Source organism: Schistocerca americana, chromosome 1 (genome assembly GCF_021461395.2).
Source record: "Schistocerca americana isolate TAMUIC-IGC-003095 chromosome 1, iqSchAmer2.1, whole genome shotgun sequence".
In the NCBI taxonomy this organism is placed as follows: Eukaryota; Metazoa; Arthropoda; class Insecta; order Orthoptera; family Acrididae; genus Schistocerca; species Schistocerca americana.
The window spans coordinates 102,570,353-102,642,441 of record NC_060119.1 but is presented as its reverse complement, the minus strand read 5'-3'; the positions used below and the strand labels follow the sequence as shown (position 1 = coordinate 102,642,441).

The window sequence follows — 72,089 nt, the reverse complement described above, 5'->3', positions numbered from 1 at the left end:
TATTGGCATATGAGACAGTACCTACTCGATTCTGTTTTCGGTACTGTGCTGATCGATGTGTGATTAGTGCTTTAGGACTGCACAGCCTTGATCTCATCTCAAAAATTAGATCCCTTATGCCTGCAAAAAAACAACTACTTTGGCTGTCAGTTCTTTGTATGTAGATAGCCTCTGTCCACCATGGAAAGTATTGAGACTGAAGTCTGATGGAGCCAAATAGGGCAATAATTCGTATCTTAGTTCATATGATTTTTTCATGTCAGCAACATTGGTATGAATGTGTACGCACTGGCTTAATGAATGATGACTTTCATTTTAGCCAAACCTGACCTGTATTCACATATTTTTAGCTGTAATTTGACCTGGAAGTTACCATGGTATTATCCTGTACTTTTATGTCCATGGTAAAGGTAATCTATCAGCAGAATTCCTCCTCCATCTCAAAAAGCTAATGCCATTACTTTCCTGTTGACTGAATTGCATTTGATTTCTTCAGGAGTGATGAATCATTATGTCTCCAGTGCTTTGACTGTTGTTTTGTCCTTGGGTTGTAGTAATATACCCACTATTCATCTGTGATCACAAACTTGGCACAAAATTCCTGTTGGTTGCTCTGAAAAGAGGTCGAACATTGATCAGACATTTCCATAACAATGAATTTACGATCTTCCATTAAAGAGTCATGGCACTTGTCTAGCAGACAATTTCCTCATGTCCAATTCTACTGTTAAAGTGTGATATGCCCATTCACATGACATCCCTATATCTTTGGCAATTTCTTGCACTTTCAGTTGGCATTCCTTCCTGATTATTTTACGCTCTTTTGCAGTTACTTCTGGGTTACTGGTGTATCTTGGTGGATTGTTTCATGCTGTTAGCAGAGGCACTTGCCTTAGATGTCTGTGCCATAGCCCATTAACGCCAAATTTTGCCACACTGTCCTAATGGAAACATCTGTTGTATATCCCACATTGATTTGTGCAGCTATTTCAAGCAATGTTCCTTGTCTGTTAACAGCAGAAACTCTACATAAATGCCACTGCTCTCTTAGTCATTAAATGAAGGCCACTAGCAACAGCCTTGTATGTGATGAGAGGTAATGTCTGACATTTGGTATTCTTGGCACACTATTCATACTGTGGATTGTGAAATACTGAATTCCCTAATGATCTCCGAAATGGAATGTTCCATGTGTGTAGCTCCAACTACCATTCTGGATTCAGAGTCTGTTAATTCACACTGTGCCATCTTAAACACATCAGAAACCTTTCCACATGAATTGCCTGAGGTCAAATTACAGTTCCACCACTGACGTTTCCTTTTATACTTTGTGTACACAATACTCCTACCATGTTCATATGTGAACATTGCTATCCCATTGCTTTTGTAACCTCAGTGCCTGTTGAAATATCTGAAGTTCTATAACACATATGTAACCCATCACTTACATTATAGAGTTTTGGAGTTTATGCCTATGAGTCAGTTCAGATGTCGGCAGACCGGAGGCATACACTTCAAGGTTTGAAAATTATTCCAGATAATGAAAATGGATACAATGAAATCAATATACTGACAGATTTACCCCTGGAATAGGATCTTCTGTATAATAGGCTGTTGACAACTCCAGCTGTTGAGCATTTTCCAATACTAGCTCACTTAACAACTGTGAATAAGTACTCAGTAAACTGAAAGTACCTCTACTACATAAACACAACACAAGCTTAGTGAAGTTATTTTGCCTATATAAGAGAACAGGACAGGAAAGCCCGGAAGAGTCAAGTCCTTCTGTAACCTGACAATTGAGCAGTGCTCACTGTCGAGAAAATAGCCTTTCCCAGAAGAACACTTTAGCTGCCTTACAGAATGGCTATGAATCAGTTTCCTCTCTGGCAGTGTAGAACAGTATGCATATATTTATGTATATTATGTCCATGTGCATTTCTTGTGTTAGTGTTACTAGTACTCATATTTGCATTACATGTAGTGTTAATGCATTTAGTATACAATAAACAAGCCCCGTATATGTCTGTGGGTTGTGTCAGCAGTAGCTGATAAGGCCCACTGTGGAGTATCAGCATAATTTAATGGAACATGCTGCAGTTTCTTCTTATGACATAGTGGGATAGATACAATGGGGAATAACCTGCTCGACATTCAGTTTGCCAATTTTTAAAGGAAGGAAGTCCCCAAACACAATCTGACAACCTACCTTCCCTCGTTCTTCTACTCTAGATATTCCACTTTCACCCTGTTATACCCACGGAGCATAATTCATCCATTAATAGGACTCTATGGCACTTAGATGTGGTACACACGTTTAATATATGTTTTCAACCCACACCACTAAAAATAAACATTAATTGTAGGCTGTTAAATCAATAATTTTGACAGCATGCAATTTTTCCATACTTTGCAATGCAGGAACTACTGGGCCTAGAGAAAAAAAAATGAATAGGAACTTTTCTGTAGGAAATTTAATGTAGTTTGATTTTTCATTGGGAAACGTTTTTCCTAGGACCCACATTTTTTTACTTATTTGGGAAAAACATGAGAAAGCAAACTTTCAACAACTCCTCCTCCCCCCCCCCCCCCCTCCCCCATCCCCGTTAAACCACACTGCTCAGGAGTTTTAATATGTTGTTTGTGACTCTCTTGTAGCACTGTACAAAAATTTGTGATTGCATCATTTCTTTCCTGTAGGTGATGCCCCCCCCCCCTTTTTTTTGTTTTGTTTTTTATTAACGGGCTAAGAAAAACATCTGCACCATGGACCTCTACCCAGAGCACTGACACATCATGTGATTACCCATAAAGGGTGACCTATTATTATGTGGGAACATCATTGCGCTAGCACTGATATGTGATGATGACTCTGAAGTTTTCAAACTAGCATCATAAATGAGCAAGAGTACTGCACCTACCACATCCCTTTGAGGGGCTTCAATGTTCAGTTATATTATACCTGAAAGATGTTTCACCATGTAGTGACTGCAACTGACAGTGACACAGTTCAGCCTCCTATAGTGCTGCTATCTAATGGGCAAATTGTGAACTTACAGCACTGGCCTGAACATGGCACTGGTTAGTCAAGCAACAAGCTTAAAGCATTGCCCAGTGTCCAACAGTGCTAGTATGATGATGCGCCAGTCCACATGCAAATATAACACTTGATGCCAAATGGTAGAGCCTGAGAGTTTTGAGTCCAATTTATACCAACAATATTTTCATCCAAATGTACACCCAATTTAAGTGTATGATTCAGAGGTATCAGATCTGATCCCATTGCTGTAACTTCACTTTACCTGCATATAATGCTTAATCACAGAGATACAAGGCAGAATGCACTGGTTTTTGATGTGTCTTGTGATGGTGTCCTAATTTCAGTGGCCACTTGTGTGATGGGGCCTGTTGTGGCTTCAGTGGTAGCATAAATACTGGCCACTTGAGCAATGGGATTTGTTATTAGGGTGCCACTTATTTTCCAAATTCAGTATTTTTCAGTACTCACCCTCCATTGTTGTTTGAATGACTCTAAAACGCGCCTGTACAAAATTCTGTTGCAGTCAAACATTAGAAAAGTTCCAGATGAGCTGCCCAATGTGCTTTTGTCAATCTGGCTGCCTCGGCAGGCACGTGCCTGCCTTGCAACTGAGCAGACACTTGCACTGTAAGAATTAGCATCCTGCACTGACACTGTAGCTGCGGCCCTAAGTGCAGCCACATGTTTTCATGCAGCTCATGTTGCCACTACCAACACAAGCAGTGCCACCTCTGACATGATAACTACACCACCTTTCTGCACAGTGGGCTACAGTACTTCAGTACCCACCTGGTCAGCCAGTAATTCCAGCTGCTTATGGCCCAGATTGAAGCCCTCACAGCTCAAGTGTCTGTAGGTTATGCATAGCCAGCTGCTGTTCCCACACCACCCCATCCTCACCAGCACACTCATGAATGTTGTCCTTCCAAAGACCAACCCACCACGTGCTGGAATCACTCCACCTTTGGCAAGCAAACTTCCCAATCTCACCCACTGTGCAACCACCCAAATGCCAGCAGCATCTGCAAATGAGGACAAACAGTTGTCACGCTGCCTCAAAGTGCTTTTTCATCTCAGACAGAAAATCTGACCCTTGTTTTCTTATAGACATATGGTCTGACTTGCATGACTACCCACACACACCGTGCTCATTGGGTGTTGACCAACACTATTTTAGCAGTCAGCTCCCAACAACTCGTCTGTCACCATTTGTGGTGCCTATTCTTTCCAGTTGGATCTAGGATTGCAATGTACCTTCAGCTGTAAATTCACCATCACAATTGTTACAGAAACAGTCATTGGTGCTGATTCCCTAATACATTTTCAGCTGCTCCTTAGCTTTCCTGTCTCCCATCTCATTGACAATGACTCCAGTGGCATAACGGTGGTTCTGTCGCATTATGCAAAACTTTGTGCTCAGGCTCATCCAGTAGCTGCAGTAGCAGGATCTTCTTGACCTTTATCCAGCCATTGTACTCCCACCTGGAGCACCAAGAGAAATATGACACAGCACAGTGCATCACATTCACATCACAACTGGCCCTACAGTTTTCAGCGGACTATGACACCTCACACTGGAGCAACTTGTTGCTGCTTAAGGCGAATTCAAGTTTATGCACTGGAATGGCCTCATTTGCCATCTGAATGGAACCTATAGTAGAGACAGCATAAGAAGATCCCTGACAGCTCTGTTGCCAGCTTTCACCTGTGAAGCAATAACAGCTGCAGGTGATAACAGCAGTCATCTACTGAGGTGTTGCCACAGAGATGTTTACAAAATGGCATTATGATGCAACTCAACTGTATTCCTCTCTTCTCCACCTCACACTAACAAATTTGTGGCAAATATTGCACTCCTAATGCAAGCACCATCCCAGACATGTATGCTATTCTACAACCTTTGGCCTAAGATGCACTTCAGTATTCTTCACTGAATTAAGTCATTCATCCAGGTACCAGTCACCATAGGAAACAGTCCAAAGACAGCCTTCAGCACACCCTTTGACCTCTTTGAGTCACACTGAACATCATTTTATCTCCAAAATTCTGCATAAATGTAGCACAGATTCATTGATGGTGTGCTTCATGACTTTTTACTTCCCCTGCCTTAACTTCATACTGACACTTTCTTCTCCACTGTAGCAACACTGAACTGATGACTTCTGAGAAGGTTGTGTTAGGCCTTTGTCAGCAGTAGACACACATACACACATGCACACACACACTCACGCAAGTGCATCTTGCACACACATCTGCAGTCTCAGAGAGCTGAAACTACACTGCGATCAGCAGCTCCAGTGCATGATGGGAGTGGCGACTGGGTGGGGGTAAGGAGGAGGCTGGGGCTGGGAGGGAATGGGATAGTATGGTGGGAGTGGCGGACAGTGAAGTGTTGCAGTTTAGATGGATGGTAGGAGAGAAGGTGCGGAGGGGGGAGGGGGTAAGTAGCAGAAAGGAGGGAAATAACCCCAACCATTCCCTCGACCGACTCTCCACAGTTCCTCTCTCTTTACGACATGGTGTCCTGCTCGTCGATATTGATGCCACCTCCCTGTACACTAATATTCCTAATGCCCATGGCCTTACTGCTATCAAACACTACCTTTCCAGATGCCCTATGGATTACAAACCAACATCCTCCTCCATAGTCTCCATGACCAACTATATCCTTACCCACAACTACTTCTCCTTTGAAGGCAGTACCTACAAACAAATCCGCGGTACGGCTATGGCACCCACGTGGCACCATCCTATGCTAACCTATTCGTGGGCCATCTAGAGAAATCATTCCTAAAAACCAAGAATCCTAAACCCCTCACCTGGTTCAGATTCATTGATGACATCTTTGCCATCTGGATTGAAGGTGAGGACACCTTATTCACATTCGTCCAGAACCTCAACAACTTCTCCCCCATTTGCTTCACCTGGTCCTTCTCAACCCAACTAGCCATCTTCCTAGATGTAGACCTCCGCCTCAGAGATGGCTACATCAGTACCTCCGTCCATATCAAACCTACTAACCACCAGCAACACCTCCACTTCGACAGCTGCCACCCATTTCATACCAAGAAGTCCCATCCGTACAGCCTAGCCATCTGTGGTTGTCACATCTGCAGTGATGTGCAGGCCCTCTCTAAATATACCGAGGGTCTCACTGAAGCCTTCACTGGTTGTAATTATCCTTCCATCCTTGTACAAAAATAAATCTCCCTTGCCTTATCTTTCCAGTCTACCACCACCTCCCAAAATCCCACAGTCTGGTCACAGAGGAGCATTCCCCTCATAACTCAGTACCAGCCGGGACTGGAGCAACTGAATTACATTCTCCACTAGGGTTTCGGCTACCTCTCATCGTGCCCTGAAATGAGAAATGCCCTACCCACTATCCTTCCCACCCCTCCTACCGTAGTATTCCACTGTCCACTGAACCTACACAATTTACTTGTCCATCCATACACAACCCCTACTCCCAGTCCCTTACCTCATGGCTCATACCCCTGTAATAGACCTAGATGCAAGACCTGTCCCATACATCTTCCTAACTCCACCTACCTCAGTCCGGTCACTAACGTTATCTATCACATCAAAAGCATGGCTACCTGTGAAACCAGTCATGTTATCTACAAACTAAGCTGCAACCACTGTGCTGCATTCTATGTGGGCATGACAACCAACAAGCTGTCTGTCCGCATGAACGGCCAACGACAAACTGTGGCCAAAAAACAAGTGGACCATCCTGTAGCTGAACATGCTGCCAAACATGATATCCCTCAAGTCAATGACTGTTTCACAACCTGTGCCATATTGAACATTCCCACCAACACCAGCTTCTCTGAATTGCGCAGGTGGGAACTTTCCCTGCAATACATCCTTAATTCCCGTAACCCTCCTGGCCTCAACCTTTGTTAATCACTGTCCTCACCCATCCCAGCCCCTCTCTGTTCCAATTCCAGTACCACACAGCTGTCATTTCACTGCCACACCCAGTCTTTTAATTTCTTTTATTTTTATTTTTATTTTTATTTCTCTCCTTTCCGCTATTTACGCCCTCCCCCCTCTGCACCTTCTCTCCTACCCTCTGTCTAAAGTGCAACACTTCACTGTCTGCCACTCCCCCCATACTATCCCTTCCCTTTCCTGCCCCTGCCTCCTCCTTACCCCCACCAGTTGCCACTCCCATCATGCACTGGTGCTGCTGCTCGCAGTGTAGTTTCAGCTCTCTGAGACTGCAGATGTGTGTGGAAGTTGCGCTTGCATGAGTGTGTGTGTTCATGTGTGTATGTGTGTCTACTGCTGACAAAGGCCTTACTGGCCGAAAGCTATGATTGTGTGAATCTTTTTATTGTGCCTATCACAACTCAGCATCTCTGCTATATGGCAAGTAGCCACTTTCCTTCTCTCAAATAGTGTCTTACCTTCACAGCAAAATCCTCACCAAATGATAGTTTAGGATTCAGAAGAGTTGTTTTACTGAGAATGCCATTTACATGTTCACTAGCCAAATTTTATAAGCATTAAATAATAAAATAGTTCTGAAATTACAATTAAATCAATACCATTAGCTGCTGATGGGCGTTGATATATATCAACAGGGACAGGTGAAAGTGTGTACCAAAACCAGGACTCAAACCCGGAATCTCCTGTTTACATGGCAGACACTCTATCCCTCTGAGCCACTGAGGGTACAGAGGATAGCACGACTGTAGGGATTTATTTCCAGCATGCTCCCCATGAGACCCACATTCTCAACTTACAGTCCACACAATACATTCATAGTGCCCCTGCCATTATACCCACTACTCGCGGCAGAACAGATGCCATCTTCATGTAAGAGTTCTGGTTGATATCTGTTTTCTGTGACCTATCTATGGAATTTACTGTGTGGATCACAGTATTTTCTGATATAAACTGACATTTTATGGTATCGATGATACATAGCCAATGTAGTCCAGGGACATAATTCTGACAGGGGAAAATAAAATATTTCTTGTAAGTGGAAACAATATGCCAGCAAATACACAACAGTAGTATTGCAGGTTGTATACACCCTAGGGCAAATGGGTAAAACCCAGGAATTTTTTAGACTTCTGGGAGTTTTTCATTTTATTAGTTTTCAGTTAAATTTTTTAAATTTCGATTGGCAGTAATAGATATCTCTAATAAAGAGTTTTACTGTAGGCCACTGCTGCAGCATAATATTTCAGCAATAAAACATAAATGAGAGAATAATTCCAAAATAAAACATTAATTACAAAGAAAAAGCGCCATTTACAAAGAAAAGAAGTACACAGTGCACACACAAGTTTCTGCCAGCAGCAAAATACATCAAAGACTAAGCAGTAATTCATAACAACAACTTGCTTTCAACATGTCTTTCTCATGGCTCTTGTTTCAATCAGTGTAATGTTACAACTGCTTAAATTTGTTACAGGTTGTGGGAAAACATAATGAATGGTGGCTGGAGAAGTATTACTTTCATAATATATATCTTTTTATACAAGATGAATTATGTTAGGTGTGACAATGTGCAATGCATTTCTTAAATCACAGAGCATTAGACATTCATTCACAAATTAACAGTGAAGACCTGACATTTATGCTGTTATTTAGTATTTTACTGCCATATTTGTGGTTTGTTATACCTTAAAGGGTAAAGCAAGTTGAAAAACACCAAGTTTCAAGGTTAGTTCTTCATATTTATTTTAGTTATTTCATAGATTATAAATTATGCAATAAGACTGGCAAAAAGTTTAATTGTCCTAAAAAGGAAAATGGGAGAAGTGAGTTCTTGAGCAGTTACATACATAACTGGCTTTTCTATGCTAAAGTATAAATGCTCAACAGAACATGTATTCAGGCAAGTAACCCATGAAACATTTGACACACAGCAATGAAATTTATAGTAAGGCTTGTCAGAAATATTCAGTTACACAATCTAAGCTGTGTTCTTAGGATCCTGCATAATCATGAGAACACAAAAGAAAAACAGCAAAAAAATTTTGGGGACTAATATTATATGTCAAAGCTTAGCTTTTCTTGCAGCTAGGCTGTATGTACATTAATTTAAATAATCAACTTTTCCTATTTGTGTGTCTGCACTACTTAACAGTGATGTCACTATTGGGGGAGTACAGCACATGTCCTGTGCTCTGAATATCTGCTGTCAAAAGCTTGCAGGATCATGTGACATGAACTATGACCATCTGACAAAAGCACATCCCAAACTTGATTTCAGTGTTTCAGTAGTTACTATGCTGTATTTGCAGGAGTTCTATTATACTTCCATAATGCAAACGTATAACTGTAAATGTTGCTGTGCATTAAAGATTTTTCAAAAATGCATTGTTTTTCTGCTGGGTTTTGTTTTCCAAAGTGTCAGGAAATTTTTGCCACTGCATAACACATTCACCATTCAAAGGAATGACAAGATTTACAGCTCTGAGCCAATGTATATAGTCACACAGAAAAAATGTACTTTTACCAGAATTATAGTGTATTTTCACCCTGGAAATAGTGTATTTTTAACTGGGAGGTATGGAAAAAAATGGATTTTCTTTTCTTGTCCATGTACTCCCTGTATTGTAATCAATCCCATCATACATACAGAAACTGAAAAAATGGTTAGCAAATTTCTTAAAAGTATGATTGACTGGTTTTTTTGAAAATTGTCTCACGCTTCATTTTAAAAAGATGTGACATATTCAGTTCTGCACAGCTAGGTGCATTACACCAGTGATGAGTGTAATACACAGCAAGGAAATAATAAATAGGTATCCACATTGATGAGAATTTAAACTGGAAAAAGCACATTTTGTAATTCCTAATACTACTTAGTTCAGCCACTTTTACACTTAGAATCATAGTAGATCTTGTGGCGAGACTGATCAGTACGGTGACACATTTTGTGTATTTTTGTTCAATAATATCATATAACATTCCGGGGTAACTCATGTTTATGGAAGAAAGTCTTCTTTGCTCAGAAACATGCTGTAAGAATAATAAGTAGTGCTCACCCACAAACATCTTGTAAACTGTTTAAAGAGTTGGGAATTCTGACTACTGTTTCACAGTATATGAGTTTCTTCTCTCATGAAGTTTGTTGTAAGTAATTCACTACAGTTCAAAAGGAACATTGCTACACATAATGAGAATACTAGAATAAAAAATGTATTTATTACTTTACGTTGTCTTTAGCACAAAAAGAGATGCATAGTACTGCAACAACAATTTTTAATTACTTGCCCAGTAACATAAAATGTCTGACAGCAAAATTAAATTTGAAAACAAACTTAAAAAGTTTCTCCTTCATGTCTGCTTCTATTCAGCAGGAAAACTTCTTTATCTTAATGTGTGAAAGGTAGTGGATAGAAATTAAAATGACTAACTAAACCTATATTTTAAAAAAAGCCTTATAAATGTTCAGCATGTAATGTAAAATTTCTCATTCCACATCATTACAAATTCTCGTGCAAAATGATCCCAGCAACACAAAAGTAACTAACTAACTAAGTAACTAAATCAAGCAATGGAAAATTCAGGATGGAATAATGACAATATTATGAAAGGATAGTTTGCTACTCACTATATAGTGTAGATATTGAGTCACAGACAGGCACATCAAAAAGGCTACTGAACACGTAAGCTTTCAGTCAGAAGCCCTTCTTCCGAAATAGACATTATACAAACTCACACAAATGCATTTCACACACACATGACCACTGTCTGGCTGTCGAGGCAAGAGACAGTGGTCGTGTTTGTGTTGTGTTTGCCTGAATGTGTGAGTGTGCACGTGTGTGTGTGTGTGTGTTTGTGTGTGTGTGTGTGTGTGTGTGTGTGTGTGTGTGTGTGTGTGTGTTTTGTCTTTTTCAAAGGAAGACCTTCTGACCAAATGCTTAGGTGTTTTCTAGTCTTTTTGTTGTGCTGTCTGCGACATAATGTCTCTGCTGTATAGTGAGGGGCAGTCTATCTTTTTCATAATATTGTAACTAACTAACTGAATATCTCTCAGCAGTGCTTTTCATTTATTGGATGGACCAAATTAATACTGCCTTCACTGCTGTCAAGAAGAGCCTTGCCCATTCTGCACTTGTGGCTCATGCAGCATGTGATGTCCAGTTGGCACTGGTGGTTGATGCCAGAGACTATGCCTTAGGTGCAGCTTTGCAACAACACCTCAGTGGCTCATGACAGCCACTTGTCTTCTTTTCAAAGAAGCTTCTGCCTTAAAACACCATTAGAGTGCCTATGATGGGAAGGTGCTTGTCATCAATGAGCCAATCTGCTACTTCTGCCCATTGCTGGAGGCCGGGAACTTAATTACATTTCCAGACCACATGCCCATCATGTATACTTTGCAGCAGACAACAATCACTGCTCACCATGTCAGTTCCACCACCTGGACTATATCTCTCAGTCCAGCATAGACATTTGGTGTATCTCCAGAATGGACAATATTAATGCAGCTGTCTGTCATGTGTCACTGGGGTCACTGTTTGCATTAATTTCACAACAGACACTGCAGCATAAGAGGTCAGTACGGAGCTGGCCTCTTATTGCAAAAACCAAAACAGTGGCCTCAGACTGGTGCAGACACAAACTGTACTGTAAAACCTCCACTGCCCAATTACAAACTTTCCTACCAGCCACTTTTTCCCAGAAGGCCTTTGACACCATCCACAATCTGTGACACCTTGATATTAAAGCTACTTTTAGGATTCATCGCTATGTGTTGCCTTTCTTCTGCTCAGACTGTTGCAGCTGGGACCTATTCTGTGTGTGTGTCTGCCTAGTAAGGTTGACCTACACATCCATGCCCCTGTTGGTGATTTCCCTCAGGCTAAAGGGAGGCTTACTCATATCCATGTTAATATTGTCACTTCCTCATCTCTGATGGTCTGTGGTATCTTTTAACTCACATTGCGTATAACCCACTTTGGCCAGAGGTGACACCAATTCCCTACATCTCAGATGAAACTGTGGCAAGAGCATTTGTCAGTAAGTAGAGCACTCATTATGTTTCCCCTCTCTGCATCACCACAGGATGTAAACGGCAATTTGAATCCTAGGTGTTCAACAAGCTTGCCAAATTCTTTGGCACTCATCATCGCCATCCAGCCCACAATGATATGGTTGAGTGATGGCACCAAACTTTGATGGCAGCTCTAATTTGCCATTACACACCATGGACTACTGCACTCCAAGACCCACCTCAAGGCTTCAGTGGGTGAGCTGGTGTATGGTCTGTGGTAAGCACCTTCAGGTAGCAGAGAATTTGTCAGAGACAGAAATGGTAGCAGAGAATTCAACAAATTCTCTGCTACCATTTCTGTCTCTGACATTCCAGCATTCCTGGATGGCCTGCACTCCCATATTGCACACACCAGTCCTCAACTTTACTCTCAGCATGGCATCCCAGCTTCCTTCATTCATTCAGATTTACTCACTGCCATGCGTGTAATGGTCAGGGTTGAGAAGATCATGCCTTGTCACGAATGTCTATACTCCAGTCCTGATTAAACTTTTAGATAAGGTCATCACATTGTGAAAATTTCCATAAATGGGAACACTCAGGCAGAGTCACTGGGCAATATCAAGCTGATATGCACTTTCCCATCTGGGTCATATGGAATTATCTGATTCCACCCATCTGCTTTGACCCATGACATCTTCAGTATGGTGGAAATGGCTATTCTAAGTGTCTCCAATGTGGCGCCATGATCTCACCACATACACAAGGCAACAATCACGAAAATACATATAAATAAGACAATAACATCTCCCTACAGTCAAAATAATGGGACAGCTGCAGGAAATTGATGGCCCTGGAGTAAGGAACAGCTAAATATAATTGCAAAAAAAAAAGTCACCCCATGATCCCAAAACACACATAGTTAAAAAAAAAATTCAAAATCTGCAGTAATTGGACACTTCCCTTGACTTATATAGGTCAATTGCAGCTCACGATACCAAAACACCAACGGCTACAGCAAAGACTGCGAAAATTGGAATGAGACATTTCCCTTGACGACAGCTGATGATACCAAAACACCAATACCTACACATAAAACTATGAAAATTGGAATCAGTCATTTCTGTTGACCTATATAGGTCAACCATAACTACTGATACGAAAAAAACCAACACCTACAACTACAAAAATCAAAAGAAAAACTGAAACATCTCAAAAATTCAAAAGTCAAACATACCTATGTAAATTAAAACACATTCAATAGACAATAAAGTACACAAAACATTACAACTTGAGAAAGATAGAGCCCCCCCGAAAAAAACAATTGCTTACCACCAACATATTTCTGTGTTGCAAAGTAGGTCAACCATCCCAAACACACACACACACACACACACACACACACACACACACACACACACACACACACAGATGGCGCCATCAAGCACTACATGACGACTCTACAAACACGACCAACTCATAAACTCCGCGCTGTAATGATGTCACATACCACAACACAACACCCTTACATCATGGGTCAGAGCAGATGGGTTGAATCAGACGCTTCTGTTGACCCCCATTCTGAGCCCATCTCTTTGCACTCCCCTCAGATGTCATTGCCACCACCTCCCCAGTTAGCACAACCACTGGTCCTATAAAACTCTGGGCATCAAGTGTGTTAACCAGGTCAATTTGCCGAAACATTCTGCTACTCCCCTGTTTGGGGTAGCGACTGCAACCATCAACTTCACAGTTTGACCAGGAACAGAACTACGATCTAGCAAAGTCTTGCACTTATAGCTAAGGCCAAAAGGTAGCTCTGGAGGTACAGTTAGTCAGGCTGTGAGCTTACAGCATTGACGACATTGTAGCAGTGTCAGTAAGCGAGTGTGCCAGCATACATAGAAATATAATACAGGACCCAAACAACAGAGGCTGCAAGATTGGTATCTAGGTTATATCAAAAGAATTTTTATCCCACTGTGTGCCCAGTTTGAGGGGGTCCAGCACAATTATGGAGCAGAGGTTTCAGATGGATCCCTACTGCTGCAACTTCACTCGACTGACATGCATACAACGTATACTCACACATGCACAAGACAGAATGTGACCATTCATTGTGTATCCTCCAGCGGTTTAGTGATTTCAGTGGTCACATGTGTGATGGAATGCATTGTGATTTCAATGGTCACATAATTGATGGATTGTGTAGTGTAAAAGGTGGTTACTTATATGATGTGATATGCTGTTGTGTTAGTTGTCACACAAGTGACAGATCTTGTACTGAAACTAGTGCTTGCTTGTGTGACAGGACGTGTCAGTGAGTGCAGTTCTTACCTGAGTGATTGACTATTTTAAGCGGTTTTCACAGGATGTGTCAGTGAGTGCAGTTCTCACCTGAGCGATGGACTATTTTAAGTGTTTTTCAGTGATTGCTCTTGCAACGAGCCCTTTACTGTGACTTATTGGTCTCCCTGCAATGGGCGTTTTGTGACATTGTGATCTTTTCTGTCAATAGTTTCTTGAATCAACACTGCTGTCAATAACTGTTAACTTAGTGAGCAATTATGTCTTTTATGTGTAAGAATGTGCCTATTGTACTTCTTATGTAAATTATCTCAGTACCATATATTTTCAGCCATCTGAAATTTCAGAGATCTGTACTGCTGCACCATGTTTGCTAGGTAAGATCCAAACCAAACCATCATTTCCACAGAATTTGATCTTTATTTAAACAATCCATAAGTCAGTTTTTCATAATATTTACTATTATTTTTGAAAATGAAAACAATTGGGTGGTACTTCTCTACATTTTCCTTATCACATCTTTTTGTGGACGGGAAGAACTTTTGCTTTCTTTAGGTAATTAGGGAGGCAACCTGATGGGAATGACTTATTTACGATACATTTTAGAGATGCTTTTATGCTGCTAATACAGTCTCTTAGTAGACACACAGGAACATCATGTAGAAATGTGGACAATTTGTTCTTAAATTAATGCACGGTCTGAGTGATTTCCTCTCCCATTTCAGCAGCAGCGTTATGTGAGGCTCATAGTTATTTGTTGCTGTATATTGTGTTTGGTAACTTTTCTTGCAGTTTGGTTGCTACATTACTAAAGTAAATGTCTATAAAGGTATTCAGATCCTTAGGCTTATTTATTTAATCACCTTTATTTCTGATTTTTGTATTTGTCTGTTTTGGCTTTGTGCTACCAGTTTCTTGTTTTACTATATTTTTTATTGCTTTGCTCTTATTGTTTAACATCTGTATGGCCTTACTAATTTGAATTCTGTTTGCATGTTGCAGCAGTTTCTTATATGTCCTTTTGTATTTGAGGAAAAACTGTAAGAAGACCCTCTCATTATCTTTGCTAGAACTGAGGTATTTGAATGTTCTAAGCATTCTGTTACTCTTGTTACCCAGTTTTCTCTGGCAGATACTCCACAGTATGTGCTATTTTAGGAAATCACTCCTGAAATTTTAGTTAGAATATAATCATAAATTTGCTGAATTTTTCATTTAAATGTGTTGCTGAATATACTTCTGACCATTTCTGGCTGGTGCAGTATATCTTTTTATATTTTGTCTAACATGCACACTTTTTGCTCCAGGTATGTCTACTGCCTTGGAGCAGACAAGATGCCCATCATTTTATACCTCGGCTCTGGGGACAAAGAAAAGAATTTACTCTCTGTCATTAAACATCTTGTCAGGTACACAAAAAGTAATTACTTTCTTTTTTGTTGTTGATGAATATACTTCTGACCATTTCTGGCTGGTGCAGTATATCTTTTTATATTTTGTCTAACATGCACACTTTTTGCTCCAGGTATGTCTACTGCCTTGGAGCAGACAAGATGCCCATCATTTTATACCTCGGCTCTGGGGACAAAGAAAAGAATTTACTCTCTGTCATTAAACATCTTGTCAGGTACACAAAAAATAATTACTTTCTTTTTAATGTGATGCAAAATTCTATTATTCAAAATTGTCTGATTTGTGCGCAATAGTAATATTTCTCACATTAGCAATAGGCAAGGGTATAACATTATTGTATTTTCTCAAGAATAAAACTCAAGATGAGCTCGTTATTTCAACTACTTCTGATTACTGTTATCTTCACCCATGTTCACATGTAGATGAATTTGCAGGTCAGAGGGATCATTGCAAAGTGGACCAGCAACAAGAACCTACACTTTTTATCAAGCCCTGTTGGAGAAAATTTTCATTTAACTCCCTAAAACACAATATTGTAGCTGCGGCCATTAGTCAATAACAGAGCTATGTGTTGCATTACATGTAAAACTCTGGTTTATGTAAGATTGGAATTTTTTCATATAAGGTAAGTAATTAGCAGCCAACATTCTATCTACCACATAATGTAGGGTCATAATGTTTCTAATATTAGTAAATAATCAGATGAATCTGAAAATCAAAATTATCAGTATGAATTAATAGAGGGAAACATTCCACATGGAAAAAATATATCTAAAAACAAAGATGATGTGACTTACCAAACGAAAGTGCTGGTACGTCGATAGACACACAAACATACACACAAAATTCAAGCTTTCGCAACAAATCTCCGCTAATTTCAAGTTGCTGCCACTCACACCTCACCTGTCATTCAACATCATCTTTGCCTCTGCACTTCCGCCTCGACTGACATCTCTGCCCACACTCTTTGTCTTTAAATATGTCTGCTTGTGTCTGTATATGTGTGGATGGACATGTGTGTGTGTGCGAGTGTAAGGTAAGTCTTTCCGCTCCCGGGATTGGAATGACTCCTTACCCTCTCCCTTAAAACCCACTTCCTTTCGTCTTTCCCTCTTTTTCCCTCTTTCCTGATGAGGCAACAGTTTGTTGTGAAAGCTTGAATTTTGTGTGTATGTTTGTGTCTGTTTGTGTGTCTATCAACGTGCCAGCGCTTTCGTTTGGCAAGTCACGTCATCTTTGTTTTTAGATAAATCAAAATTATCAACATCATAGATAATAATAACAATGATTAAATCTTCATCTTGTAAAATGCATTATAAAGGGGTTGTTTGTGTTGTTGCCTAGGATGATTATTACATGAATATTTTGTCAGGATTAGTAAGTGGTGGGTCCTTGAGGTATGGCAGTACGTGAACACCAAGAGGTAATTTTAAACAGTTTTACTAACATATTTGGATTATAAAACATGCACACTATGCGTACCCATCATCACTGTGTCTGACATCCCAACAGCAGCTAATTACGGTCGTATCAAAAGGCTCCATGTTGAGCTAAGAAAAGAGGCATATTCGCTCCCGAGGCCATGCTAGTTAATACAGGGTGCTGCAGATGGCGGGCAGTGGCATACTCCCTGATAAGGCTTCCACTATATTTGGTAAGGGGTAAATGTTGGGTTTGGTAATGGCATTCAAAGATCGGTAATCAGCGCAAAAACAGAACTATGATTTTCCAGAAATTTATTTATTCTTTACAATTATGACAGGTGAACACCACGGTGGGTCTAAAGGATCTCTTTGTTTTTATACTTCCGGCTTCTAACTGTTCTTTAACCATGTCTTCTACCAACTCTCTTTGACTAAATGGTATTCGGTAAGGTTTCTGTGTGATTGGGACCACATTCCCTGTATGAGTATGGTGCTGAACTAAATGAGTGACAGGTAAATTTGTACATTCTCAGAATAAATCTGTATACTCCAACAAAACAGGTGCTAAAACCTTCTGTTCATCAGCTGTCAAATGTTCTATCTTCTTCCAAATCTTGCACTTCAGTTCACTCTTCATTGTAATTTTGTAGTACTGTTACAAAAATCTGTATTTATATCTGCACTATTTGTTACCTCATCTGCAATCTGTACCGTCACTGTTACTTACACTCGACACTTCAGCAACTTTTGTTCCTTGTGGCAAAACAACATCCTCATTGCGCTTATTCGGTATTGTAACCAGGACTTTTGTGACATTCTGTCTCACCATAGTAGCACCACCTACACTTCTAGCAACATAACAATTAATTGTATCTAGTAACTCACTTTTCTTGTATCGCTCAATTAATAACAAAGTTCCTTCCTTGCATCGGGGTGACTTAACTTCAACATATATTGTCTTTCTTGCTCCCTAGGGAATTTGCTGAGGCTGATCACTTTGAACATCAACTCGGATGGTTTGAACTGATGCATTGTTTGGGCAGTCCATTCCTATGATGTCAGTATTGCTGCTCCTTTGAGTTCGATCTGAAGAATGATTTCCTAGGTTGTAGTTGCTACGGCCTAGTCTGATCTTTCTTTGTGTGACAAATATCTCTGCCTCATTAGTGGACAAGAAATCAAATCCAAGTACACCATCGTAATGCATTCCATTATTTGAAACTACTTGCACCCTTGCTGTTTATTTATCTTTATCTTTATTTTCACCTTCATCTTGGTGTTAGCCAAGAATTAATTCTACATCAACTTCTCCATAGTTATGTGGCTTTCCCATTTATCTATGCAAGACCACATTAATGAGGTCTGTGCTCCAGTGTCAATAAGTAGTATGACATTTCTCCCATGGTATACAGCACCTATCACGAAGTCAATTTTGGTCTCATTTTTGCTGGAACTAACAGGAATCACTGTCTCTGGCAAGGGGCAGACTAAGTGGTAGCCTGTACGTCCATGTACTCATTTAACCCTTTTAGTGCCAAATACGATCTGATCGTGATCCAGATTTTCGGCGAAAAATGCCAGTAACGATCTGATCGTGATGCCGTTCTCATTCATTTTTTCCGTGCTTGAAGGCAAAGTTGTTAGTATTTCCTAGCGAATGAGAAAGGCATCACGATCAGATCATTACTGGCATTTTTCGCCGAAAATCTGGATCACGATCAGATCGTATTTGGCACTAAAAGGGTTAAGGATCTGGCAGATTGTCTGTTGTTTGCATTACCTTTATTCTTGTTGCAACATTCTCTCGAAACATGACCCTGCATCCTGCAATGATAGCAGATTCAATTCCCTTTACAATCCTTATGCTTGTGACCCAGATTATTGCATCTGTAACAATGTACTGTTGTGTTGAAAACTATGTGTTCTTGTTTCTGCATCTCGTTTGGGAATCTTAGTGCTTCAACGAAACCAACAGCTGATTCTACTACTTCCTGAAACGTTTTACATTGTGCCAATGTAACAGCTTTGCTTACTTCCTCTCCGTGCAACCCATGGGTGAATGTGTCCAAGGCTCCCTGGTTGGCTTCGAACAACTGAATGGGATCTTAATTTCCATCTTCTACTAACTCGTACATTTGAGAGTTGATATTTTGAATTCTGTCAGCAAACTGCTTGATAGATTCATCTCGTCGCATTCACATACTGTAAATCTGCTCTCTGTAAAATCTGATTGCGTTTTTACGTTTAAATCTCTGAACAACAATCGTTCTAAAGTCATTCTTATCTTCTGTTTTCATGCAAGTAGGCTCCATGATAATGAAATCTAGTGCTGCTCCCTGAATTCATAATTTGGCAACCACTAACTTATCGGAATCTGTCCATGATCCTAACAGGGTGTTACGAAAAAGCAGTTTCACATCATCTTCAGGTTTCCCGCTGAACTCTGGTACTGATGGCAATACTGAAAAATTCTTTATTGTAGTTGTACCTGTACTGCATGAACTATCATTTACCAAGTCTTTTGGAATGTTACTCTCACTTCTTTCTGCTTTTAACTGTTGAATCTCTTTTTGCAGTTCATTAATAACAGTTTGTAGACTGAGAATGTTACTGTGACTGGATTGCGACCTTTTGTCTAATTTAACACCAATGAGTCACTCAAATGTAAAATAAAAATCCATCACTGCCTTTTGTATTCTAGCCAAACTGGAGTAGACCAACCTGAATTCCAGTATTGGATGTCAATGAGTAGTTGAAAGATTTTCAGGCTGCTGGTGCTCGAAGTTCATGTTGTGCTGCACCTCTCCAGAACTGTAGATTTTCCATAATTATCCCATGTTGACACCACATCTATAAGGGTGTTGTGTATTGTTGCCCCGGATGATGATTACATGAATATTTTGTCAGGATTTGTAAGCTGTGGGTCTTTGAGGTATGGCGGCAATACGCAAACACCGAGAAGTAAGTTTAAACAGTCATATTAACAAGGGCAGATTATAAAACATGCACACCCTGCTTAACCATCATCACAGTGTGTGACTTCCTAACAGCGGTTAATTATGGCCATATTCAAAGGGTCCATGTTGAGCTAAGAAAAGAGACGTATTCGCACCCGAGGACATGCTAGTTAATACTGCGGACTGCAACCAGAGGCATACTCACTGCCTTGCACTCCAGCTGGATGCTGTGTGTACTGGCCAAGCAAATTGTCAGCATTCCAGATAGGCTGGCTGGCGAGCGCGTGTTACATACCATACGGCTGCATACAGCCTGTAGACCCTTACAGCATCAATTAAAATCTAATGGGCCCCTTTAGAAAGGTCTTGAGGAGACATCACTTTGTATTGTATTATTGTATTCTGTTGTTAACCATTTATTGTATTTTTTGTTGTAAGTATTGAAAATTCTCTGGTTGGAGGTCAGGTGCAACCTGTGCTAAGTCCGTGTCCTTTACAGATGAACTTCACAGTGCAGCAGCAAGTAAAATCAGAGCATATAACTCCTGCTTTCTTGACTAGATTGTTCCCGTACCAAGCTGTAGGGTTTTAGGTAATCTTCTGGGATTTTTCTCCAGTTTCAGAGTAGTATTCTTCACAATATGTGTCATAGAAAGCTGTATTTCTGATCTATTTTTAACAACAATTATCAATATAGCAACCTTATCTATGTGATGATATTTTGTGTGTATGTGTGTTAGGGATAAACTGTGTTGTAATCTAATAGTAGGCTCAAGGTTCTCATCCAAATTTGTTTATGTGTTACGGTAAAAACCTATGCTCAACACAATATGGAGTCGGTGGACTTAGTCAATATTCATTCAGCTGAAGAGGTAGTGGAAAGCAGAGGCATGTAGACCACAAACCCAAGATCCCTTAAATGAAATTCTGCTGCAGTTGTGAATTCTAGCTGCAGAACAAACAGAGATGGCCACTCAGGTTGCAGCATAAGTCACAAAGCAAAAAGGTATGACTACTTGTGGGGAAGCAAGACGCATTAGGCGAGATATGGCTTTCGTGAGCACTCAAATTATGATTTAGCGGAGAAACAGGAAGGTAGAGTGAAGGAATTAGAATTCCTGGATCTATGGAGAAGCTACCAACAAAAGTGAATGAGAACCATGGCAGGCAGGAATCCCTAGGTGACACGGTAGGTTGACTTTTAGACTGAGTGATGAATTAGTCATTAGAGCAAGATAAAAATTATACAAGAACGGCTGACCATGCAAGGGAGCAAGTCTCAATAAAGATAGATGCTTAGGCAAAGTCTAAGGAAGATCAAGTCCCACAATGCTTGAATGAGGAAATCAAGACTGCTGTTAGTAATCTGATGATAAATTTCCTGTTAACAGTGAATTACTCAAGATCAGGGAACAAACAGAATCCATTTTTTCTCAGTGGTAAAATAGTTGAAACAGTCAGAATTGTGAAGAAAAAGGCAATAAATGTGTGTGTGTGGGGGGGGGGGGGGGGGGGGGGGCGGTGCAGTAATGTCAATGTGAATAGAATGAAAACAAAATGACACTGACCTTGAGCCCCAGATCAGACCATAACAATCTGAATGCAAATCAACCAGTTCGAAATATTTCACTTTCTACACATGACATGCTGCTGGCAACGATATGAGGATTTTCAAAAGGCATTTCTTGCCCAATCAGAGTTCAGTGGTGTACGGGTAATACTATGGAAGAAAGTTTTTATTCAGAGCCTAATCTTTTCAAATTGGAAGCTTGTGCCAATATTTTGAAAAATAACTTAATATGGCATGCTACTATGATTGAGGATCTTCTAGTAACTATTGTTCTAGGCACAGGAGCATTTGTCAATGTCATTTCAAGAAGTTCTTTCAGTAAATTGTCCACAAAAACCAAGTTTCATGGCATTCCTGTTCAGAACTGCAAGATTATTGAAGGCACTTGCATGTGATCCAAAAATGTTAGAATGATGGAGATGTCAGTAAAACTAGAAAATGTAGCAATACCATGCACCCTTCTAGTAGCTGAAGACTTGATTGTTGACTGTATTCTGAGCCTTTATTTTATCTGTGAGGACACAATATTGACTTCTCTACTGGTAAGATTTTCTTTCTCACTGGTAGTGAAAGAGCTAAATTGGAGTTACTCTGAAAGGATGGTAGCCACAGATGGTAGTGCCCAAGTTTTCAGATCAAATTCTACTGTTAAGGAACAACAGTGGATAAGAGCATTTGTAATACTGTTGAACAAAGAAGTTGAAGTCACATTACAAGTATAACAGAAAGTAGAAGAGCCAGGGAACCCCAACAGCAAGGAAAGACAGCAGTAGCATGGAATCAGTGTGGGGATACAAATGAAGAAAAACCTGGAATAACCCAAGGAAATACATATGACCTTGTACAACAGTTTCTATCTTACCACATGGTCTCAGTGGAAAGCACTAGATAATGAAATTGGAAGGATGCTTCGAGAACATAATAGGTTCATAAGGACATATTCTCATGATGAGGTAATGCTACAGATTGACTACATGAAACCATTTGAGGAGATAGTGAACCATCTGCCTCATTTGTCAACACACTACACAACAGCACAGCTAATGTTTCATATTAGGGGAAAGAATGAATGGATGGACTACATCCCACAGGTTGCCAATGTCAGAGATTAGTGGGAGAAAAGGTTCAGAAAGCTTTGATCAGTTTGAGAGACAAAGCATTCAGAAGAAAGCCCAAGTGTTAAAAGAAAGTGGTAAAAATAGTAAGGTATCTAGTGGCAAAGAAAATATTATTAAGAAGCCACCCACGTTTTGAACAAAAGGAACAAAATGTGGCAGCCACTGTATATGGGACATTTTTTTCATTCTAAGAATTTCAAATCCTGGTGCACTTTTATGAGGGAACTCAAGTCGTCATTGAATTAAAGGATTTTACCCTCTTCAAGATTTATGGAAATGTTATTTGTAGTGGAATTAGTGTACATCATTGTAGGAACACAGTATCAATTGGAATGGCTGAGCAGAATATTGCATTAGTGTAATGCATAAAATTGGATTTTTTAAATTTTACAACATGTGGAATTTGTGTGCGTCATCGTAGGAAAACAGGATAAATTGGAATGGTTGAGCAGAATATTTTCATGAGTGTAATGCATAAGTGCTGAGAACACTCATACTCTGAGCCAAAACAGTCTCTTACTCAGATAGGCTGACAGCAGAATTAGAACATTTACAAAGAGTGTTCGCAGACAACGGATACTCCACCAGGGAAATCTGCAAAGCCCTCCAACCCACCAGATGGCCTGAGGCAGCAGGAGAGGAGCAGGAAGAAGAGACCAGGAAAGTAGCCTTTCTACCATATGCTTGAAGAAACAAAATATCAAGAGTGTGTTCTGCCCCCCTAGCAAGATAAAGACGCTCCTTGGAGCTGTCAAGAATGATTTGGGGTTAAGGAAAACTGGTGTCTACCATACACCCTGTGAATATGGGATGTGTAACATCAGTCAGACTACCAGAACAGTTGAAATAAGATGTAAAGAACAACAGAGACACACCAGGCCATGACAGGTAACTACATCTGCAATGGCAGAACATTGCCTGGACCTTGAGCGCACCACGGATTATGGCAAAACCAGGATCCTGTCTCAGACCTACCACTTCTGGGCTAGTGGCATTAATGAATTGGTTTAAATCAAGATGGTGGAGAACTTGATCAACCAGGAAGCAGGATATTAGCTTAGTACTTTGTGGAATCCTGCTTTGGAACTACTACAGAAACCAGCGGAAGAAAGCTCCCTCCTACAGGAATGGACTACAGACGTCCAAGGGCATAATTAACAGAACAGAACAGCATACACTATACCAGGTTGGAGCAAGCTCCTTGGAGAGAAACTCGCGCGGTCACGGACAGCATAAGGAACTTCAACAGAGGCATGATAGTGATGGGATCGTGTCTATCGGACGCAGACCCAATAGGGAACGCTTTGGGACGTCCGTTACTTCAGAAGAGATCCGCAACAGGCGCAGACTGAAGATGGAGCACCTAGAGACTGATACCACCACCAGAAATGATCACCGTGGGTGCGGACTGCATAGGGAGCACCACACACCACCCAGGCATAAATATGGGACAAGGTCAGCTCGTCGACCAGTCTCAGGGAACACCTGATGAAGACGCCGAGTTACAACATTGAAATATTGTGTTGGGAAGATGCATTCCACCAGCAGTACACCCAATTCTATGAGGTGACATGATAGTCCTTCATTTAGAAGTTGGTCTTGCTTGTGACTAAAGCTGCAACAACATTCGTAGAGGTGGGATATTTTGTACAATTTGGTGGGATGTCTTCTACACTCGTAAGTTTCATCCTTCTTCAGAGATGCATGCTTGATTTCTGAATATTGACCTTTTGTGTTTGACATAATATATTTTCCATTGGCTAAGATTAAGCTACTTGCTCCACATATCAGCTTAATGAATCCATGAAAATATGAGGTGGTGCTGTTCAATTACTGTAGTTGTCATGGGTTGGGTTGTTTTGGGGAAGGAGACCAGACAGCAAGGTCATCGGTCTCATCAGATTAGGGAAGGACGGGGAAGGAAGTCGGCCGTGCCCTTTGAAAGGAACCATCCCGGCATTTGCCTGGAGTGATTTAGGGAAATCACGGAAAACCTAAATCAGGATGGCCGGACGCGGGATTGAACCGTCGTCCTCCCGAATGCGAGTCCAGTGTCTAACCACTGCGCTACCTCGCTCGGTATAGTTGTCATGATTTTTGGAACTTTTATGAGAGGGGTTTATATAAATATGTGGAACAATAAACATCAAGAGAAAATGTTGTTGATTCTTTGACAATAAAATAGGCATAGAATCATGAACATATGTGAGTACAGTGTTTTGAAGAAGGAAACACTTTCAGTGGGCACAAAGTGTATCAAATGACAGATGATCACTCATGAATGTGGTATGACAATTGGCCCATAAAGTCTGTAGCATTGCCACTGAAGCGAAGCTAATGTGTATAAGGATCCTGTTTTATTTGAAACATTTGTGAAATGTACCACAGAAATTGTGTGACTGTACTGTATTGGCATTAACCAGTTTGCAAGTGAAACTTGGGTTTCAAGTGATGGTCTAATGATAGTCTAAGAAACATTTATGACTGCATAATAATTAACCTTGTAATTATAGTTCTCCCAAATCCAACAAATTCAGCACAGCCAATAATTTAAAATTATTGGTCAATGTGGTGTCGGGTGAAACCTCCTCATGTAATGATGTCTCAGTTACTATAAAATGTGATAGTTATGTGTGTAAAGTTTGTTTAAAAAAAGTTTATGTTAGTTACCCTGTGTATTGAGTGCAAGTTGGGGTACCACGATAAATGTGTAAAAGTGAATCTGAAGTATATAAAAGTTGATCATGACTGGATATGCCATCAGAACTATATGAGTGCCTTGAAAAACCAAATATTTAACACACTAAAATCAAAAGAAACAATAATAATGGTTCTTACATACAATTTAGTGACTATAGCCATGCAATACCATGAACTCCAGAAGAAATATCAAGAACTAGAAATAAAATACCAAGGATTGGAGTAAAATCATCACGTAGCACAAGATGTTGCTGCGAATAGTCTTTCTATGCAGTAAACATAGCTAGTCTTGACTAAAGCATGTAAACAAACAGTAAGTGCAGCTCTGGTGATACTGCTATCAAATAAATACTTGGTTCTAAATGAAAACTGTAATAAAACAGCAAACATAGACGAACCAAAATCAGTGACAAAATGTCCAGTAAAGTGCACAGTCGAGGGAAGGAAATACGGAAAAAACCATAACTCCATAACAAGAAAGTCAGTCACAGTCACACTATCAGCGCAGCCAGGATCATCTTTTGAACAAAAAGAGGCAGTGCCAGAATCATGTTCAGGAAAAACAGCAAGAAAATGTGAGGGTCCAACAGAAGAGACAGTAGTCAATGCATCAATCAATGGGATAACTGTAACACCTCATCACCAAAAGCATGTTTAGACCAAGTCAAGAGAAACATATAGTTTTTAAGGTAAGCAGTGCTCAGTGCTTCTCAGTCTTCCACCAAAATATGCAATGCATAAGAAACAAAGTGCAACAATTAGAAGTGTTTATTGACAGCTCACTTGTTTGCATAACAGAACATTGGCGTAATCATTCAGAATTAACAAATGTAGCACTAAATTTGTACAGTCAAGCCTGTCATTGCAGTAGAAGCACTGTGAAATGTGGTGGATCATGTATATATGTGAAGGAGGGGATTATATATAAAATAAGAAACAATGTTTTGGCATTAAGTGAGGATAAATGCATAGAGATATCAGCTTTAGATATAAGAAAACCTAGATGTATTCCAAAGACTAACTGTACTGTGTATATATCGTGCTCCCAGTGGTGACATGGACACATTCACTACAAAGTTAACCGAAGCATTAGATATGGTCTCCAGCCCCAAAAGCAAAATCATCATTTTTGGAGATCTAAACATTCACATGATGGACCCAGATATGTGGTGCAACAGCTTTCTGAACATTACGTATACCTATGGTATATTACCATTAAGTAACACTGCCACTAGGATAACCACACATTCAGCATCAAGTACTGTCCATAGACGGACATAGAGAAAGATAGGTGTGACATTGCCATAGATGACCTTGGTATCTCAGACCATTCAAGTCAGTTATTAAAATTAGGCATAGAATTAAATAATAACACTAAAATACACAAGTACAGTAGGGTTTTCTCTGAGACAAAAAAGTAGTTCTGAGCACTATGAGGCATAACAACTTAGGTCATCAGTCCCGTAGAACTTAGAACTACGTAAACCTAACCAACCTAAGGACATCACACATATCCATGCCTGAGGCAGGATTTGAACCTGCGACCGTAGTGGTAGCACGGTTCCAGACTGAAGCACGTAGAACCGCTTGGCCACAACGGCTGGCATTTCTCTGAGACAAAAAGATCTCTATTTGCCTCACTAATTAACAGTGAAACATGGGAGGAAGTGTACAGAGAAACTACTATAAATGGGAAGCTTTCAAAGCTTATGTCAATTTTAAATTCAGATTTGAAGAAATGTTTCCTAAAGTTCTAAGAATCACTAAATCATGCAACAATAACAACTGGGTAACCAATGGGATAAGGAAATCCTCTTAAACCCTCAAGCACCTTAGCTAAATGAAAAACTACCATAATGATTCAGCATTTCATAAATATTATCATACATACAGAAAGATGTATAGAGAAGTTTTGTTAGCAGCTAAAAGGTACCAAAATGACAAATTTGTAGAAAAAGCTAATAATAAAATCAAATTAGCTTGGAAAATCACCAAACAGGAAACTAATAGGACAAAATTATAGCCAATAAACATGCAGTTTCAACACAATGATACCAAAATAAATGTCCCCCCAAAAAACTAGCAAACTTTGTCAATCAGTATTTCAGCAGCATACAAACCAAACTACAACAGAAGTTCAACAAAACAAAGCATTTACAAACGCTGAGCATAATACCACACACAATGATGCTACAATCAACTACAGCAGAAGTAGTGTGCAATGTTATGAGTAACCCAAAACGTAAAAATTCAGCAGGCATAGATGAAGTACCTGCATGCTTACTGAAGGACTGCATAGACAGCATTAAAGACTCTTCAAGTCACATCATCAATTAATTCTTCTCCACAGGTTGCTTCCCAGACGTACTAAAGCATGCAAAAATCCTACCTGTACGTAAGAAAGGTGACCCAGAACTCATAGAAAATTGAAGACAAATCTCGTTACTCTCATCCTTTTCAAAAGTCATAGAAACCATAATGAAAAACAGGCTTATGGGGCACTTTACAAAGTTCAATCTTCTGAGTAAATAACAATTGGGTTTCTGGGCTGGCAAAAGCACAAATTCAACTGTTGCTCATTTCTAAAATGTTGTCCGTGTAGCCCCAGACAAAGGAGACCACATAACAGTGATCTTCCTTGATTTGACCAAAGCTTTTGACACAGTAGACCACACAATTTTCCTAAACAAACTAAATGCACTAGGAGGAAGAGGAGTAACAAACATGTGGTTTCATTCATACCTGCAAACATCCAACAGGTGGAGGTCACTCAAACTACCTCCAATCATACCTTTTCATACCTTTCAGACAGAGAATACATCATTATAGGAGTCCCCCAAGGAAGTTTGCGGGCCCAATCATCATTTTAATATACATCAATGATTTTCCATGAACTGTCAAACATGGTGAATCACTACTGTTTGCTGATGATGGACGGTAACATCTTAATCGAGCTGAGTCACCAAGTGTACTCAATGGTAAAGCTCAGGAAACACTTAAGCATGTATGCCAGTGGATAGAGGCTATCAAATTAACCCTAAATGTAAAAAAAAAAAAAAAAAACAGTATTAGTTTCCACTTACACAGAAAACTGAACAATACCACGCTAAAAGTTAATGACGAGCACGTAGAATGTGTACCAACAACAAAATTTTTAGGCATGCACATAGACTCTCAACTAAATTGGACCGAGCACACTGTGGCACTGTCTGCCCCCAGTAGCTGAGTGGTCAGCATGACAGAATGTCAATCCTAAGGGCACGGGTTCGATTCCCGGCTGGGTCAGAGATTTTCTCCACTCGGGGACTGGGTGTTGTGTTGTCCCAATCATCATCATTTCATCCCCATTGATGCACAAGTCACTGAAGTGGTGTCAAATCAAAAGACTTGTACCTGGCAAACAGTCTACCCGACGGGAGGCCGTAGTCTCATGCCTGTGGTACTTGGAAAAAGAATAGCTTCAGCATGCTGTGCACTAAGGATAATAAATTCAATGTGTAGTAGCTCGAGTACTAGAAATGTATTTTTTGCATATGTCCACTCTATAAATAATTATGGCATATCCTTCTGGGGGGCAAATGAGCAGAACAGACAAATAGTATTTAAGTTGCAAAGAAGGGCTGTACAAATCATAACAAAAAGTAGCAATAGATCCCATTGCACAGAATTATTCAAATCTTTGGGTATTTTGACAGTTTTTTGTGAATGTCATTTTGCAGACAGTGATATACATAAAAACATATTGACCTGTTACTGATAAACTGTTCCATACATGCACATGAAACAAGACACAGGCAACACTTTCACCTCTATAGGAAAAACAAATCAAAAATTCAAAACAGCTTGTTACACAATGGAATGAAATTATACAAAAATCTTCCATGAGAAATCAAAGACATAAGCAAAATTGATATCTTCAGGAAATCGCTTAAAAATTATCTCTTGGAAAAGTGTTTTTATACTGTCAAGGATTACTTGGAATGATGTAAATATACAGCAATATGTAAAAATTATCAACTGTGTTATTAAGTGATTTAACAATGTATCTTTATGTTACAATATTCATGAATTCCGATTGTGATAATTATAAATTTGTTTACCTATTGTATATACTCATTTGACAACATCCATACAATCCTGATTGTCTATGGATGGATAAATAAATAAATAAAAACAAGTTACTCTGCACAAATTATCATTGATAAACTAATAAATTCCCTTAAATTGATTCATGACAATGAAGTTTTGCTGTTTTATGTTCAACTATGTTGTATATTCACATGCCATCAGTGCTGACGTGCCATAATGTGGGACAGATCACCACCATTCTACCATTCCTTGGATCAACCCTATTTCCTGTTCGTCCACATCATAGATGAAACCAAGAAGGGGTTCACTGTCCTGCACATGAAATTCATCACCACCTTCCCTTCAATTTTCTTAGGGACATCATATCGATGTTATTATATCTGATTAATATTGTTTCCATTTTCATTGAAATGTTGGTGTTGTACCTAAACCTTCATCCAAGAAACATTTGCAAAATGTACATATGGAATAGCTTTATGTAACCTATATTTTAAGTATTTGGACATCAAAGCATAGTAGGGTAGGGATGGGGATGATCAAGTAGTGGCTCTACTCTAGGAACAGACAGGGACCTGGTGTGAAGAGGTTTGGGCAGTTAGGGACAGTCAGGAGGTAGACAGATGATTGGGCGGCTGGGGGGAAATACATGGGTGCATTCGCAGATTAAAACTGTGTGCCGGACCGAGACTCGAACTCGGGACCTTTGCCTTTTGCGGGCAAGTGCTCTACCAACTGAGCTACCCAAGCATGACTCACACCCTGTCCTCACAGCTTTACTTCTGAAAGAACCTCGTCTCCTACCTTCCAAACTTTACAGAAGCTCTCCTGCTCAGTTGGTAGAGCACTTTCCCGCGAACGGGAAAGGTCCCAAGTTTGAGTCTCGATCCAGCACAGAGTTTTAATCTGCCAGGAAGTTTCATATCAGCGCACACTCCACTGCAGAGTGAATATCTCATTCTGGAAAAATCCCCTAGGCTGTGGCTAAGCCATGTCTCCGTAATCTCCTTTCTTTCAGGAGTGCTAGTTCTGCAAGGTTCGCAGGAGAGTTTCTGTAAAGTTTGGAAGGTAGGAGACGAGGTACTGGCAGAAGTAAAGCTGTGAGGATGGGGCGTGAGTCATGCTTGGGTAGCTCAGTTGGTAGAGCACTTGCCTGCGAAAGGCAAAGGTCCCGAGTTTGAGTCTTGGTCCGGCACACAGTTTTAATCTGCCAGGAAGTTTCATATCAGCACACACTCCGCTGCAGAGTGAAAATCTCATTCTGGAAACATCCCCTAGGCTGTGGCTAAGCCATGTCTCCGCAATATCCTTTCTTTCAGGAGTGCTAGTTCTGCAAGGTTCGCAGGAGAGCTTCTGTAAAGTTTGGAAGGTAGGAGACGAGGTACTGGCAGAAGTAAAGCTGTGAGGATGTGGCGTGAGTCATGCTTGGGTAGCTCAGTTGGTAGAGCACTTGCCCACGAAAGGCAAAGGTCCCGAGTTCGAGTCTCGGTCCGGCACACAGTTTTAATCTGCCAGGAAGTTTCATATCAGCGCATACTCTGCTGCAGAGTGAAAATCTCATTCTTCAAGTTTTCTCTAGTTTTCTTTCTTTTCTTTGTTACTCTGGCCTCCTTTGTGATGCATTCAGCAGCTTTTTTATCTTCACTGACACACTGATTGTCCACCAGTAGAAGCCCATTTTTATAGTGTCTCCAGATGATTTGTCTGTTTATGATTTTGAGTCTGCTTGTAACTCCACCATTAGTGTATATTATGACATCCATCACACCAATCTGAAAGGCTGACATTCCAAAAATGCAGTTTTGGCAAGTGGTCCCAAATGCAACTACTGAGAGCTTTTTCTGAATTCTGCATTTTACCATGTAAACATTTTTGCAGGAATTTAGAATTTGAAAGACCTTCTGTGCTGCAAACATACATTCTGAGATATTTCATCCTAAAATTAAGGTCTATCTTTGATATTAGTAGACTTCTTGTGGGCTCCTAGGCACTTAAAAAGTACTCACTGCATCTGCTTTAAAAGGCATTTAAACAAAAAAGTCATTAGGTCGCATTTTGTACATAAAGTACATGTTTGAAGAATCAGGAAGAATCACAGAATTTTATTAAATAAAACAGAAAATTTTCATTGTTTGAACCCTCATGATGTCCAGGCCCTTTAAAACTATTAACAAAAATGGTACTTATATTTTGACAACTGCCATCCATTCCATGTCCAATGTTTCCTCTCATACAGCATAGGCAAGGCAAACACATTTATTCAGATGCAGGCTGTTTACAGGGATGCATCACCTTTCTCACTTCTGTCTTCACTGGACATAATTACAGCACCACCTTAGCTCAAAAGCAGATTTCCTCGGCCATCACATCCAGGTCTGGTACTACTGATATCTCCAAAAAATTCCTAGGAATACACTAGTGACTCAGTATTATGCTGGTCTTGAAAGCATTTATCAGCTACTTCAACAAGCCTATGTCTCCCTAAAATCATACCGTGAAATGAGGTCCATTCTATCTGACATTTTGTCCATGACATGTAGAATAGCTTGTCATGTCCCTGCCAATAACAGTAACATTCTTCTCAGACCTCATGCTCCTTCCACACTTATTTTCCTACTCTATGGTCCCTAGCCCTGTGACCATCTCCACTGTAAGGCTTAACCTGCACACCCTCCTACCATTACTTATACCAACTCTGTATCTGTCAAACCATTTTCTATCAAAGGGAGAACTATTTGTGAAATGACACATCTCCTGTACCATCTGTTACATAAACACCCTTTTGCCTGGCATAGTGCAGCAATTGAACATGTCATGGACTTAACAAGTCAGTGGAAGTGCACTGTAGAAATACCAAGCCATTACTGCCTCTATAGTCATCCATAAATGAACAAGTGCTGCCAAAGCATGATCTTGTGCACAAACTAACCTCTCAGTCACATTCCATACATTCTGATGTGACTCATGTTGGACAATTAGTGTGGCCAAATCATTCACCCAACTTATCCAGAATGTTCTTCAAACCTGTTGTGAGCAATTGTGGCCTAGTAACTATATTATGGGTTCCTTAACTAATTATCACGCTCTTTTCGAATTTGCGTTCCATTAGCACATTCTAAACAGGGAACTAGCAGAGATTTAACTATAGATTGTATCTCCCCCATGTTGGTATCACAGTGAAGTATTTCAGTCATCAATATTGGAAAAGTATTTTCCAAGGGTGTTATGTAATTCCCTAGAAAAACTAAGTTTTTATTTAAATGACAAGTGATGCTCAGAAAAGACTGTTAAATATTGTAAATATGTATGAGTTACCAGTCAACAGATATATTTTTACTACAAACTGCCGTTATATCATTGACCCTGTGTTTGTGATCAGTCACTTTCTTCACAGCTGACGATATGGTTTTAATTTCATCCTGCGAACTAGCTGTTCTGTTTGTGTAGCACATACTCTTTGTCTTCCTAATAACGTTTTTAGACACTTTACATTAGTGTTTGTTACATGCTACTGTACCTTGACTGTGACTACTTCTAACATTTTGATATAATTCCCATTTTGATCTATGTGATATCCTTATTCTTATTAGTATCTGTCAGTCATTTCCTGAGCATTGCTTGAGATTTAAATGAAAACTTAGTTTCTACAGGGAATGATATAAAACTCTTGAAAAATACTTTTCCAATATTCATGTCTGAAATACTTCTCTGTGATACTGACAAGAGGGAGATTGAATCAATAATGAAATCACTGTAGACTAAGAATTCTCATGGATATAATGGATTGTCTAGCAGAATATTAAGGCATTGTGCTGCACATGTTAGCCTGTACTTAGTCATATTTGTAATTTTTCCTTTAAGAATTGACAGTTTACTGTCCTCAGAGTAAAGCCACTTTGTAAAAAAGGAGAAAGGAATAATGTAAACAATTTTAGACCTATTTATATGCCATCAGTGTTTGCTAAAGTTATTGAGAAGGTTGTGTATGTAAAAAAAAATGATCATTTTATTTCACATAATTTGGTGTCAACTGTACAATTCATTTTAAGAAGTGGTTCAACAATTGAAAATGCTATACTCTATTTCCTCTATGAGGTACTTTATACGGGTAACTCTAAAATATTTCTGTTTGCTGATGACAATAGCTTGGGAGTAGAGGATATTGTGTGCTACATTGGCTCTGTTTCGAATAGCACAGTTCATGACATAAACTCAAGGCTTGTAAAAACCAGATTAATGTTAAATCACAGTAACACACAGTTTTTACAGTTTCTAATACACAATTCAAAAAAAACCAATGTTTCAATTTCACAAAATGAGCATATGATTAGAGAAACTGAACAGTTCAAATTTCTAGGTATTCACATAGATGGAAATGGAAATGAGCGTTTGGTGTCATTGGCTAGGAGGTTCCTTGCAGGGCAGGTCTGGCTGCCTTGGTGTAGGTCTTATTACATTCAGCGCCACACTGGGCAATCTGCAGGCTGGATGTGGATGAAATGATGATGAAGACAGCAGAACACCCAGTCCCTGAGCGGAGAAAATCCCCAACCCAGCTGGGAATCAAACCCAGGCCCATAGGACAGCAATCCGTCATGCTGACCACTCAGCTATTGGGGGTGGACATTCAGATAGATAGTAAACTGTCATGGAAGGCCCACATTCAGGATCTTGCTCAAGGAAAGCTGCCATTTTCACTATTTGAACCATATCTGGGGTGAGTGATAGTTCGACATGGAAAGTAGTCTACTTTGCTTAATTTCATTTTCTTATGATGTATGGTATTATATTTTGGGTTAACTCTTCCCATTCTTGAAGAATACTTTTGGCTGTTCATTTGTCTGGGTATTCTGACATTGGCCTCTCAATATATATGCTCTTTACGGTCATTTATTTTTAACAATATCAGTTTTTTCCCCATGAGAAATAGCAGCTTGCACTCAGTTAATACTAGGCAGAAATTCAATCTGTATTTTGATCACAGTTCCTTGGCTCTTGTGCAGAAAGGTGTGCAATACACTGCGGCATCCATTTTCGATAACCTACCACAAGAATTCAAAAATCTTAGCAGTAATCCACACTCTTTCAAATTGAAACTAAATAGTTTCCTCATGGGTCACCCTCTATTCTGTCTAGGAATTCCTTGAAACACTAAGCTGATTCCTCTGTTATATTGTTTGATTGCTTATACATAAACTTATAACTTGACATTTGTGGGTTCATAAAAATTTTATTTTATCTGTTAGTACTTTCATGTTGTAATTTCATGTAGAGACACATTCCATGACTTTGGATATATGCTCCTCAATTTCGTCTTACAGACAAGATGTTTAAAATAAAAAATAAGAAAAATCACATGAGTACAAATGATAAATCTACCAATGCATTGTCCTTTTAAACCATGTGTATGTGATGCTGCTCCCATGTGTTCACATTACTAGCCCACATCTTTTGATAATTTGGTGTATGTTTTGCATGAAGCATTTCAGTTGCCCATAGGGCCCTGTCATCATGCATATATTCAGTTACATAACTTATCTTTTGCACCTTGGTCCATGCCCATGGCAATACATATGTAAAGCCACAAATGAGTACCACAGGATATACCATCTTATTTGATGAATATATTTAAAAGTTTCTATGCTTAAGGATATTCATTTCCATCATTATTACTGTGTATAGCATTGTCACCGTCAGCATACCATGTGCAGACAGTGAAATATTTTGAACAGGCTGATACACATTTAGATTGTTATAGTCTGATCTAGGGCTCAAGATATAAGCCATTATGTTTTCATGCAATTAATATTAGCATTGCTGTACTGCCCCCTGGACATCTATTAACCCTTTGTTCAGGGCTTTCACTGTTTCAACTATTTTATTTCTCCACTGAAAAGAATCAGATCCTATTTGTTCCTTGATCTTGAGTAATTCCTTCTTTAGCCCACTGCTGGCAGGGTCAACAGATTACTAACAGAAGTCTTGATTCACATGTTCACAGATTTTATGATCTGATCTCCCTCGCAAACTGTTGCCTCATCAGGAAAGAGGGAAGGAGAGGGAAAGATGAAAGGATGTGGGTTTTAAGGGAGAGGGTAAGGAGTCATTCCAATCCCGGGAGCGGAAAGACTTACCTTAGGGGGAAAAAAGACGGGTATACACTCGCACACACACACACATATCCATCCACACATATACAGTCACAAGCAGACATATTTAAAGACCAATATGTGTGCTGTGTCTTGCTGCCTGTGCACAGTAAACAGTTCTTGTACAATTTTTTCTTACTCTTATGACAAATTAATCACTTTGTATGAAAGATTGTCTACAGTGCAACCTAAGGATACCTACCTATCATGGATCTCATTCATTTCTGTTGGTAGCTTCTCAATAGATCCAGGGATCAGCTCTTGAGCTTTTCGCAATTCAGTTATGTCACTTTCTAATCCCTACAATCTGGCTTCCAGTTTCTCTGCTAAGTCATTAAGTTGAGTGCTCACTTGTGCCCAGATCTTGCCTAGTGGGCATATCCTCCTGTCTAGTAGTCATTTCTTTTTGCTTTGTGGCTAATGCTGTAACAAGAGTGGTCATCTGTGTTTGTTTTGCAGCTCAAATTCCCAACTACTCCAGAATTTTGGTGACAGATCTTGAGTTTATGGTTTAGATACCTCTGGCACCACTACATCCTCAACTGAATGAACATTAACTAGGTCCACCAACTCCATCTTGTATTGAGAATTAGTTTTTACCAAAAAACAGAAACAAATTTCGACAAGAGCCTAATGTCTTCTATCAGATTACAACACAGTTTATCCCTAATACATTTACATATGAAATATCATCAGACAAACAAAGAAAAGTATAATGATAAACACTGTTAAAAAGAAAAGCTGAGAAATACTGCACCAGCCAGACATGGTCCGAAGTATGTAAATGTAAAACTGAGCAATTTCATGACTATATTGAAACTAAAGTTTGACGAGACATTTCCTGAAATCGCACATTCTGTTGGAGAATCTACCAGAAAAAACTGGGAAACAAAGGTACCAGACTATTCTGAACACTCAAATATCTCAGCTCTAGAAAAGACAATGAGAGTAGCCGAGCCTTCTTACGGTTTTTTTTTTTTTTTTATCAAATGCAAAAGAACCTATAGGAAACTGCTGCAGGATGCAAAAAGAATTCAAAAGGATAAGGCTATACAGATGTTCAACAATAAAAGCAAAGCAACAAGGAATATAGTAAAACAAGAAACTGGTAGCACCAAGCCAAACCTGACAAATATGAAAATTAAAAATAAAGGTGGTTTAATAGCTAATCCTAAGGATAACTTTCTTGACCATTACTTTAGTAACATAGCAACCAACTTCAAGTAAAGCTACCAAAAATATAGTATACAGCTGCAAATAACTATGTACTTTACATAAAGCTGCTGCTAATAACCATGAATCATTGGGATTGTGTATAAATTTAAGAGTAAAATATAAATAGCTCCAGGTGAGGTTGCAGTGTGTCTACTATGGGATTGTATTAGCAGCATACAAGTATCTCTGACAGATACTATAAATCAATCATTCACTTCCAGTTGCTTCCCCGATTACCTAACACAAGCAGAAGTTCTTCCCATCCACCTTTTGGTTTCAGATCTGGAAGGGGAACAGAAGCTACAACAGGAAAATTTATAAAATTAGTTTTAGAAGCCCTAGATGAAGGATAAAATGTAACAGTTATTTACCCACACCTCAACAAAGCATCTGACATTGTTCGTCATGAAATACTTCTAGGTAAACCTGAAGTACTGGAAATAAGGGTGACGGGGTCATAAATGAATAGTTTACGTCTTATCTCACAAACAGTGTGCAGTGGGTACAGATCTCCCAAATTTGAGATGGCTGAAATTATATGATATTGGGATAATTTACATAGGAAGTACAACAGGCATGTTGTGACACATAAAAGACGTATCTGCTCACTATGTTATAAATTACTGAGAAGATTGTTGGTTCAAGAAACTATTCACAGACATGATGGATGACAATGTCACAAAACACCTGTTGCAGGGGTGACCACTTAATCATGGTATAGGGGCTGTTGCAAATGCTGAATCACACTGTGAACAATCTGTGGCTCAGGTGACCACAGTGCTCACTGTCACATCCTGTCACATGAGTGGGCATTAGCGCATGACAAAATCTGTCACTCATGTGACAACTGAAACCACAGTATGATCCATCACACAAATAACTACTTTTTACACTGCACACTCCACTGTAGGATGACCATTCAAATCACAACATATCCCACCACACAAGTGAACAAGGAAATCACTACTCCATCACAGCACACTTAATGGATGAGTATGTTCTGTCTCGTGTCTGTGAGAGTATACATTATATGCAGGTAAGTCCAGTGAAGCAGCAGCAGTAGCAGGGACACATCTGAATCGTCTGCTCCCTAATCCTGCTGGATCGCCTTAAATTGGACACACTGTGGTGATATAACCTAGACATCAAACTTGCATTCTATGTTGTTGAGTGTCGTGTATTATATTATTATGTATCCCGGCTACAAAACGTAACCCCCCTCCAAAAATGAGGGTGTAGTCAAGGGTCAGGTAAATTAGGCTGGTAAGTGCACTTGAGGCCCAGAGTAGGATTGGATCAAAGATTGTGCTGACTGGTGAGGTGGTGTTGAGGTCGTCTGAGGCGAGTGGATAGAAGTGGGTTCAAATGGGAAGGTGTATGTCACCTTTATATGTTCCAGTGACAGTGTCTATGTGTTCCCATTTATGGAAACTTCCATGGTATAATGACTTCGACTAACAATCTTGTGAGGTCCCGAGAATGGACATTGGAGACCAGGCCTGACCCCCTCAACACTGACCATTACATGCATGGCAGTTGCTGAATCTGAATGAACGAAGGAAGTTGGGGTGCCATACTGAGAGCCAAGTTGAGGCCGTATGCATGGAATATCGTTGTGCAGTTCATACAGGAATGCTGAAATGTCAGTGTCAGAAGAGGTAGCAGAGAATTCGACACATTCTTTGGTATCTGAAGCTGCTCACCATATACCATAAAAGAGCCTAGTCACTGGACTGTTGAGGTCTGCCTTGAAACAAGTGGAGGTTGAGAAGTATGAGGAGGAGTACAGTAGTCCTTGCTTTGTTGTGACAAACTAGAGCCACCTTCAAAATTTAATGCCATCACTGAACCGTATCTTTTGGGGCTGGATGGTGATGATGAGTGCCAAAGAATTTGGAAAGCTTTTTGAACAGCTGGAATTCAAATTTCCTTTCACAACCTTTGGGGATGTGGAATAGCAAAGCATAGTGATCAGTCCACTTACTGACAAATGCTAGTGCCACAGTATCAGCTGAGATGTAAGAAATTGGTGTTGCCCCTGGCCAAAGTGTGAAATATTCAATGATAGGTAAAAGATACTGCTGAACATCAGAGGTGAGGAAGTGATTGACAATGTTAACATGGGCATGCATAAGCCCCCCTGTAGCCACAGTAAAATCACCAAATGGGCCATGGATGTGCAGATCAACCTTACTAAGCTTACAGGCACCACACCAGTGGTCCCAGCTGCAACTATCTGAGCAGATGCCAAGCCACACATAGTGATGAATCCTGGTAGTAGCTTTAATACCTGGGTGCCATAGGTTATGGACACTGTCAAAGGCCTGCTGGGGGAAAGGATCTGGTAGGAAAGGTTGTAAGTTGCGACTGGAGGTATCACATAATAATTTGTGTCTGTGCCAGCCAAAGGCAGGTGCAGCAACATTTACGTACCAAATATGGCACGGTAACTTCTGAAGTACTGAAATCGAGATAGCATGTGCTTTTGTCCACCAATCATAGTTTATGCCGCATGATCTTACCAGCCAAAGACAGCAGATATTCATTGATATAGTCAGCCAATAGCAGCATCATTCTTAATTAGTGCAAACACAGAAACAGGAAAAGCTAAATTACATTACCATACATACAGCATAGCTACAAGAAAAAACTAAGCTATTACATATAATATTGGCTAACAAAACTATTTTGCTGTTTGTGGTTAGGCAGGATACTAAGAATACAGCTTAAATTTCAGGCACTGAATATTTCTGTCAAGCATTATTATAAATTTTGTTGCTGTGCACAGAACATTTCGTAGGTTACCTGGCTGAATACATGTTCGATCAAACATTTTGACTTTATGATAGAAAAGAAAATTACATATGGACTTTTTCAATAACTCACTTTGCACATTTTTTAAAGGATAGTTGTACTTTTTGCCATAGTTAGTGCTTAATTTGTACTCTATGAAAGATCTATAAGAAATATGGAAAGCTAATCTTGAAACTTAGTCTTTTGTAGCTTGTGTTACCCTTTAAGAAACATCAAACAAAATGTGGCAGTAAAATATTAAATAACAGTGTAAATGTCTGATCTTCAGTGTTTCTATAAGAAATTCATTGCACATTCTCACACATAACATAATTCATCTTTCGTAAAAGGAAATTACATTGAAAGTAAAACTTTTCACACTACCATTTGCAACATTCTCCCTCGACCTATTACGAATGTAAGCAGTTGTGATGTCACACTCATTGAAACAAGGCCCAAGAGACAGACACACTGAAAGAAATTTGTTGTTACTAAGTATTGCACAGTCTTTGACACATTTGGTAGTTGGAAGAGTCTTGTGTGTGTTCACAGTCTTTTGTAATTGTTAAAGGACACATTTACTGCGCAACTACAGTTTTAATTTGGTTTTATTCTCTTGTTTATATTTTATTGCTGCAATATTACTCTGCAACAGTGGGTTAAGTAAAGTTCTTTGTTAGAGTAACATGTTATTACCAGCTGAAATTACAAAAATTTAAATGAAAACTAATGTAATGAAATCTTTCTGGAAGTCTAAAAATTTTCCAGGTTTTTCCTGACTATCGCAGGGTGTATGAACCCTGCAATATTAGTGTCATCTGCAAAAGAAACTAATTCTGCATGCTATATATTAGACAGAAGATTGGTCACACATATAAGTAACACTAGTGGACCTGAGGCTTGGGAAATTCGATACATGATTTTTCCCAGTCCGAATTATGTCCCTGGAGTTCATTGGTTGAGTCGGCACGTAAAGGGCATTAACAGTAGAGTAACTTTTCTGAACCCCAAACTGCTATTTACTGAGGATGTTGTTCCTGAGGTGAGATATCATTCTAAAATGCATAACCTTCTCAGAAATCAGTGGTTCAGTGTAGCTGTGATGAAGCAGAAAACACTACTATGATGTTGATGTAAAGGAAGCAACAGGTGATGAAGCACTGTTGATAATTCAGTGCAATATTTGGCAGTATTATGGAGATAAAATGGCATCTTAAGTGATTCAAAGATGCAAAGCGGTGTGCTGATGGATGCCTTTGGGCTGTCTTCCATGGTGACTGGTACCTGCATGGATGCCTTCATGCTGCCAAGAACACTGAAGTACTGCTGAGGGCATAGTTGAAGTAGCAAACTCCTGGAAGAGGATATATGTCTGGGATGGTGGATGCATTATGAGCAAAATACGCAATATTTGCCATAGGTCTGTCAGGATGTATCCCTTTTCAGTATGAACTGGAGAGGAGAGGACTATAGTTGTTATAGTTGAGTTGCTGTAAGTTGGTCCCTGACAGCTGGAGTGGCTAGGTGCAGCAGCTTCACAGGCCTACCTCAACCAATAATGTATTGCAATTTTATAAACGTCTCTGTGGCAACACTTCAGTAGACAGCTATTGTTTTCACCTGCAGCTGTTAGCACTTCACAGCTGGAAGCCTGCAACAGTGCTATGAGCTGCCATGGACCTCCTTATGTGATCTTCACTAAAGGGTCTGATCATGTAGTGAATGATGTCATTCCAAAGCGGAAACTGAAATTTGGCTTCAGCGGAAACAAATTGCTCCAGTGTGAAGTGTCATGGTCTATCGAAAACTGGAGGACTAGGTTTGGTGCATGTGAGATGTACCGTGCGGTGTCATTGTTTTCTTGGTGTTCCACGTGAGAGCATGATGGCTGGAAAATGGTTGAGATGATCCTGGTAATGCAGCATGGATGAGCTTCAGTACAAAATTTGGTACAACATAGTGGAACCCAACAGTTAAGTGACTGGAGACCTTGTCAATGAGATGAGAGCCAGGAATGTTGGGGAGCAGCAGAAAATGTGCTAAGAAATCAGCACCAATGGCTGGTTCTGTGATAAATGCAATGGTGAGTTTCCAGCTGAAGGTGCAGTGCAATCCTAGATGTAGTTGTGAAGGACAGACACCGTAGGTGTTGACAGACAAGTAATTGGTAGCGAATAGCTAAAATGGTGCTCGTTGATCCCCTATGAGCATTGTGTGTGGACAGTTCACATGTCAGACTCTATTTCTATACGAAAACAAGGGACAGACTTTCTATCCAAGATGAACAAGTAATTTGACACAGTTTGATAACTGTACATACTCAACTCATGGGTGCTGCTGACTTATGGTTTGTCACGTGGTGGACAACACTGGGAAGTTTGCTTGACAAAGATGCAGTGATTCCAATACGTAGTGGTTTGGTCTTTGGCACAGTAACATATGTGAGTATGCTAGTGAGGATGTGGAAACACTAGCTGGCTGTGCATTACCTGCAGACACCTGATCTGCGATAGCTTTGATCTGGGGCAAAAGCACATAGGAAGCACAACAGGCACATTTCGGCACATAAAAAACACAGTGGCTCATTATTGTCATATAACCACTCCCCCTCATGGCATGCATTATGAACAAGTGCTCAAACGTAGTGAAAGATGCAATCGCCATCCCCAAATTGCTCTTCAACAGTGGGAGGCAAGAAGGTGCTTAAAGCATCAATGTAGGCCTGTGCTGTGATAATGCCATGCAAAACAACAAGGGATGCAAGCTCCATGAAAAACATGACCACGCCATAAAACCACCACCTGTTGGCAATTACTGTTACTGTTGGCACTTGACACTCTGGCAGATGAAGCTCGGGGCATTTGCTATACCCACACCCTGTCATGAGAGTCCCACACTGTGTAGTGTGATTTGTCACTCCAAACAACATTTTTCCACTGTTGAATCGTCCAGTGTTTATGCTCCTTATACCAAGAGATGTCATTTGGCATTTACCGGTGTGATGTGTCGCTTATGAGCATCCACTCAGCCAAGAAATTCAAGTTTTCTCACATCCTGCCTAACTGTCATAGTACTTGCAATGGATCCTGATGCAGTTTGGATCCTACTTTCGACGTCTTCAGTTGCCCCACCATTTTTGGAAACAATGCTTCATAGACAACAAAAGCTGTTCACCTGCTCAATCTCCTCTTCTTTCACAGATAGTTCATTCTTGCTGTTAGTGTTCATACTAAGCTCTTTACTCTTAGCTGTGTTTATTTATAATACAGCTCTCTGAGCTTCTGATTCTCACTCATATCCTTGAAAACATGGGTCAGGAGACAGATGTAGTTTGTAAAGTCCAGGTCGTCAAGGCAATCATATAGAGTCCACTGTATAATTCTTTTTTTCTCTCGTGTTACCTTCTTCATGACACCATCTAATGTCAGAAAAACAGCAGTGCCTTACTCCAAATTTAAAATGAATGTTTCAGAGTGATTTCCACCATGTTTCACCTGGCAATTATATTCTCTGTACATCGTATTCATGATACTGATGATCTTTGGAGGTACTCTGTAACTCTGCATTGTTTTCCAGATGACTTCATGCTGCACCCTATCAAAGGCTTTTTCAAAGTCAGCAAAAGCCAGGTACAATGGAGAGCAGTATTCTAAGGATTGCTCAGTAATGATCCTCGAGGTGTTGATTTGGTCTGTGCATGATCTGCTTTCTACCAGTGATGGTAGAGCACTTGCCCACAAATGGCAAAAGTCCCGAGTTCAAGTCTCAGTCCGGCACACAGTTTTAATGTGCCAGGAAGTTTCATATCAGTGCACACTCTGCTGCAGTGTGAAAATCTCATTCTATCAACCTCAAAGTCTTCTGCTCCTCTCATGGTCAGCTACACGTAGCTTGCTCTTGGGTAGCAAATTCGAAAAATCTGACATATATAACATGGATAATAAAATGAAATGTTGTTTTGATAGTCGATCAACATAGGTACTGAGAAATTTATGGACAGCTACTCCCTCTATGGTCTCATTTTGTACTTTAAGGCTTTTCTATTAGGTTTTCTACTTATATAGATGTTCTTGTGATTAGTCTCCTTTATATTAAGAGTTACCTGTTGGGGACTGACATAAGTGCTGTGTGAGCTTTCTCCTAACATTTCTGGTGTCCTATTTGTAATTATTATATTATTGTTGTCAGCAAGTAACACTGTTTCATCTTGTGTGGCCTGTAGTGGCAAGCCATTAATGTATGAGGTAGTTCCAAAAGTTCTTAGAGTGGAATAGAAGGATATGAATCACACAAGTGTAACTTTTTTATGTTTCAGTGTAGGCTCCCTTTGTACTAATACATGTGGCCCAGTGATATTCCAATACCTTGAGCTCAACTCAAAAATTAGATTCCTCTGAGCTTCCAAAACACTGTCAACTTTGGCTGTCTGTTCTTCGTTTGAAGACAATCTCTATCCATCATAGAAAATACTGAGCTTGAGGAAGAAATGGATGTTTGATGGAGCCAAATAAGGTGAGCTTGGCAACAATTCATATCTAAATTGATGTATTTTTGTCATGGCATTGACACTTGTGTGTGCGCATACTGTCTTGTTGAATGATGACTTTCTTTCCTGCCAAACCTGGCTTTCATTTGAATATCTTATGCTGTAGTTGGTCCAGGAAGTTAGTGTAACGTTATCCTGTAATTGCTTCACCTGAGTAAAGGTAAAATATCGGCAGAATTCCTTTTGCATATCCAGAAACTAAAACCATGACCTACCAAGCTGACGTTATTGTCTTTGTAAAGTTTCCCAGCTTAGGACAATTTTATAGTAAGTAAGTGATTACACTCATGAATCAGTTTGTTGACACAATCAATTTATGTTTACAAACGCAAGTCCTGCACTCTTTTAGCATTTCAAAGCAAATAAGAAAAATCCTTCTTGACAATAAAGGAAAGACTTCTTGGACAACTCAAAGTTCTCGGAAAAAAATGTAAATAAATATTTATGTAAGCCAATCCTCTGAAAAGTTCTATTGAAAAAAAAGTGCTTCTCTTCTTAGGATGCACAGTATGCAAAAAAATAAAGTCCCATCTCATAAGCAATACACCGAGTTTGAGCCTCAGAGTTCACAGCTGGAGCAGCAGGTCATGATGCGCATTGCTCCCTGGTGGCAAGGGCATCATCAAGTCTGGGCGGTGACAGAATGCTGGGAAACTTCGGCCTCTGCTGGCATAGATTGAACTGTCTGTTGCTTGCTGGGCGAAGGCAGTTACACACATGTGGTGGATGACTACTAGATAGCTATTGGTCTGGCAATGTGTGCTCAAACTGGCTGAGGAATATGGACTGCAGAAGCACCGAAAGATCCATATACATGGTGATGTCTACTGCTCTCGTGGGTGCCCTCAGAACTAGCTTGCTTCCTGCAGGACAGGCGAAGTTCAGCTGACTTTAACCAATGTGCCTGCAGAACTGGAGCAAGAAGCTGCATAACTGTGTAATGTTGTGGGTTGGCAGCTTATGGGAGACCCCAGAAACACACCATATCTTCCCCAATTCTCGAGAAAGACCAAGAGGGGCAGAGACTGGAGTGAGAGACAATGGCATCGTCACTGCCAGAAGCATTGCCAGAGGGCATGGTAGGGGTTGCTGGTGTGTTGACATCCATTGGGATGGTGAATGGAGACATCGTCTGGCTGGGCACACTGGAAGGTGGAAGCAACGCATCTGCTGGGTGAGCAGCAAGCTACTCAGAGTCCTTTGTATCTGAAACACAGAACTGAATGGCAGAGTCTGTTGGAGGCCAAAAACCATGGCAGGGGCAGTATTGGTTGATGTGCTGTAAGAGTTGGAAGCACTCGAGGAGTGTGATGAGAAGCATTACTTGCCTCAGAAGATGGGAAACAGTGGTTGTCAGCCACCGGGGCTAGCCACAGAAAAAATTCATATCCCACATCAGGTCCCTGGGAGACAAACAATGTTGGTGGGAAGAAGAGGAGAAGGGGGATGGTCTGTCGGGTGGAGAATGGACAGAGAAAAGTGGAGAGGGCAACCATGGGGCCTCTCTGCCAGAGAGGAGCCCTCCATCAGAGTGCCTCAGTATGATCTGTGAAAAAGATGAATTTCTCATGAGAGGAGTGGTACTTGTGTAGTTTAGACATTTGAAATTTAAAAGTCTGCAGAAAATGCTCAGCAGTGCCATTAGAGACAAGGTGGAAAAGCACGGTGGGAATTAATGCAATGCTGTGAGCAGCACAGAAGGCAGAAAATTCAGAGGAAGTTAGCTGAAGCCCATTATCAGTGACAATAGATCTATGGAGGCCCTCTAGTGCGAAAATCTGGTTAATTGCCCAAATGGTGTGGGAAGAGAAATTGGAAGACTTGCAGACCACAAACAGAAAACAGGACCCAGCATGCATGATGGTAAGCCACATAGAGTCAAGTATGGGGTATTCAAAGTCCAGATGAATGTGGGACCAAGGACCGGCAGTGGAAGGCCATGGTAAGTAATGCTGAGGTGGGGCCCTCACCAACTCTGGCAGGTGGAGCAAGCAGTGCCCAAATCTCAAATAGTAGAATCCATGCCTCATAGACATGATGGTGAGTCAGTCACTAGGTAAGAACAGTCCACCTTGTCCTTTGTGGAGCAACTGGAGGATGCAATTGCAGAGAGCCGACAAATAACCATCCAAGTGCAGCTGTTGTCACCTTGGAGCAGGACATTGCTGTCCCGGGAAAAGAGGTCCAGTCATTGATCCCAGAACACCTGAAGATCTGGGTGTGCCACAGCCTTAGTGTTGGGTGGCCAGCTTTGCCAGATGTGCTGGAAGAGATGTGGAAGACTGGATTGTCTGCAGTGTGAAGTCAGACAAGGTTGACATCCAGGAGTAGCTGTGCAATGTTGGCAGCAACAGCGGTCAAGGTGGCAGTAGACTTCTGGATCAGTATTGAACACTGGGTCCTCTCCTAGTGAAAGCCGAGAAAGGAGGTCAGCATTGGTATGGTGGAGGGTGGAGCACAAAATTGTCTCATAGGAATAGACAGAGAGGAACAGGGCACAGTTTTGGAGGCAGCGGGCTGTGTGGTGCTGAAACCCAGAGGAAGTGCAACAGGGGCTTGTGGTACATACTGAGGGTACATGGGCGCCCATAGACATAATAATTGGACTTTCTGAACCCAAAAATAATGGCCAGTGCTTATTTTTTGATTTGGCCATAATTACACTGGGCAAAATAGTTTCTGAGACTAGTTTCAGAGACAAAGGCAATCATCTGCACCATCTCGTTGATCACTTGGAAAAGAACAGCTCTCACACCATAATTGGAGGTATCCAGTAACAAGGATATTGTCCAAGCAGTTGGCAGCCTGGGTAACATACAGCAACAGTTGTTCAAGATACTGCTGGAAAATTACTAATACACTGATGATAATGAAGGGGAGCTGATTGTATTGTAAAAGACCAAACAGGATATTGATAACCAAAATGTCCTGGAGGCTGCCTCCAAAGGAATTTGCAGGTATGTGTCACAAAGATCAGTTTTTGCATAAATCTTGCTAGCACCCAGTTGAGACAAAATCTCCTTAGCTTAGGGGATAGGGTAAGAGTCCACTACTGACTAAGAGTGGACCATGACACTGAAAATGCTGCAGATGTGTTTCTGACCCATATTCTGCCAATAAATTGTTTTCTTACCACTAATAATAGTTTAAGCGCTTAAAAACACTGCTCATGCAGTGAACACAGTTGGATTTAAATTAACAGTCCGGGAAAAAGTGGTTCACTACACTCAACTGTGTAAACCTGGTCAAATTCACTTACACTTCTGTTAAAGTTTCATTTATGCACTTAACAATAGTGCTCTGCAGCTGTGTAGTGTACTAACTAAAAACAATTCTTTCATGTGATACAGCTCTATTTTGGAATAGGCCTACACATTCTAATATACTTACTGAATTAAAATTGTTCTCTGAAGAGCATTTGTCATGTTATGGTAAGCCAGATGTTTTACCCTTATATGCAATTTAGAAATACTGATGCACTTTTAGTACCATTCCAGAGTTATGAACATAAAAAACTAACATTATAACTATAGTAAAACCTGTTTTTACATTAGCAGACTGTACATTTTGCCGCCATTTTCGTTTGATCCTGTCCTAACCTTTTTCTCTCTGAACTACTTGTTTTCCTGCTGTTAAAAATTCGACATTCGGAAGTAACTGAAGTATATCTTGTCATTCTTCCCTTCAAACAATGTTTAGAAAGCTCCATCCTCCCCTCTTCTTAAATTAATTGGATGATGATCCCAAATTGTTCGGTTTTCCCTTCTTCTTTTCATTAGTCGACACAATAACAATACTTAGATTTTACTGTCTGTTCATTTCAAACAAAACTGTATGTTTAAAAACAATGAATAATTTACATAACATACTAAAAGCAAATGAATGGATTTGATGATGAAAGTACATTGCCTTTAATCTGCTGACTTGTGGGGTGGCGACGGTGATTTTACTGCCATGTGTGTAAACACTGGACTTCCGACAATAGTGACGGTCAATTGACCTGGTGGAAAATATCCGCTGTGAGTGCAACCGGCCTTAAAGACCTGGTCAGAAAGATCATGGCCTGGTGGTCCGACCTGTGGCCTTGATCAGCAATGGCAACGGAAGGGCCGCATCGTTGTTGTATATAGGTGTTGGTCAAACAGAGCGCGACTCTGGCTGGGTCGCCGCACCAGCTGACGTCGAGTTTCAACACAGACAGATTTGCGGCAGCCCGAAGCGGCTGTTTGCATTTGCTGGTGCATTTGACAGCAATGGCGCGAGGCAGATCTTTGATACCACGCCACACGTGCAGGCTGCTTTGTGATGAGGTTCCGTCTGTTTCCACGGTGTGACAGCTGATGCAGCAGCAACCACTTTTGCCTGTTTGGTGTTCCATGCCCTGGTCATCCACCGTGCCTGGCCCGCACAAGCAGACTGTGGCGTTGTGTCTGACCAGGCCTTCAAGACACTGAAAATCAGTTTTTATCTTTCCTGTATGTTTGGAAACTGGCACATCCGGGATATTTTATAGGAACGAAGCCTGGAAACACAGGTGGCCCTTGTGACTCCTAAGGGATTGAGACCACTCATTTGTAAGTCATTATGAAACTATCACAAACAAGCCATCATTGTCTCATTAATCATCAGTCACTTATTGGTTACCATCTCTCTACTATATGCCATATTGATCAAATGCCTGGATGGTTAATGGTGTACCCTCGCTTGCAATACTGAAGTAAATGGCAACTGGCAAATGTTTCAAACTTGGTCCCAGTGTGGCGACTCCACATGGTCATAGAGAGGAGACAAATAAAACTGGAAATGCATTTCCGAATAAAATTTGGCAGCTCTGCAAAGTTTAGATTCCTGTGCTATACTGTATTCTTACAGGCAGACACCCTAGTGTCAGCCACATCGGTTTTAGATGAATTCGCTGTTTCCCACACATTTGCTGTTAAGGTGTCTCATTTTAAGAGTTAATGTTGTGGGAATATTCTGAATTGCTCTCGTCAGTGGACATTTTGAGGCACAACGCCATGTCAGTAAGTGCACCACTGCTGAGAGATGTTAATAGGTGCTTAAAATAAATAATAATAATTTCAGATTGTTAAATAGGTAAAAATAAATTATTTTCTCTTTTTAAGTAAGAATAAATCGTTCATTTTTACCTGACTTAACACATTTTCTTGCTATTTGCACTTTTCTCTGTTAGTTCCCTGAAAAGTGAAAAAAAAACAGGGCTTTACTTTCTATTTTGTAAAGTAAAAACTAAATGCACACAACAATTTCCACAACCCATAACAGATTCATGTCTTAACAAATTTTTTGAACTTTGGTTTTAAGGATGATGTGGCTGTTTTATTGTTACAAACATATTAATGTAGTTTGAAGTACTGTTGTAAATTTAATATTAAGAACAAAAGAAGGCATACAATTGTGGAAATCAGTTCTGTTACTAATAATGTGCAAAACTTGACTACTCGCATACCTGCATTACTTAAACAGAAATTGAATTTGTCTCGGGTCCTTCCCATAACTATCTACCACTTTTTCGATAAAGGACTCCTCCTCTGATTTTATCTTATCACGATGAACTGACACCATACACAAACAACTGAGTCAATTATCTGCCATGGTAGTTCTTAGCCACGTTTTCACACTCCTGTGAGTGCTGCAAACAAATATGATGTAGGCCTATACTAATTCAAACAGTGTAACCCTCTTCAATTACTCTATTGTGATAATATTTCAAACAAGATTTAAAAATAATTAGAAGAAATGTTTCATCTGACTTAAGAAATTGTTTCAAAGCCTTTCTAATTAAGTAATTACAATCAGAAAAATATTACTGTGTTAATTAAGTACCTGAACGATCTTTCCGCAGAGCAGGTGCTTGCCAGTAAGCTAAGGGCTATCTTAAAGGCTGAAGCTACGGCGGGCATGAATTTGGCTTTGTCTAGTAGATCAGTCAGGCTTAATTGAGCAATATCTCCTTCAGTTACTTTATTGCATTTCCACATACTGATCCATGTCCGTGCTTCTTCAGTGAAGTTATCTAAAAGATCGCCATAAAATCTTTTGATATTTTCAATTATCCTTTTCATATCTAGGTTGCTTTGGGATTTCATTACCTTTGGATGCAAGCAGAAAATCTCAAAAGATGCCTTGTTATCTTCTGAAAACCGTTCTTGCAAGGACTGGACTAGGGAATCCAAATATGGAATAAAGAGAGATTTTCTGTAGTTCTCAGTGACAGAAACTGATGGATGATTTGAATGACGCACTTGTCGCGCAACACTCACAGTTGTCAAATGCCAGTGACATCTATTCCAAGTGCACTATAGTTGCTTTCAGCACTTTTCATTATCATTTCAAATTCGGCTTCCGCATTTTCTCTGTCAACCAATAACATTTTTACAATTCCTTGAATGTATTCTGAAACTACTAACAAGTTAATGTTTACTGATTGTAGGATATTGGTCACAGGTTCTAGTTTGGCTGAATATTTTGCTATGACTTTTAATGTAAGAATAAATGTTGGAGAAGTAAGTGTGCAGTAAAGTTGCCAGACTTTCTGACTAGTTTCACGATCTCCTTCTTTATGTAAAATTGCTAATGCTTCAACAATTTCTAAAAACTTATCATTAAATTTCCTCATAGACTTATGCTTCTCAGACCAGCATGTCTCACACAGTTTTTGAAGGTTCCCAACTAGGACTTTCCTTTGCGTGCTCCCCCGGAAAAAAGAAATTCCTTCTTTGAAAGTACCAATGGCATTTCTAACCTCTGGTAAGGTGTTCAAATCATTCACAACTAAATTAAGTCTATGGCTAGCACAACGATAGAAGCAAGCCTTGGGATATTTCTCAGCAATTATCTTCTGTACTCTGCCAATTTTACCGGCCATCGTACTGCACCTATCATAGCCTTGTCCTACCATTTTATCTAGATTTAAACCCCAAGCAGATAAAGTAGATATTATTGTGTTGGAGATATGTTTTACATCTAACCTTGCTAATGGTGTAAATCCAAGGAAGTCTTCTCTGACAACATTAGTTGCATGGTCAAAATAATGCGCAGAAAGATAAAGTTGTTCTGTGCCTGCAATATCCATTTGTCTGCCAAAACTGAAAATGATTCTCTGTTATTGATGGTATTAATCAAATCATTTCTTAGTACTTTGGCACATAAATCATTTTGGGTTCTATGAGAAACATAGGTGGCATTCTTAGGCGCACACTCAAAACGTTTCCACAGTGTTTTGTCACCTGACTCTAATCTAAATTGTAACAAATCATCAAATGCAGCATTTGAATTTGTTTCTCCTCTTAAAGGTAAGTCATGTAATGCACAAAACAATACACAAGAAACAATTGATTTTAACTTTGCACGATTAGTTTGTACTAATTTCAGAAGATTCTCATTGGTGAGTTCTTCCACACTTTTAGTTTTGTTTGTCACAACACTAATGAAATTATTTGACTTTTCTATCGCATCTTTATGCCACTCAAAATTCATATGCATTTTTGCACATTCATGGAACTTCTTGAAATTTGTGAATGCGCGGCTTATGAATGTACCATGATGATTACCATGCATTGTGTGCGGGCTTTAAAGCACACAAAACTTGCAAAGGGCACCTTTAACTGCTTTAGAATAGACCAGCCATGGATATAACGACATCCAGTCTGGTTGAAATGTTCTTTTTGTGCTGTCTATGTCATTCTTAAAATTATAACTTTTTTCAGGTTGCCATGGATTCAATAAAATCCTATACTTTAGGCAATTGTCAATATCCTTTTTTTCAATGTAATTTCAGACATTAGGAATACTGACCAGGATACTGCTACCCTTTTCATCAATGCACTTGAAGCCAGCAGAGGTACTGGCTTCATCTTTATTTTCTGCATCAGCACAACTACTGAAATTTTTAATAGTGATGGTTGTGTTTGATTCACCATTTTCCTGTGATACCTCATCATAGACGCTATCTTCTTTGACACCTCCACTTTCATTTGTAGTTTTAATTCACTTTTGAGGTACAAAAAACTTACGTATATCTGTCATTTTGCCACTGTATACGCTGCACTTTTACATTCACAACGCACAAACGTCTATGCAAACCACTGTCCACTTACAAGTCACATTGAATTTACACAACCCTTAACGCAATGCGATGCCTAACCTAGCTGAGCAATGACTAAAGAACAGAAGCTGAAATCGTATCACAGTGGAGGGAGGGAGGGAGGGGTTTTGGTTCATCAATGAAACAGTGCGGTGTCCATTAGACCGCAAGCCAGCGACTTTGAGGTTCATGCGATCATTTGGAGCAGTTTCTTGCGATGGATGTGGAAATATTTATGGGAAATGTTCCTATTAGAACATAGCAAGACTCATCTAGAACGTTCCGGAAGTGTAGGTAGCTCACACCACACCCTGCTAGATCATGTTCGTTGACAGTAGTTCCAATGACAAATATTGCCTACTTCTACGGACTAGTAGCAATATTAGTGGCCGCACAGTACCCTCAAACACTTCTTCAGCAAACGAAAAGGAACATAATACAATACGCTAATTTAAATTAGCATCTGACAATTGTTAACCATTATTTGAAATTTGAAAGAATAGAAGACTCAAGGGAGGTAGCCTTAAGTTTGAGGAAATTGTGATGGAAAGTCTCACGCACAAGGGAGGAAACATGAATGTTTACACTGGAAATGCCAATCAGGAAAGTGTCCCCGGAATCGCATAATCCTCTGCTGATAAGATTCATGAGACAGACTGTGACAATTAATAAAACTGTGGTTGGCCACAGCCACATCAACATTGGAATCTAAACAGTCAGAGACACTTCACTTCAGAATGTCATAGAAAACAGAGTCTGGACCAGCCTCAGGATGCAGCTGTTGGATAAGCTGGTATACAAAGGGGCTGGCTTTGTCCAATGATAAGTGTTTTGCCGGGTGTCCCCTGTCAGTCTGTGGAGGAGGAAATGTTGTTCCATTTGCATTAGCTATCAGAACTGTGGCTTCACTTTGTGGTCAAACACACAGAAGGGAGGCAGTGGCTGCAGGAACTCCTGGTTGGGGTTGAGGGTTGTGTCACTGTGCTTCGAAACCACCAGTGACAAATGCAGCCAACCCATGAGCCTCACCAGAAGAGCCCTTTTGGCCCTCTACATCTGTTGAAGGAGGATCAGATGGGTAAGGTCTATAGACACACCTGCCAATGACATCATGACAATAACACAGGAGCCCTATCTTTAACAGTTATGTGATATTCTTGAAAATGAAGAGTCCTGACTTGGGGCAATTTTCCAGTAAGTAAGTAATTATACTCATGAATAAATTTGTTGACACAATCATTTTTTCTTCACAAACATAAATTCTTCACTCTGTTGGCATTTCAACACAAATAGGAAAAATCCTTCTTGACGATAAAGGGAAGACTTCTTGGACAACTTAAAGTTCTCAGGAAAACAACACAAATAAATATTTGTGTGAGACTATCCTTTGAAAAGTTCTCTTGCAAAAAAGTAGCTATCTTCTTAGATTGCACAGTAGGCAGAAAATTAAAATCCCATCTCATGAGCAATACCAGGAGTCTGCGCCTCAGACTTCACAGCTGGAGCAGCAGGTCACGATGCGCATTGGTTCCAGATGGCAAGGACGGCATCAAGTCTGGGCGGTGAAATGATGCTGGTGAATTTCTGCTTCCCTCTTGTGCATGCCTTCAAATCTAGCCTGCTTTCTGCAGGAAGGTGAAGTTCAGCTGGCTTCTGCTAGTGTTCCTATGGGGCTGGAGCAATGACATAGCAGTGTGACAATGTCGATTGGTAGCATTGTAGGAGACCACAGAAACACAATACTTTGATTTCTTCAGTTGTGTTGAATCATCATGTTTCCATTGCTATGATTGTTCTTTTGTCTGTGTGTTGTAGTAATGGACCCAATATTCATCTGTGGTTACAAACTGAAACAAAATCCGTGTTGGTTGCTCTGAAAAGAGGTCAAACATAGTTCACACATTTCCATTCTGTTGCATTTCTGATACTGTGTTAAGAGTCACGGCAGCAATCTAGCACACAGTTTTCTCATATTCAATTCCACTGTTAAAATGTGATATGACATTCAGATGACATACTTATAGCTTCAGCAGTTTCACGCATTTTCAGTTTCCATTCCTCCAAGACAATTTTATGCACTTCTGCAGTTACTTCTGGGGTAGTGGCATCTGCATTTATTTCTGGGTTAGTGGCATATCTTGGCTGATGACTAAGCAAATTATCATCAGAGTTTTCCTGACCAAATTTAAACTTATTTGTTCACTTGATGACCACTGAATATGAAGGAGCAGAGTCCTCCAGTATGCCCAGAAAATCAGTATGAGTTTCCTTTGGTTTCATACATTTCTTTATTTCAGTATTTTCCATCCTCCACAAACTGTGTAGTTGCAGGTTTTTGCATGGCACTACATGGGGATGTAATGAACAACATACCAAAATTCCTGAGTGTTGGTATGTGAGGGGGAAGGGGTGCTAAAAAGTCACATTCTCCTCATGTTTTTCTCAAATAACTTAGAAACTGTGGAATGTATTGAAAATTTTTCGAAGTTCAAAATGAAACTACCTGAAATTTCCTGCAGAATATTTTTGCAGACTGTCAAAAATATTGTTTTAACAGTACAAAAGTAATGTTTATTTTTAAGTAAAGTGGGTGAAAAACAAGTACAAAATGTGTATATGACATGTATGTATGGTGGAGCCAGTATGGGATAAATTGTGTTCCATGGGTGCAGAATGAAGTGTGAGGGAAGGTATGTTGCTAAATCTATGTAAATATCTGACCACTGTTCTACACTGCCAGAAGTGAAATAGATTCTTAGCCATCCTGTACAGCTGCTGTGGTGTTCTTATGGGAAAGGTGATTTTCTTAACTATGGGCTCCGCGCGATTTTCAGTTTACGTACAGATTATACCTCAAAAGCATTTCCTGTCCAGTTTTCCTATATGAATTGACAAAATAACTTCATTGAGCTTGTTTGTAGATAGTAGAGTTCCTTTCAGGTGTTAAGCAAGGTTTTATGTAAAATACATTCCTTTAAACAGTGACTGAAGAGTATTTAATTTGTAAATGTGCTGTTGTTAGTGTCCTGTGTAGGGTCGGTGGGAAAGGAATTGTAATGGTAAATGTGACAGCTGTTGCTATCTGTTGTGGACAGTGTATTGTGAAGCTGTGTAATTGTATTGTAGTCGTTTGCTGGTGAATTAATGAAACACCTGAATGTTATTGCGTTTCTCGTGTGATTAATTGTGTTAATGGGTTTGTGTACAAATCTTTTCCACACAGGAGTTGTTGGCACATATATAGCCGGTTGCACCAAGTGGTGTCATTAACCACGCATTCATGGTGTGTCTTCAAGATAAGTGTGGATATGTATGATTGAATGGACCTGATATGTTACAGTCTAGAACAATAACCCACTATAATCGATTGCTTGACTTACACTGAGGTGACAAAAGTCATGGGATACTTCCTGATATCGTGTCGGATCTCCTTTTGCCTGGCATTGTGCAGCCACTTGAAGTGACATGGACTTAACCAGTCATTGGAAGTCCCCTGCAGAAATACTGAGACATTCAGCCTTTATAGCTATCCATAACCGTGAAAGCATTGCCACTGCAGGATTTTGTGCCTGAACTGACCTCTCAGTTATATCACATAAATGTTTGATAGGATTCATGACGGGCGATCTGGATGGGCACATCATTCACTTGAATTATCCAGAATGATCTTCAAACCAGTCATGAACACTTGTGGCCTGGTGAAATTTACATTGTCATCCATAAAAATTCCATCATTATTTGGGTAGATGAAGTCCATGAATGGCTTCAGAAGGTCTCCATGTAGCCAAACATAACCATTTTTAGTTAGTGATCAGTTTGGACCAGAAGACCTAGTCTGTTTTCTATAAACACAGCCTACAGCATTATGGAGTTTCCACTAGCTTCCACAGTTCTTGACAACTTGGGGTCTATTGTTTCATAGGGTCTGTGCCACACTCAGGTCTTACCTACAGAAATCAGGAATCATCTGACTGGGCAACATTTTTCTAGCCATCTGGGCTCGAACCAATATGGTCACGAGTGCAGCAGAGGCACTGCAGGTGATTTTGTGTTGTTGGCAAAGGCACTTGCATCAATCATCTGCTGCCATAGTCCACTAATTGCAGACTTCATCACACTGACCTATTGGATTCATTTGTTGTATGTCCCACTTTGATTTGTGCAGTCATTTCATACAATGTTGTTAGTCTGTTAACAGTGGCATCTCTATGTGAATGATGCTGCTCTTGGTTGTTAAGTGAAAGCTACTGGCCACTATGTTGTTTGTAGTGAGAGGTAATGCCTGAAATTTGGTATTCTCTGCACACTCTTGATACCATGGATCATGGAATATTGATTTTGAAAACGGAATGTCCCCTGTGTCTAATTCCAACTGCCATTCCACATTCAAAGGCTTTTAATTCCCATTGTGTGACCATAATCACATCATACACTGTTTCACAGGAATTTCCTGAGGACAAACGACAGCTCTGCCAATGAACTGCCCTTTTATGCCCTTGTGTAGAGAATACTTCTGCCATCTGTTTAAGTACATATTGCTATCCCGTGACTTTTGTCATCTCAGTATCTGTTGAAGTATCTGAAATTCTATAACACACGTGACCTACCACTTCTATTATAGAAGGGTATAGTTTACTCCTCTGAGTCAGTTCGGATGTTGGGAGTGCGGAGGCTAGGGTGATGTATTTCATACCCCTCAGGCTTTGAAAAGTATTCCAGACAGTTAAAGTTAATACAATAAAATCAATATGTGGATAGCACATTACGCTTGGGACAGGCTCTTCAATGTGATAGAGAGTTGACAGTTCAAGCTGTTGAATTGTTTCACATAATAGCTGACTTAACAACTGTGAGTAAGTACTCACTGAAGGTAACTCCACTATATAAACACGAGCTTAGTGAAAGTTATTTTGTCTACTCACATATGAGAAGTCGACAGGAAATGCTGAGGAGGTATTGTCTGTCTGTAAACTCCAACTCAAGCAGTGCTCACAGTCAAGAATATCGTCTTTCCCAGAAGAAAACTACAGCTGCTGTAAAGGGTGACTAAGAATCAATTTCCTCTCTAGCAGTGTAGAACAGTGTGCAGATATTTATGTAGATTAGGTCCATATACATTTCTTGTGTTAGTGTTATTACTAACTCATATCTCCATTCCGTTCAGTGTTAATGCATTTGTTGTAAAATAAAGATCCCCTGAATATGTCTGGGCACTGGGGAGAGTAATCATAACTTTGTGGAACACCCTGTATTTGATTGTGAGGTAAATGGAATGGGGAATAACCTGCTCAGTGCTGAGTCGATGCAGACTTTTCAAGGAAGGAAGCTCCTAAACACAATCTGGCAACCTACCATCCCTCGCATTTCTACTCCATACATTCCCCCTTTCCCTGGTTACGCCCACAGAACTCAATACATCCATTAATACAGCTCTACTGCACTTAGATGTGATACATACATTTAATATGTGTAATCAACCCACTTCATTTAAAAATAAACATTGATTTTATACTGCTAAAACTATTATTTTGAAAATGTGCAGTTTTTCTGTCCACTGTGACCTGGAAACTACAGGTATGGAGGAAAATAAATAGAATTTTTTCTGCAGGAAATTTAATATATAATATTTTTTGACCTATTCAGTAACAACAACAAAAAGTGACATTTCAACAATCCCTCCTCCATGACATCCCACTAGTCGTAATTCTTAGTATGTTGTTCATGACACTCCCCTGTAGCACTGTGCAAAAATTTGTGACTACACAATTTCTTTTGCCTAGTTGACTTTTTCTGCTGTTTGATGATTGGGCTAAGGAAGACATCTGCACCATGAATCTCTGCCCAAGAGCACTTACACATAATGTATTTACCCATTAAGGATGACCTATTATTATGTGGGCTCATCACTGCACTAGCTCTAGTATGTGGTAATGACTCCAAATTTTTCACACTAGCATCATAAATGAGAAACATTATTGGGCCTAACACATTCCCTTGAGGGACTGCAGTGTTCAATTATTCTTTACCTGAAAGATGTTCATGATGTGACTGCAACTGATAGTCACACAGGTCAGTCAGCCACAGTATTATAGTCTGCTGGGAAAATTGTGAACTTACAGTACAGGCCTAAAGGTGGCACTGCCAGCATGGTTAGTCAAGTAGCAAGCTTACTGCATCGGCTACAGTACAATACTGCTAGTATGAGGCTGTGCCAGTCCACATAAAAATATAGCCCCTGATGCCAAAGATGGAGGCTGTGAGTTTTGAGTCCTATTTACATCAGCAGTAGTTTCATCCCACTGTATACCCAATTTAAGTGTATGAAGCAAAGTTTTCTGATGTGATCCCACTGCTGTAAATTCACTGGACCTGCATTTAACGCTTAATCACTAGTACACAAAGCAGAATGTGCTGTTTTGTTATGTGTGTTGTGGTGATGTCATGATTTCAGTGGTCACTTGTGTGATGGAATCTTTTGATAACGTGTAAACAGTGTTCATCTATAATGGACTGTATCAGTTAAGGTGTCCCATATTTTCTGACTTTAATATTTTTGTGTGTTCTCAATCCTGTATTGTTTATGCGACTCTAAAACACATCTGCTCTAAATTCTGTTGCAATAGAAGCACTGTAACCTATGCCAGAGTGTGTGTATGTCCAGTGCAGTCAGTTATTTATTTGTTTCTGATTGTATCACATGTATTTTACAGTCCCTGTTTAAGATGTCACAACGATTATGTGGTGCCAAGAGACATGTGTTGTTAGTGTGAAACATAAAATGCCAAATAACCATTACATAGAGAAGTTTTTTACAACATACAAGAAATGCAGTTGACTATTAATGGAAGTGCTGATCTTGTGGTTCCCAAGTGCATATATTTTGGAAGAGAACAAGAATTCTGGCAAGAGATATTCAGCATTATTCACAAAACGTTATAATCTTGCATTTGGGTTGGAGAAAATCACAAAATCATCTCAAGACATGTTTGATTGCTGTGAAAAGAAGTTTATAAATAATTTGTACAGTTTATTTGATACTGCACATTCCCATGCTCTACAGATAATCAAGTTGGAAGAAGACAAGATGGTTTTACTTCAACAGAAAAAGCCAGAGCATAAAGCCTAACTTGTAGGAGTAGACTGAATACTTGTGCATAAAGAAAAATGAGTGAGGCAGAGAAAATTGGAAGAAGAGAAAAGTCAAGAGGAACAAAAGTGCACAGCATCTACTTCTGCATCTTGCACTATACTACTTTCATCATCATCTGAACTCTATAAGGAATTTCAAGTTCAGATGAAATTGACATTGGTAATGGTGAGTAATTTGAAAGTACTTCTGAGAGTAGTTCATTGGAGAATGCTGCTAGGTGAGGTACCAAAGATTTTACTACTGAAAAGTTTGAGGCTGCATTGGATAGATAAGTGTAAGACATTATGTATACAGGGTGTTACAAAAAGGTACGGCCAAACTTTCAGGAAACATTCCTCACACACAAATAAAGAAAAAATGTTATGTGGGCATGTGTCCGGAAAAGCTTAATTTCCATGTTAAAGCTCATTTTAGTTTCGTCAGTATCTACTGTACTTCCTTGATTCACTGCCACTTGGCCCAATTGAAGGAAGGTAATGTTGACTTCGGTGCTTGTGTTGACATGCGACTCATTGCTCTACAGTACTAGCATCAAGCACATCAGTACATAGCATCAACAGGTTAGTGTTCATCACGAACGTGGTTTTGCAGTCAGTGCAATGTTTACAAATGTGGAGTTGGCAGATGCCCATTTGATGTATGGATTAGCACGGGGCAATAGCTGTGGCGCGGTACGTTTGTATCGAGACAGATTTCCAGAATGAAAGGTGTCCCAACAGCAAGACGTTCGAAGCAATTGATCAGCGTCTTAGGGAGCATGGAACATTCCAGCCTATGACTCGCAACTGGGGAAGACCTAGAACAACGAGGACACCTGAAATGGATGAGGCAATTCTTCGTGCAGTTGACGATAACCCTAATGTCAGCGTCAGAGAAGTTGCTGCTGTACAAGGTAACGTTGACGATGTCACTGTATGGAGAGTGCTACGGGAGAACCAGTTGTTTCCGTACCATGTACAGCGTGTGCAGGCACTATCAGCAGCTGATGGCCTCCACGGGTACACTTCTGCTAATGTTTCATCCAACAATGTGTCAATCCTCATTTCAGTGCAAATGTTCTCTTTACGGATGAGACTTCATTCCAACGTGATCAAATTGTAAATTTTCACAATCAACATGTGTGGGCTGACGAGAATGTGCACGCAATTGTGCAATCACGTCAACAACACAGATTTTCTGTGAACGTTTGGGCAGTCATTGTTGGTGATGCCTAGATTGGGCCCCATGTTCTTCCACCTACGCTCAATGGAGCATGTTATCATGATTTCATACAGGATACTCGAACTGTGCTGCTAGAGCATGTGCCTTTACAAGTACTACACAACATGTGGTTCATGCGCGATGGAGCTCCTGCACATTTCAGTTGAAGTGTTCGTATGCTTCTCAACGACAGATTCGGTGACCGATGGATTGGTAGAGGTGGACCAATTCCATGGCCTCCACGCTCTCCTAACCTCAATCCTCTTGACATTCATTTATGGGGGCACTTGAAAGCTCTTGTCTACGCAACCCCGGTACCAAATGTAGAGACTCTTCGTGCTCGTATTGTGGACAGCTGTGATACAATACGCCATTCTCCAGGGCTGCATCAGCGCATCAGGGATTCCATGTGACGGAGGGTGGATGCATGTATCTTTGCTAATGGAGGACATATTGAACATTTCCTGTAGCAGAGTGTTTGAAGTCACGCTGGTACATTCTGTTGCTGTATGTTTCCATTCCACGATTAATGTGATTCGAAGAGAAGTAATAAAATGAGCTCTAACACGGAAAGTAAGCGTTTCCGGACACATGTCCACATAACATATTTTCTATGTTTGTGTGTGGGGAATGTTTCCTGAAAGTTTGGCTGTACCTTTTTGTAACACCCTGTATAAATTGTTTTGGTGACAGCAGGGGCACTTAGTCACAGTACTGAAGAGCTCTATATTAATATGTCATCTTTGCATAGAATCAGACAGAATAAGAGAGGAGAACAGTCTGTACCAAAAAAATCAGCCTTCACAAGTGATATTCCTGCAGTTCTTACCATCCAGGGTATGGTAATCTGTTACTAAAACTGAATTTCAGGCACCCATAATAAGAAAAACTTGGAATCATTGTTACATTTGGGGCTAGTGAACAATTTTTGGCATTCCAGAATTACAGAATCTTGCCTTCAGGATGGTGTCATGTGAAGATGTATGTGTTGATAAAGGGGACAGAAGTTACTGTGAAGTGGTGAAAAAGCAATTTTGTAGTGATTGTAGTTGAGAAATTCAGAGGTTAAATAAGCTCTTAATAAGTCTACAGTTCATAGTGAATGCATTAAGATGCAAAAACACCCACCGAACAAGTGAAAATTCAGTGCTGTGAAAACTACAGACACCACGAGTTCCTGACCTCCAAACAAGTAGGCCTTAACTGCAAGACTGGAAACAAATAAGTGCTTGAAAAGCAAAAAAAAATTATCATTCGGGGAAGATGAACAAAAGTTTGATGATAAAAAGAGGTATAGTGTACTCTCAATAAGTGGTTGCAATGGTGGCAGTAAATTTACGTAACTTGATAACAAACTTAGTAAATGTAATTTTGAAACAAACACAGTGACAAATATGAAAGTAAGATACAACACCAGATCCTCAGTAGAAGAAAACTGTAATGAATCTCTGAAAACTACCATAATGAAGTGTAATCAGCTCCCGAAAACTAATCAAAAACAGACAGTTAATAAGGAATACAGGAAAAGTGCGAACATAATCATGGCAATGCAGTCTGTGACTCCTTCAATGAACTCCATAATTATGGTACTCCAAAACGCACATGAAAGTGCAATGTGACTTTACTCTCATATAGCCATGGAAGAAATCTAGCTGAAATCCTAAATAACTGAAGCAAACATCTTCAAGTGATCAGTGTTGTGGCACCCGGCACAAAAACAAAAAAACATTGTACAAGATGCTGATTTGAAAATTAAATTGCTGTGTAGCAATGATTTTATAGTTTCTGTAAGTGGTGGGAATAATGTGGGAAGTAATGAAGCTGGTGTCTCCATTGAAGCTCTGCAGAATTTCCTTGAATAAAATAAGCAGAAAAACTTGATTGTTGCTACTATCCTGCATCGGCACGACCTGACCTATAACTTGAATGTAAACAAGGAAGTAAGAAAAACAAATATAATAATTAAGGCACTACGTTCAAACTGTGTAGCTCAGTTCTAGATATAGGAAAGTTGGATAGAGGTCAGAACACTAACCACAGGTCGGACTTGAAATATGCAGGAAGACGTTATTTGTGTGAAAAATTAAATCAAATAATAAAAGAAAGGATCAAACTGAAAAGCCTTATATATAAAAACAATTCGTTCATAAGTGAAAGCAGTCCTACAGAAACTTTTTTAGAGTAAAACAACTTTCACTATGCATATGTGAAGGCAAAGTACTTGATGAAAAAATTGTAAATGATTGTAAACTCGAAACAATATCAAAAAACTTCCAATATATTACCAACAAAATTGAACAAATTTTCTAAGTGACAAGTAGTCCTCATATTTATCTTGTGACTGAACTAGGGTGCAAAACTGAGTAAATTTGTGGTATTAATTTAAGTAATTATAAAACTGAAAGTGTGTGTTGTAATAAGCAACATAAAGGTGGTGGTGTTGGTATTTATGCCAAAAATAATGTCCAATGCGAAAAAATTCACTGGGTAGATAAATTTGCATGTAGATAATGTTGAAAACAACTGAAATAAGAAGAAAGCTCGGAAAAAGCAGGTTAATAGTAGGTAACCTGTACAGATTCCCTAACAGTAATATGGAAGAATTCTTTTGTCATGTAGAGGAACTTACTGATAAACTCTCATTTCATAAAAATCACTCTTTAATCGTAGGCAATGTGAACATTTACTCCTTAACTAATAGTGTTAATTATCTTAGATATATTGATACGTCACAGTCTCATAATTATACCCATGTGAATTCCACACAAACAAGAATAATGTGTGATGCTCTGACATGTATTGACCACATTATTACAAACTTAAGCAAGGAAGACCTTGTAGTTTGAACCATCAAGAACCACATTTCAGATCATAGTGCATTACTTCTAGAGCCTCATACAGACAAAGAAATTGAATCTCATGGAGAGCTATTTACCTATAAAAGAAAGCTAGATTATCATATGTTAAAGGAAACCCTGACATACATAAACTGGAATCAGGTAGGTCCATATGAAACAGAAGACATTAATAAAAAGTGGAACAGATTTTATACAATGTTAACCCATTGTCTTAATCAGGCATGCCCAGTGGTAAAAACCTAAGGAAAACTGACAGTTCCAAGTATCTTAAACTTCACTCCAATGTGATAAAATAATTGGAAGGTATGGAGAATTTATATATCCTTTTTAAAGATACCCAACTGCAGTGCTTCCAATGTAAACCCAAAACTTCTAGACAAACCTACAGTGAAGCACTCAAGACATTAAAAGCACAAATGTATGCAGAACAGATGAGGTAGTTCACAAATATTAGCAATACAGTGTGGAGTTTATTGTAAACAAGGAAAGCAGGGGAAGTGACAATGCAGTGTGCAACAACATAGTAATTAGAGACAATGAAAAATTCCTGACTGAACCTAAGGAAATATGTGAGAGCTTCATTGACCAATTTAATAAGATAAGTAGGGAGGATGTGATTGACCCACTGCAGGCATTAAATACCAGTAATGCCAGTAATTCATTCTTCTTCAGGTGTGTTATGGAACTGGAAATCCTGAAAATCATTTACAACTTAAAAGCAAATACATCCAGTGGCTGGGATGACATCTTAGCCATATTTCTGAGAATGCAGTAGTGAGTGCACAAAAATGGAATTACTACCAATGTGCAAAATTATAGGCCTATTTCATTGCCATCAGTACTCAGTAGCTTATTTGAAAGCTTACTTATTGATCAACTTGAATCATTTTTCTGCAATTACAATTTACTAAAAAGCTCTCAGCATGGTTTCAGGAAGGGTAGGTCTACAATAACAGCTGTAGATATATTTTTTCAAGTGGTACTGGATAAACTTGATGATGGAAATGAAGTCATTGGCGCCTTTATAGACCTATCCAAGGCCTTTGACTGTAAATCATTCCGTTCTTCTATATAAATTAGAAACTTATGGAGTCCGAAGTGTGCCAATAGACTTGTTAAGGTCTTACCTTGCTGACAGGAGACAATGTGTTAAGCTGTATCATACAACTGGGGGACATACACAAACAGTAAAATCATCTTATAAAATTCTTAACTGTGGAGTCCCTCAGAGAAACATTATTGGGCCTTTTTTGTTTGTTGTGTACATCAATACTAAAATAATTCCACAAAATTCAAACCTAGTAAATTATGCCGGTGATACCTCCTTCTCTACAAAACAGTTAGCAGTGCAAAATAATACAGAACATTAGCCTCATCACAGAATATCTCACCAAAAACAAATTGGTACTACATAAGGACAAGACAATTCTGATGGAGTTTCTGCTAAATTATAAGTCAAGACAAGTGGTTACTGAGCCAGAGCTATCAGTTGAAACAATAGTAGATGAACATCTTACATGGAAGGAGCACAACAGCTATATGTGTGACTAAATATTCTGTAACACCTGCCTGCTAAAACGTCTTTCTAGCATAATAGCACCACTTGTCTTAAGAAAAATCTTTTTTGGAATCATATGCTCCCATCTTCAATATGGTATCAAGATTTGGGGTGGGCCACCAATGGCATACATGGATAGGGCTTTGAGACCTACTTCATTACATATAACATACTAACAGTGTATTCGTTGTATGTTCTCCTGACTATACTGTTTGTGAAAGGACATATGGAACATAGTATGATCAATTGTGAAACCCATAATTATAATGCAAGAAAAAGAGAGTATTGCCACATAAAATTTAGTAATACAAGAGCAACAGATCATAGTCCATTTTCTGTTGGAAGACATTTTTATAACAAACTGCCAAATAATATAAAACAGTTGAATGGAAACATATATCAGACAAAATTAAAACAATAGTTAATTGCTATATGTTTGTACTCCATCAAGGAGTTTTAATAATGCTGTGAATAATTTATCTTTATTTCTTAACTCTTATTAATGTACATATGTTTATAAACAGACTATGTCCCCAACGTAAAAGTTATTATGGACAAATAAAAAACCATCTATTTATTTATAGTTATTTATTCTAGTAAAGAGAAAGCAAATTATTTTCATGTAAAGTACCAGCATGTAACAAGTAGTTGTGGTATACCAGTGTTTCAACGTATGAGAGCAAACTGGAGAAATATCAGTGTAAGGAATTTTCACACTGCTAAGAAGATTATGGATTTGTTTTTTAATGAGTCAGAAATTATGGTTACATTAGACTGTTATGAAAGTCAGTCAGATAAATCAACAGTGAGACATAATACTCTTAGAGCCCTTGTAATATTTTTGGGAGGAGACTTTTGAAGAAAACCTGAAAATATTCCCTCCCAGAACAATGCATCAATCAGGGTGGGCGGCAACAGCAATTAATTGCTTAAAAACGTTTTTTCTACAACCATTATTTTACTTATCCATTGAAAACAAAACTGTCCTGAGAGATGTCTCCCATTTCATTGTAGGTGTTTATGTCAATCCCTGGCTTCACTGCATTAGTGGTGTAAAAGCTCCTCATCTGGATCTCCGCTTCTTAAAAGATGTGAAATCACATAAAAGGTTAGGTTCCATAATCTCAGAAGCATCTATAAGGAAATCTAGTCATCATATGTAACACACACACACAAAAAAGGCTTTGCATCACCCTAGGTCACATAGCTCCTGAAGATAGACATTGACTGTGGATATTGTATCACAGACACAGTCCCTTTGACTGTTTGGAGATTTCACTAAACCCACCCAAAGATGTAAACAACCATGTATGAGCAATGGCTATTAGACGGAGGGGGTCAGATAGCCGATCAGTTCCAGTCATTCCTTCAGAAAGGAGGTACACAGCTCATGTTGTCTGTAGTTCAACTGTGCCTAGGCAGTCAATATCATGGTTTGATCACATCTACATTGTTACTTTGTTCCAGGAAGGGCTCTCAACAAGGGAAGTGGTCAGGCATCTCAGAGTGTACCAAAGTGATGTTACTCGGACATGGAGGAGATACAGGGAGACAGGAACTGTCGATGAAGTGCCTCACTCAGGCCACCCAAGGGCTATTACTGCAGTTGATGACTTCTACCTGTGTATTATGGATCAGAGGAAGACTGACAGCTATGCCACCATGTTGAATAATTCTTTTGGTGCAGCCACAGGACATCATGTTATGAAGCAACCTGTGCGCAATAGGCTGCATGATGCACAACTTCATTCCCAATGTCCATGGCGAGGTCCATCTTTGCAGCCATGACATCATGCAGTGCAGTACAGATGGGCTCAACAACATGCCTAATGGATAGCTCAGGATTGGCATCATGTTCTCTTCACTGATGAGTGTTGCATATGCCTTCAACTAGATAATCACCAGAGATGTGTTTGGAGGCACCCCGGTCAGGCTGAACGCCATAGACACACTGTCCAGTGAGTGCAGCAAGGTGGAGGTTCCCTGATGTATTGTGGTGGCTTTATGTGGGGCTGAAATATGCTGCTGGTGGTCATGGAATGCAGCATAATAGCTGTATGATATGTGAATGCCATCCTCCGACAGATAGTGCTACCATATAGGCAGCACATTGGCAAGGCATTTGTCTTCATGGGTGACAATTTGTGCCCCCATCATGCATATCTAGTGAATGACTTCCTTCAGGATGGTGACATTGCTTGACTAGAGAGGACAGCATGAACCTGCATGGAATGAATTGAAAAGGGCTGTTTATGGACAAGATCACCCACCGACCACTCTGAGGTGTTCCACCAACCACTCTGAGGAATCTACACTGAATCACCATTCAGGAGTGGTACAACCTGGACCAATAGTGCCTTGATGAACTTGTGGATAGTATGCCACAACGAATACAGTCATGCATTAGTGCAAGAGGATTTGAAACTGTGTATTAGAGGTACTGGTGTGTACGGCATCTGGACCACCACCTCTGAAGGTCTCCCTGTATCATGGTACAACATGCAATGTGTGGTTTTTATGAGCAGTAAAAGGGTGGAAATAATGATTACATTGATCTCTATTCCAGTTTTCTGTGCAGGTTCTGGAACTCACAGAACCTAGGTGACCTTAAACTTCTTTGATGAGTGTTTTTATCAGAGCAGTTTCCCTCATATTGTCCTTTGATGGTGAAGCAGATGTACAGTCACGCTCAAAAGTATCCGAACAATCTGAATTGCATTTCGCCTGATTCGCATACAACCCACATAATGCAGCTGTCTAGCGGGTCCTCTAATCGCTCCTTGGTACAGTCGTTTGACTATTGAAAATGGTTCCAACAAGTCACCACTAGAAAACACTACTCTGTATCGCAATAACTCTAGATGTAAAGTAAAACTACGATACTACAAATATCAGGGAACACCTTATCACAAGTAAGACTGTCCTTAAGGCTTGTAAGGTCACACTTATTACAATAAATGATATACCTGAAATGTTACCACTCTCATTATTACGGCAGATAGGTAATGCACGTAGTAAGTTTGTCGTATTCATGATTTCCTCTTCAAAGTAACATACCATACTTATTATATAACACAAAATGACATTAAAAATTTAAGTTATTCACGAGCAGCTAGTTGAGAATATGTATGAACTTCAAATGACACAATGAACCACCTCGTTCTGCATATGGATTGCTTAGTCATGCAGACTAAGCAAAGATTTCGTGACTGACGGAAACTAACAGTCATTCCTGATTAGGCATACAGAGAGTGATATACCTCGATTTTAGACAGTATCAATTAGCAAATACCAATTTTAAAATACATAACGCCAACATTTTTAATGGACCTGAATTCCTACCCAGCACCTAATGTCCCTGTTAACGAACTACGAGAGATGTTAAATATTGCTTCTTAACAAGTAACTTACTTGAAATGCCGTGGGGTAAAGCTTTGTGTTGGACTGGGATTCGAACCCAGAACCTAATCGGATAGATATCGCAGCACAATCAACTGTGACATATCGCATTTTCTCGGCAGTAGCTAGATGTTTTAACTGAAATGACGAGACGAAACATTAATTTTTTCCTTCCCAGGACTCCAACCCAGCACCTATCGCTGTTATATTCTAGAGAAAATGAACATTAAATATGGGTTTGTTGCACCAGCAGTGACATGTGAGCATGTTTGAACTAGAAATAATATGACGAAGAGTTCAGTGCTGACTGGGAATAGAGCCCCACACATATCGTTGACTACACGCAAAGAGAGGTCAGCTACCAAATTTTTCTCCACCAGCAGCTTGGAATAACATCTTGAACTTACAGTGATCTCGCAAATAGTTGTGTGTCTCACTGGGAGTCAAAAATGTCAAATATCGTTAGTGTTGACAACAAATGAAAATACATTAAAAATCGAAATTATTATCCACCAGCAGATAGGTGTTCTCATGCTAGATCTTGATAATACATAATGAAATCTTTAGTGCCGGGCCAGGATTCGAACCCATTCACGTGCAATATGTGGAGACGTTGAGGAATCTGCAGTTTTGAACAAAACAAATTGTAGCCGAGCTGTATTGTCACGAAGAGAACAAATTCCGCGTTAAGGGCGGTCTGAGTTGCATTCCCAGTTCAGAACCAATTTTTATCAACATACAGAAGCTCAGATAAAAGATGGAATAAGTGTCATGTTAGCCTACATAGCGTTTGTTTCATCACTAGAAATAAATAACTAGTATAAGACAGGTTACTGGTGATAGAGTTTCTACATGTCGCCACTCCAGACTTTATTGTGGCTCAACCTAATGTCTACTTGGTAGAGAAGGAATATCATTTTTAATGTGAATTTCGGACTACAACGCCATTATATCTTCTTCACTTGGTGTAGCCAGAAGAGAATGCAATCAGTCTCTCCCTATCTAAAATCACTGACTGAAGTTGGAATTGACCAGACCATCATCAGGCCAACAGACCACAAAAGCCTCTCCTGAGTGGCTCATTTTTCTATCATAAAGCCGTTGTGCCACACTGGCTGAGAATTCTGACACACAGGCTCCCTGTATCAATTTGCAGCATGTTCAGTAAATTCATTTACTTGGTTGACCGAATCACCATGAACTAGCTGCCTCGGCTACCCAGTGCATACATTCAGCTTTATTTTGTAATCACCAAAATAAAATCATGTATCTGACACCAACACAGAATTTCCAACAGTGTAGGATGCAGAAATTTAAATAGGAAGTGTTCCTTTCCACTTGAGGTTACTCTATTGCGCTATCTGTTTGTTGAAAATGTCGTGCAGTGCAAAATAAAAGGTATAACTGTTTGTCTCTCATAAGTATTGACCTGGCCATATGCATTATCCCACAGCACTGTGGAATGCAGAAGTTCTGGAGAAGTTTTTCTTGACTTCTGGTGATATTACAGCTATGTGTCGGCTAGTAGCATAATGGTACGTATCGTCCGCGGTAGATAAGATGTCGCTAGTTCGAGTACATTCACCGCAATGTTTTTTAAAACGCAGTTCTGCTGTCTGCTAAAGTTATCAATCTAATGGAACTTGTAACATAATTCCCTTCACTTTTCAACCCAAAATAGTCATATGTGGAAAAAGGGCTAACTTCTGTGACATTTTGTTCATATCATGTTTAACAGACAGCCTGACAGTAGATGCATCTCGAAACTTTTGTATTATGTGTGGGTAGAGCACATTGTGCCAAAATACGTCAGAAAAGTATTTTGTACATTAGCTGTCGTCTGGTAGTGGCATTTTATTCTTCTTCAAACCTTGTTTGAGAGCTGTAACTCAGAACAAGTTTTCTCCATGCATGTAATCAATAAACCGCATGTGCATTTTCAGACTGTTATAGATAACATCAAAGAATTCGCATATATCCTTGATGATTAATTTCTCTCTCATGTACTCATGTAGGAGCTCAGATGTTAACCCAGTTCTAGGTAAAGAAGGGAAAGCAGAAAGGAGGAAGGAGTATATAGAGGGTCTATACAAGAGCAATGTACTTGAGGACAATATTTTGGAAATGGAAGAGGATGTAGATGAAGATGAAATGGGAGATAAGATACTGCGTGAAGAGTTTGACAGAGCACTGAAACACCTGAGTCAAAACAAGGCCCCAGGAGTAGACAACATTCCATTGGAACTACTGACAGCCTTGGGAGAGCCAGTCCTGACAAAACTCTACCATCTGGTGAGCAAGGTGTATGAGACAGGTGAAATATCCTCAGACTTCAAGAAGAATATAATTATTCCAATCCCAAAGAAAGCTGGTGTTGACAGATGTGAAAATTACCGAACTATCAGTTTAATAAGTCACAGCATCATAATATTAACACGAATTCTTTACAGACGAATGGAAAAACTGGTAGAAGCCGACCTCGGGGAAGATCAGTTTGGATTCGGTAGAAATATTGGAACACGTGAGGCAATACTGACCGTACGACTTATCTTAGAAGACAGATTAAGGAAAGGCAAACCTACATTTCTAGCATTTGTAGACTTAGAGAAAGCTTTTGACAATGTTGATTGGAATACTCTCTTTCAAATTCTTAAGGTGTCAGGGGTAAAATACAGAGAGCGAAAGGCTATTTACAATTTGTACAGAAACCAGATGGCAGTTATAAGAGTCGAGGGGTATGAAAGGGAAGCAGTGGTTGGGAAGGGAGTGAGACAGGGTTGTAGCATATCCCCAGTGTTATTCTACCTTTATATTGAGCAAGCAATAAAGGAAACAAAAGAAAAGTTGGGAGTAGGAATTAAAATACATGGAGAAGAAATAAAAACTTTGAGGTTCCCTGATGACATAGTAATTCTGACAGAGACAGCAAAGGACTTGGAAGAGCAGTTGAACGGAATGGACAGTATTTTTAAAGGAGGGTATAAGATGAACAGCAACAAAAGTAAAACGAGGATAATGGAATGTAGTCGAATTAAGTCGGGTAATGCTGAGGGAATTAGATTAGGAAATGAGACACTTAAAGTAGTAAAGGAGTTTAGCTATTTGGGGAGCAAAATAACTGATGATGGTCAAAGTAGAGAGGATATAAAATGTAGACTGGCAATGGCAAGGAAAGCATTTCTGAAGAAGAAAAATTTGTTAACATCGAGTATAGATTTAAATGTCACGAAGTCATTTTTGAAAGTATTTGTATTGAGTGTAGCCATGTATGGAAGTGAAGCGTGGACAATAAATAGCTTAGACAAGAAGAGAATAGAAGCTTTCTAAATGTGCTGCTATAGAAGAATGCTGAGGATTAGATGGGTAGATCACATAACCAATGAGGAGGTATTGAATAGAATTGGAGAGAAGAGGAGCTTGTGGCACAACTTGACTAGAAGAAGGGATCGTTTGGTAGGACATGTTCTGAGACATCATGGGATCACCAATTTAGTATTGGAGGGCAGCGTGGAGGGTAAAAATCATAGAGGG

General features: G+C 39.7%; 1 non-coding gene across 1 annotated transcript; it reads right to left on the bottom strand.

Moving 5' to 3' along the window:
- Positions 1 to 30,259: 30,259 nt before the first annotated feature.
- Trnal-caa lies at positions 30,260 to 30,334 on the bottom strand. Its single transcript has one exon. It is a non-coding gene; the product is annotated as a tRNA-Leu (tRNA).
- Between the last annotated feature and the right edge of the window lie 41,755 nt (positions 30,335 to 72,089).